At 34.1% G+C, this 72,089-nt stretch overlaps 5 protein-coding genes across 11 annotated transcripts in view; 3 read left to right on the top strand and 2 right to left on the bottom strand.

Moving 5' to 3' along the window:
• LOC101897859 (macoilin) overlaps nt 1–9,237 on the bottom strand; it is a 9,727-nt gene extending 490 nt beyond the window's left edge. The window contains exons 1-12 of one of the 6 annotated variants that reach the window (XM_020037357.2): nt 8,989–9,237; nt 3,796–4,748; nt 3,584–3,728; nt 3,398–3,524; nt 3,210–3,336; nt 2,714–3,144; nt 2,477–2,569; nt 1,824–2,135; nt 1,616–1,759; nt 790–1,553; nt 520–712; nt 1–456 (exon numbers count right to left, since the gene is read on the bottom strand). The exon at nt 1–456 is cut by the window's left edge and continues 490 nt beyond it. In XM_020037357.2, the coding sequence (XP_019892916.2) occupies nt 1–456; nt 520–712; nt 790–1,553; nt 1,616–1,759; nt 1,824–2,135; nt 2,477–2,569; nt 2,714–3,144; nt 3,210–3,336; nt 3,398–3,524; nt 3,584–3,728; nt 3,796–3,875 (2,872 nt within the window). In that variant the 5' untranslated portion in view covers nt 3,876–4,748; nt 8,989–9,237. Of the gene's footprint in view, nt 457–519; nt 713–789; nt 1,554–1,615; nt 1,760–1,823; nt 2,136–2,476; nt 3,145–3,209; nt 3,337–3,397; nt 3,525–3,583; nt 3,729–3,795; nt 4,749–8,930 lie in introns of all 6 variants that reach the window. The other 5 variants (XM_020037356.2, XM_011294930.3, XM_020037358.2 and 2 more) reach the window with 5 other exon arrangements.
• Nucleotides 9,238–12,287: 3,050 nt separating this feature from the next.
• LOC101897687 (probable elongation factor 1-beta) lies at nt 12,288–13,204 on the top strand. Its single transcript, XM_005185202.4, has 2 exons — nt 12,288–12,474; nt 12,569–13,204. Exons 1-2 carry the CDS (start codon nt 12,395–12,397, stop codon nt 13,137–13,139), a joined length of 651 nt encoding a protein of 216 aa, XP_005185259.1. The 5' UTR covers nt 12,288–12,394; the 3' UTR covers nt 13,140–13,204.
• An 894-nt stretch (nt 13,205–14,098) lies between these two features.
• On the top strand, nt 14,099–18,915 carry LOC101897516 (lysozyme). Its single transcript, XM_020037373.2, has 3 exons — nt 14,099–14,316; nt 18,104–18,274; nt 18,575–18,915. Exons 1-3 carry the CDS (start codon nt 14,238–14,240, stop codon nt 18,787–18,789), a joined length of 465 nt encoding a protein of 154 aa, XP_019892932.2. The 5' UTR covers nt 14,099–14,237; the 3' UTR covers nt 18,790–18,915.
• Nucleotides 18,916–23,710: 4,795 nt separating this feature from the next.
• On the bottom strand, nt 23,711–71,083 carry LOC101887746 (uncharacterized). The gene is made up of 6 exons (XM_020037370.2): nt 69,831–71,083; nt 26,412–26,663; nt 25,632–26,350; nt 25,100–25,569; nt 24,287–24,375; nt 23,711–24,206 (listed from the first exon to the last, which is right to left on the bottom strand). The coding sequence occupies exons 1-6, from the start codon at nt 69,978–69,980 to the stop codon at nt 24,081–24,083; spliced, it is 1,806 nt and encodes a 601-aa protein (XP_019892929.1). The 5' UTR covers nt 69,981–71,083; the 3' UTR covers nt 23,711–24,080.
• LOC101897234 (inactive pancreatic lipase-related protein 1) lies at nt 32,329–43,829 on the top strand. Of its 2 annotated transcripts, none has more exons than XM_005185200.4 (7): nt 32,329–32,482; nt 37,996–38,095; nt 39,608–39,762; nt 39,859–40,113; nt 40,201–40,419; nt 40,588–40,741; nt 43,196–43,829. In XM_005185200.4, exons 1-7 carry the CDS (start codon nt 32,431–32,433, stop codon nt 43,275–43,277), a joined length of 1,017 nt encoding a protein of 338 aa, XP_005185257.1. In that variant the 5' UTR covers nt 32,329–32,430; the 3' UTR covers nt 43,278–43,829. The 2 variants fall into 2 exon arrangements, with proteins under 2 accessions (XP_005185257.1, XP_005185256.1); XM_005185199.4 differs by having other exon boundaries at nt 32,330–32,482; nt 40,585–40,741.
• Nucleotides 71,084–72,089: the final 1,006 nt, after the last annotated feature.

Here is a 72,089-nt window from a genome sequence, read left to right as displayed (position 1 = left end):
TAGCATTGGGGTCCAGGTTGGAGCCATTGGTATTTGTAACGCCATTAGAAACTTGAGAAACTAACACCGAAGTGGCCACGGACACGGGCACAACACAGGGACACTGATTTTGTTGCTGTTGCTGCTGCTGTTGTTGTTGCTGTTGTTGATGCTGTTGCTGACTTGTAACCCCATAGTCTGAATTCAGAGATTGTTGTACATAATCAGATGCTGATGTGGGTACAACACGGCCTGCTAGTTGTTGCTGGGCTTGGGCGGCACTTAGACTGGTTAACATGGGAGACGCTGGGCCAGGGCCAGTTTGTAGAGGAGGTGTATCGTTCATACGCAACATGGAACTAGCCCCAGTTGAACTGCAGGATGGCAAGCATAGCGAATCCGTGGGCATTACTGCCAAAAGCTGTGCGATTTTTGCATTGAGGTCATGTACTTCCTTCTCTTTAGAGCGTCTCAAGCCTACAAATATATAATTTCAGATATTTTAGTTACGTTTCGTTAAGTTTAACAAAGACAGCGTACCTTCGGAAATCTCCAGCTGTCGCTTGGCATCTCCCAGAGCTGAGAATAAGTCCAGCTTAACCCTCGTCTCTGCGGATAGATTTTTCTCCAATGTGCAATTTTTGTCCTGCATTGCGGCCAATACATTCATTAGAACATCTGCACCGGGCTGCAGGGAATCACGATTGCGAATCTCAGCTTCGAATCTGCGTAACTGCGGATAAGGTAGGAACAAACAAATAGGGTCATGGTTGCCATTTTAAGAAAGTATAACTGAATGGCACTACTTACTTCTTGCTCCCATTTACGTCCGTGCTGTTCGGCCAGTTGTTTTCCTTCTTCGGCCAACTTAAGCTCTCGTCTAAGTTGCTTTATTTCTTCGTCCATTTGCTGCTTTCTCTGTTTACATTGAGCACTGCATTCCGGACGAGCCGCCTTTTCTTCAGCTTGTTTGCGTGCCTTCTTCTCGTTATTCAGTTGTGCTTCCAATGACTGCTTCTGTCTCCTCTCCTCGTTGAGACGACGTTCGAGTGATTGCAACTGCAGCATGTCACTGTGCCGGCCATTGGTCAAATCGTGCAGACGTTTCTCCAGCTCGTCACATTCCTTCTGTTTGGCCTGCAAACAGGATTTGGTTGTCATGTTTGTTTCCAGTTTTTGCCGCAGCTCGTTTTCGATCTGTTTCATGTGGCTTATCTCGGAACGATACTTTTTAACGTCGGCCTCGAGTTTCAAACACGACTCACAGATTTTGGAAACAACTTTAGAAGCTAGATGAGATATGGTCGAAGTGGCGGAATTGCCGCCACTTGATTTCGCCGAAGACGACGAAGATGATGTGGATGATGATGACGATGAAACAGAGGAGGCGTCCGAATTGTGATGATGGTGGTGATTGTGAGTATCTTTAGAAGCTGACGATGAGTTCTGATGTAGTTGTTGCTGCTGATTCTCCTTGCTGGAATCTTTTGTGTTGTGAATATGATGGTTGTTGTTATTGTTATGGTAGTGATTGTCCTTGGAAGTGTTTTCCTTTTTGGAGCGGTTTCGCCGACCTGTAACATAAATAACTAATTAACGAGTGCTTCGACGTGAAATCAATGATTACCAGTTATACCTTTTGTTTTCTCCACAGCCTCGACTGTGACTACCTCTTCATTATCGGCATGTGTTGTGACATTACCATTTACATTCAATACTGATGGTTGTTGCTGTGACGAGGCATTCGCCGACTTCTTGTTCGATTTTCCTGATGGCAATTCTAAAGAAACGCCAATATATAAATTCCTTTCTCGCTGTTTCGAAATTTAATTCAGAGGTCTTACCATGTTTATCCTTCTCCTTGACTGTTGTTGTTGTCGTCTGTTGTTGCTGCTGTTGATGGTAATTGTTGTTGTCCCAATCGGCTTTTTCTTTGACATTGTTATTGTTGTGATGATGATTATTGCTTTCATTATTCTGATTCAGCTGGTGATAATTGTTGTTTTTATTGTGCTTACTACTTGTTGTTGTGTATGCTTCATTATTATCGCCACCTGAATTCGTTTGATTACTCGCTGAATTATTTTTGTGTCGGTTTTCCTTGTCCATACTACGTCGGTTATTTTTGCCACCGCCTATATGACCATTGGAAGTTGCTGAAAGATTGAATTTGTTTAAATGCATTATTTTGTAGAAGAACTAAAAAAGCCATGCATACACACTAAAGACTTGATTTTTTAAGCCAAGAACATGGGTAAAATTTTTAATTTTAGAAGTAAACTATTTACAAACACTTAATTTTCAATTTGCCAACATAAAGCCCAATTTGAAAATAAATACAAAACTGAATATGGCCGATAAACTGATATCAATATGTATTGATATGTTTCTATATCGGTCCACAGACAGTGTTATATAATATTAAGGTGTCTACTGCCTAGGTAAGATCCGAAAAATACCCAAGTTTTTAATAAAAGCATATATAGATTAAATTTACCACCACTACCGCCACCAATTTGTACATAGCTTTTATCATCATTAGACGTTGATGATGATGAGGCCGTTGTTAGCATAGTAGATAAATATGAGGCTGAAGACGTAGATGTAGAAGATGTTGTATTATTAGAAGAGGAAGAATTTGAGGATGAGGAGAAATTGGAGCTGGCTACACCCGTTACTTGACAAGCAGCAGATGAAGCCATTGAAGCGGAACCATTTGCTGTTAAACAGTTACCATTGTGATTGTTATGATGCGACAGTTGTTGCTGCTGCTGCTCGTGGTGGTGGTGGTGAGTTTGTGCTAACGATGCCACAGATCCATTCGCTGTAGCTATTGAATTGGAAATTTGAGTATGTGCAGCAGAAAGTGATGCTCCCGTTGCTGACGCATTGCTCTGATGATGATGATGATGACTGCTATTTTGTGCACCATGACTCGCCGAGGAGATGGCAGCAACAGCACTTGTAGAACTGTTTGAGTTGGCGGCTACCACAGTTTGTGATTCATCTGCCGGTTGTGTGGACTCCTCCTGGGGCAGTGCTTGTTGCAATAATTGCATATAGAACTCGTTTTCCTTAGCTACCTCACGCTGTTTCCGCTGCCGCATGCGATAGCCAACATAGCTTTTAAAGCCAAAGCCTAAAGTAACCACAGGATAACCAATGCTGTAATGAAACAAATCGAAGTTTAGTTTATTCTCTAAATACTTATCGCTAACACGCTAACTTACCAGTGAGCTGCAAATGGTCTACATAAATCTAAGTGAGGCATATGTCTGCTGTCTTTCCATCGTATGCCAGCCTCTAAATATACGAATAACATCCACAATATTATGGTTGGCAAACAAATGCCTTTATCTAGATGAAAATCGGAAGCAGAATTATATGTTTCACTTCAAATTGTAATTTCCATTCTCACCTGTATGCCACACATATTGCACCCATACATATGTACTGGCTGCAAATAATAACCAATTAACTGGTATAAAGAATAAACATACCAAATCGGATGTTATTGCTATGCATACAAATAAAACCGAAAATGCCTAAAAGTAGACAATGAGAAATTGAATTACATATTTTCGCAAGGGTTAAAACAACTCACCAGTCCCTTATATTTAAAAGAGTCGTGTACTGAACGCAGCAGTAACCAAAATGGCCATAGAAATTCAAAGCGGAACATAAACATAAAATCTGCTGTTATCACAATTGCCCATAGTACCAAAAATTTCATGTACAGAACAGTGGTGCTGCCGAGAAAAAAGTAAAAACGAAATTAATTGAAAGTTTTATGCAACTTTGTACTTTAACACCTACCTGCCGTACATGCTTTCCGTAATTTTGTTACGTTTTATAGGTCTTCGTAGTTTGCCGCAATCGGCATTACGGCGCTTCATTTTGAAATTTGTAATTTTTCCAATTTAAAAAATAACAGTTTTGAAAAAATATTTGCTCGCCGTGGTGCTGCTTTCTGTTAGCAACCACGATTGATTCTCCGTTTGTTTTTGGCTTTCGAACTGCTGCAGACGTCGCTGATATATGTCGCAGCAGCCAGTGAGGGGAGTATGTGTGTGTGTTTGGGTCGGCAATTATTTAACAATTAAACAGATGATGCACTACTGGGGAGAGAGCTCGCAAAATTTGTAAATATCTTAAAACACCAACACGTTTTTTAAATTGCGGCTTTTCTTGTTTTTTCTCCCTGGGTTGACTGGGTTATTTTTAAAAACAATTGTTACTCCGTGCTTGTACGGGTTGCTCTCAGCGTCTACCAATAAAAGTTGCAATTGTCGTTATTGCTATTATTATATTAGCCGTATTAATGTTGTATTTATTGTTGTTGGTGGTGCTGACAATTGGATTCCTTAAATGCACCATACTATCGAAATTTGATTGATTCCATCAATTCATCATGCTTGTTATGAAAGACGAAATGTTATTCTCCTTGTTTTCACTCTTCTGATGATGCCTCCTGCAACGTCTGTATGTATCTGTGCATCGGTAAGTGTTTGCGTGCGGCTCGGCTATATTTGCTTATTTTGATTTTCAGTTTATCCCCAAAAAATATTTAACTTTTATACTCGGTGTGTTTACACAGTAAATCGTGCTTGTTGGCTCTTGCCCTCTTTGTCCAACAGAATGGTGGTGGTATGTATTGCGTTGCGTATGGCTGGCTTGTTTATGTTTGCATCTATTTAGATTTAGATTGTGTTTGCTATTCCTTTGCTTTTTTGCAAACTGAGAAAAAATGTTTGCTGTTTTCTTCGTATCTGTAAATAGATTAACAATAAAAATAATGGAAGAAAACAACAAGAAAATCAAAAAAATGAAAACGAAGAACAAGACAATCGAAAACACATTTGAATACAGGGTGGGTTGGTATGTTTTGTGTGCTACTCGAAATAACGCTTTGTATACAAGCTAGGACCACATTTGAAAAACACAACTCGGAATGAGTCTGTTTACATCAAAATTGCTGGTAATAAATGCAACAAGTTTGGAATATTGGGTACACCTCCAAAGCTTTATACCTCTAATATAAAGTCGGAAGTTCCATTAGATGGCTTTTCTGAGACAATACAATAATACCTTAACAATTCTCTTTCACAGTGTACTATTCCCATCGATTGGACAAATCTTGCCAGTTGACACATCCACTTTGCAGCACCCTGTTGGCATTACATAAATTTTACTTTCAAATGTCAATGTATTCATTTCCATTATTTTGTTGTTTTTCGATGTTTTTATTGCATTTTTTGGTCTATTTATAAAACGACTGCTTACAAAGGCAAGAAAATTCTCACTTTGGCGGCATTTTAATGCATTAAGGAGGCGTGCAAAAAGTTATGCTAAGAGACAAAGGTATTTTTCGCTGCAGCTTTTTGTGAAAATTGAAAAAATGAGTAAAACGTAAGACAACTGTTACAAATAAGTGAAAATATTTTCCTTTTTCTCTTGACGTCATATACTTAGACAATACGTTCGGTTTCAACTTTGTTGTGTCTTCTATTTTCTTGGGCTACAGCAACAGATGTACGTTTTTCACATATTTTCGATGGTTCAGTATGACAGCCAACTGTCAGAAAAAATACACAACAAATAAATAAAATAAAAACAATTCAAGTAAAATAAAAAAAAAAACAAGAAAAGTCACAAAACACTAACCGAATATGGCTAATTTTAGTTAAAGCTGCCAAACAAAATCTTAGAAGCGGTTTTACATTGAACCACAACAACAAACAACTAAATATCACGCAAAAATAAAATAAATACACATCCACACAGGTTGACATTGGAAAATAAACAAAAACATAAACCTGAGTAGTGAGGCTTTTTTAGTTTTTTTTTTATTCAAATACCCAATGTCGGACATTGCGCTTACATAGCAGATGGTGCTGAAATAACCAAGAAGTATCCGAAAGATTTCTTAATATTTGATAGGTGGTTATAGCAAGCAAATGGACTTCATTTCAATTTACATACCAACTACCTACATACGAATGCCTTTATACTGCAGTTCAAACAACATCTGACGTTCTATCAAAGCATTATGTTCTATGAAACTGGCATGATATATAAAGGGAAATAAAGGACTATGTCCATGTACAAGCAATATGTACTAGTGTTTAATTATGTGGTTAGTTAGATTTTCACCTTTCAATATGAGACCCAGCCAGCCAGTCAGCCAGACACAGTGCCATGAATATTGTTATACACATGTTGGGTTATTAATAACCAATAATAGTGACTGGTGCACCTTTCGATTATGAATTGACGGCAGCCGATAGATAGATAGATACCATAAGAGTGGATGGCAACACAGACTAGCCTTCAGGAAACGGAACACAAGAGTATATTGACATTATTGCTTACTGTGCATTAATTATAATTATACACAACAAAACTAATTAAAAATCGAATCGAGATGATGGAGCAAGAAAGGCCAGTGAAGCTTGTTAATCGATATCTATTCTTAGCAAAAAGGAAACACGAAGGAAACAAACATGCAGTGAAATTCGTTAATAGGTATTAACACAATTGTCTCCAACAAAAAATACCAGGAATTAAGTACCTAGGTCAGGGATGGAAAATTCAGTACAATGGTACTTTTTTCAGTACCATTTCACTACAAAAAGTACCTAAGTACTACCGCGGGATATTCAGTACCATTTCACTTAAGTTGTCTCCATTATAATGCAATTAGTGTAAATCGACGATTACTAATTTTCAATATTTCATACACATTCTTACGACACCATTGGCACTAACTTCGGTTATCATTGCAAATGTATGGATATCAGTGACCAGAAAATACTAAAGCTATAAGCAAATTTTGCAATGCAAATTATTACTCAATTGTTATCAACGACAGCACTGACTGTACTGTGTCCAAGCATTTGGCGATTATTGTAAGAACTTTTGATGGAAAGTGTCAAGATAGATTCCTATCACTAGAACATATTGTGGAGGCAACCGGCAAAGGCATTACTGACAAAATAATTGAAGTTTTAAACGGATGCAACATACCACTGGAGAAAATGATCGGGTTTACGGCTGATAATTGCTCAGTGATGATGTTGAAATACAAAGGTGTGCAAGCAATATTAAAATTGTCAGTTCCATATCTTTTTGTAACTGGATGCGTTTGTCATAGAGTTGGAATTCATTAGCGATGAACTAACTAGTCCCATAATGAAAATGTTCTACTTATTTTTGTCTTATGTTTTAAAATTAATTAATAATACTAAACTTGAAATGCAAATTTTAATGAAATTCTTTCCCAAGGAAGAACAAAATTTTGAAAACATTAACTCCCAATTTAGAGCTTTATCTGATTAAACTGAACTTAAAAAATGTAAAGATGGTAATATTAGTGATTTTTGGCTTAATGTTAGTGTTATTAAAAACGAATTGGGGGAATTAATGTGCCCAAATATATCAAGAATTGCCTTTGGTATATTATCAATTCTCCATTCTTCAGCGAATTTTGAACGAATATTTTCAATTCAAAATGCCACTAAGACTAAAGAAAGAAATCGTCTACAGCTAGAAAGACTTTCTAATCTCATAAGGTCGAAAGATCTTCTTAAATCGAATAAGTCTTGCTGTTTTGATTACAAAATTCCTGACAATTTCCTTAAGAAATTAATCATAAAAATAACTTTACAAACTTCAGAATGTTATATAAGAAAAAATGATCTCACATTTTATGTTCCTGGAAGCTATATACATATGTACCTAAATACATAGGTGAATGAATTTGTTATGTTTAATGAATAAAAAGTTTTTTTGTAACTCTAAAAAAAAAAATTATAAAAAAGTACAATTTTATTTAAAAAAGTACCATTTTAGTACCTTTTGGAATTTTTGATTTTCCATCCCTGACCTAGGTAGATATCGTTTTTAAGTAACTTTGAATCATGCAGCCTCAAGGGAAATATTTTTAGACAAATTAGATACTTGAAACACCGTGGACAACGAAGGGAGGCGAAGACAAAGAGGAATGTGTTACAGTAATACGTCACATTGTTGTGAAAATGAAGTGGAAAATAAAAAGGAAAAAACAGTATTAGGACAGTAACATAGGGCAAAGGAAGGACATATTGCAAGACGAGAATATAAAGCCAAAGATAAAATCAAACCCAACCACTCCGATTTCAACAGAACCTAAGAAAATTGCCTGTTTATTACCTACTCTTAATCTATGTTTTAATTCAATGCATTGAAATGCCAAAATTGTCAACAGGATATACGAATTCACATACATTTGTTTCCATGACAAACCTCCCCCTTCACCACTGTCCTCAAACTTAACTTGATTTGTACACACTTTTACACAAACTTCTGGATCTCAAGCATTTCCTTTTCCTCTCTGTGTTCCGTGTAACATCTCACCCGTATCAGCATCATTATCGTCGTACATCTTTTTAACTTCCCGAAATTCTTTCGAACCAAAAATAGATGTACGAAACGAACAAAAATAATAGATGAACGGTGACGGTGTGTTGCTAGCAGCGGCGGTGGTGGTTGAGAACTATGGAATCTCTGCTCCGACAAACAGCATCCACACAGTCATCAAGAGCGAAAGTTCACGCAGGAGTAAGCTAAAGCGAGAGAGAGCGCGCAAGAAGGAAATACGCCAAATACGCCATTATGATGAATTCACAAAGTAATAAACACGAAAAAGAGGTACTAGCAGCCAGCCAGCCAGCCACCTTCTTCCTTGCCCACCACAACAGCAGGCAACGAAATTCAGCAAACAGAAAAAGGAAGAAAACAATCGCGCACCAAAACTCACGTCCAGCCACAGCCAGAGACACCACCAGCAACAATCCAGGAACAATATCAAAATATTTCACAAACTTACGACACTTGAAACACTACTTTTCCGTATCCTTATAAACATTTGCACAATTTTTCAACATTCTGTTGTCGTCCACGATTCGACTTACACACTTACAGCTGTATAACATACATACATTTTTCTTCTTTTCGGAAATATATACGTACAAGAAAAGAAAATTAAGCCTTCCTCTGCGTTTTTGCAACTTTTTTCATCCGCGGCCACGAAAACAATTTCCCGATAAATATTTGCCTTTATTCGCTCTTTCAATTTGTTGCTTTATTAGTTTGTGCTTCAATTAACACTTCTCTTCTATTGTTAGTACATTTATTTTTTATATATAACTTTTTATTTTTGCAAGCAAAATTTCCTTTCTCCGTATATACACGGAGGGTCTCCTAACATCGCTCGTTACCGTGATACTGGTAGCATTATTGTGATTGAATTAAAAATGTTCTCCGATATCATTCATAAAGGGAAAATCGGTTATCGTAGTTTGACAGACATGAGTTGTGTTCCAGTACTTTTTAAGTAGTAAAACTAAAACAAAAAAATAAAATCCGTTAAAAATTCTGTTAAAATCTTAAAAATACCGAATGTAGTCGTATTATAGGGTCTATAAGACGACATGAACCTGCATAGGCAACTTTTGTCACAAGCTATTACAATATTCAAATGCGAAACTTAAAAATAAAAACTGTTTATAATGTAGCTAAAATCATTAAAATACCGAATATAGGGAAGTGCCATGGGGGTTATAAAACGTGGACCTGCACAGACAATTTTCTGTCATAGGATGTAGTATCCACTACGAACTTCAAATGCGAAATTTGAAACAATTTCGGTGAATAATCTCGCTAAAATCAACAAAGTACCGAATATCGGCATGTACCGTTATATGGGGGCTATTGCCAAAATACACATAGTATGGTGGAGGGCATGGTAGAAAAATACAGGTAGATGCATCATGCTTGGGAACATTGATATGTCAAAAATTTTTAAATGTTTATTCAAATATAAGTAGATTTTTATATGTTTTCTTATACGACGTCGTTCGGAGGTTATTATAATTAGGAATTTCAACATTTTTTACAAGTGTAAATAAATTTTCATTCAACATTTTCAATTGCAAAATTGTTTTGACAGTTCATTGTCCCAGCAGCTGTGTCGATTCGTCTACCTATATTCTTCTACCATGGGTGGAGGGTATAAAAACTGCAACCAACTTCAGACTGCTGTCATTGCTGCCACTAGTCCGACAGCTGTTAAAATTATTCCAGTGACAGCTTATCATATTGTTTACAAGCGTACAAAAGCATATTGGTGATTCGTGTTGGAATTCAAGCGTTGGAGCACTCCGGCATTTAAATGTGAATAAATTACTTTAGGGTCTCCTACCATCGCTCGTTGTAAAATAGAAAAACTTAAATCCCCCATGAATTGTTTGTTTTAGTTCCTATATAAACAGGGTTATAATTTCCGTTTGGCCATGAGAAATGTGGCGTTTCCACTGCACTTGATTCGCTCTCTGTTCGTTGTTTGAACCTTAACTATGAAAAAACTAAGGCTGGAAATACATAAAACGCATATTTGGCTGGCTTAAGTCATCGGCTGGCTTCTTCGTAAATGAACAAAGGAGTTTTAGGTTGACCCATGGTACAATGAAGAGAAGGTAGGCCAACTTTGAAAAAATGGCAAGTATAGATGTCTATCTGTTTGGCTTTTAATGTCAGAATTAGTACCAAAACAATAAAAAATCAAACAACTTGTTGCATTTATTTTGAATAAATAATTGAAAACCTCGATAACTGAATGAAAGGTCAACACTTCTTTTCAAAATCATGTACTATATATTTCTAAAGGATTATTTCGCTACCAAAACTCTAGCTTTTGTTGATGCATACGTTGAAATAAACATTTTGAAAACACCCGAATTTGAATGTTTTCTGAACAATTTTTTTGTTATTGAAAAGAAAACAATTACACAAAACAAATAAAGATGACATATTAAGCCAAGAAAATAAAAAAATTAAAATCATATGGTATCATAGCCCTACCTTGATATCATTGTACCATGGGTTGACCTAGGCTCCTTTGTTCATTTCCGAAGAAGCCAGCCGATGACTTAAGACAGCCAAATAAGCGCTTTATGTATTCCCTGCTAATTCTTCACACAAAATTTCCTGGGCGAACACTCATATTTGTACATTGTTCAAATCATGGTACAATGAATACAAGGTAGGCTAACTTTGAAAAAATTGCAAGTATAGAGGTCTACCTGTTTGGCTTGTAATTTCAGAATCATTATCGAAACAATAAAAAAGCAAAGAACTTGTTGCATTGATTTTGAATAAATAATTTAAAACCGCGAAAACTGAATGAAAGATCAAAATTTATTTTCAAAATCATGTTCTATATATATCTTATGGTTTATTTCGCGACAAAAACTGTTGACTTTGTCGATGCATGTGTTGCAATAAGCATTTTGAAAACACCCGAATTTGAATATTTTCTGAACAATTTTTTTATTATTGAAAAGAATACGCACACACAAACAAATGAAGTTGACATATTAAGCCAGAAAAATAAAAAAAAATTGAAATCATATGGTATTCTGTCCTACCTTGAATTCATTGTACCATGGTTCAAATCAAATAATATTCAAAACAACGAAAAAATATGTACCATCCCTAACAAATGAGAGCATTTATCGAAAAAATAAATTATGACATTTAAAAATTGAAAATAGAAAAATTTAATGAAATTTTGGGAAGACTGAAAATTATGAATGAAAACTACAAATTATGAATTACGAATCGTGCCGTATATTGTGTACCTAATTCTGAGAGCGAACAACGTTGTTCGGTTTCCAATGGAAACATGCTAAATATGGTAAATACTTTCATAAATACTTGCTCTGTTCCAAAACCTAGGATAATCTACTATTTTTGCAATTTTTTCGATATCAAAAAGAAAAAAACGGTTATCGTGGTAAAATGTTCACATTTACATTGCAAGTGTTTCTCTTTTATTTCTTATTTTTCTCCATTTTTAAAGTAACATTATAAATGTTTCTGATAACAAGACAACATCGGGGTAAAACATTCGGGCATACTCACAAAAAACTGTAATCATCTGGTAGTTCTGCAATACCGTTTTATTGTTTAATGTTGAAAACTACAACGAATACAAACAAATGAATCTAAAAATAGACTCGAAAAGTTTATGGGAAAAAGAAGTAGTTTTATGGAAAAGAATGGAGGTGAATGCCACTTCTTTTTTGAACCTCTATCTTAAAAACTCAATTTTGGACCTACGCTACTTTGTTCTTTTCCGAAGAAAATGACACTTTTCTCAACCAAATGCTAATGAGAACATGGCATATTTCTGATGAGCGATAATCGATACATAAATGCAATCGATTGACCGACTGTGCCATCGATTGTTTGCCAGCTCTACTATTTCGTACCCACGTTCTTTCCGGTTGTGGATTTTGGCGAGCAGAAGACTTTGGCCTACGAACCAGATAATTTTAAGTTTTTAATTTATATTTTTAAAAATAAATAAACAGAGATGGCTTTCGGTGATGTTAAAACCCCACAAGGTCTTAAGGAATTGAACAATTTCTTGGCCGATAACAGCTACATCAGCGGGTAAGTAGTTTGGCTGGCATCTCCTATTTGAGGTTATGTTTGAAAAGAAACGTCGGCATTTTTGATGACGTTATTCAATTTTTTTGCATTGCAGTTATGAACCAAGCAAAGCTGATCTTTCTGTGTTCGAAGCCTTGGGCAAGGCTCCTTCTGGTGACTTCCCACACGTTCTCCGTTGGTACAAACACATTGCATCCTTCGATGCCACCGAAAAAGCTGCTTGGGGTGGTTCTCCTTTGCCACAAGCTGCTGGTGCCAAACCCACAGTAGCCGATGACGATGATGATGTCGATCTATTCGGTTCCGACGATGAAGAAGAAGATGCTGAAGCCGCCAGAATCCGTGAAGAACGTGTTGCTGCCTATGCCGCCAAGAAATCAAAGAAACCCGCCTTAATTGCCAAGTCTTCCGTGTTGTTGGATGTCAAGCCATGGGATGACGAAACCGACATGAAAGAAATGGAAAAGAATGTGCGTACCATTGAAATGGACGGTCTGTTGTGGGGTGCCTCCAAGTTGGTTCCAGTCGGTTACGGTATCAACAAGTTGCAAATTATGTGCGTCATTGAAGACGACAAGGTCTCCATTGATTTGTTGACTGAAAAGATTCAAGAATTCGAAGATTTCGTTCAATCTGTTGACATTGCTGCCTTCAACAAGATCTAAGGTGTAACACTAACTGTGGTTTCAAATAAAACAATGAGATTTCTTTTATAATTTGAGCAAGAAAATGCTTATTTGTGTTATTAATTCGGGTGTTGTTGGTGACGCAGGGTTTTATGGATAGGTTTTGGAATTAATTCTCATTTATACATCAATTGGTGCAATTCCATGAGTTTAACGCTGATTGGGTTTTGGATTTGATTCTTATTTAGAAATCAACTGGTGGAATTACATGAGCTTAACGTTGGGTGCGGTACCATCTCTACGTGTTTTATATATCTATAGTAAAAATTGTTTTCTATTTGACAAACTTTCTGTAAGGAGATTAATTTTTCTAGTTTCAAGAGTTCGTAATTATTACGTACTATTTCACTAATCCTTTCTGAAAATTCTCATTGAATTGTATAAATGTTATATAAGATAAGATTATATTTGTTTATTATTAAGTACCACTAAGTAAAGTACCAAAAACGTACCGATAAATTTATCTTCTAGTTCAAATTCATTCATGTTAAATTCATTTTGTTCAGCAAAATCACGATGTTTTGTATCGCTTTTGTAGGCATTGTTTGTAGATGGTACTCCGAAAGAATGAACGGCTATAATATTTGTTGAAAGGTGCTCCGTTCCAGTACCTGCAAGAATCTACTAGCTTTGCAATTTTTTCGATATCATAAAGGGAAAATCGGTTATCGTAGGAAAAACTTTTACATTCTTGGAGTTCTGGAACAGGCCAAGGATAAAAATTACATATTTTAATGTCCTTAGTGAACACTTTTCATGAGTTTGGTCGTTTTGTATAATTTCTGTTAGTCATAAGCTTTTGAATGTTGTTTGAATCAACGCTTGCTTCTTAAGTCTTTTGTGCTAAAGCGTTCCAAACAAAACTTTGAGAAAGCTCATATCAAAAGCTTTTAAACCAAATATTGAAGCGATTTAAAAATCTAGGAAAGCGAAAAATTATTTTAGTTTAAAAACGTTTATCAAGAGCTGAGGTTCATTGATTGCAAATCCCAAAACGCGGTTGTTAGAAATTGGTCGAAACAAAAAGTGTTTAATAAATAAAAGAAATAACTGTTAAATAAACAATAAACCAACAAAATGTCCAATAAAAGTTTCTATGCCTTCACCGTGGCCAGTGTTGTGTGTCTGGCGTTGTTTGCAATAACTCTTGCCCAAGGTATGTAAATTAGAACAATAGGATGAGTAATTTTCATTGAAAATATGAATCTAAATCGATTTATAATACATCTTTGATAAGCGACGAAAAATCCAGTTTTTTTGTATGAAAGTTCTTAGAATCTTTTAAATTTTAATCTTTTTTATGATCCAATCGGTTTATTTTTATATTGACAAATCAGTTTGATATCTTGTGGGTTTTTTGTTTTGTCTATCAAAGACGAATAAACAAATTCCGTTTGGGAGTAACAATGAAAACTAAACCCGTTTCTTTTCTTATTCAAAATAATTTCTTTAGACGATTAGCACCATTGGTTTATTAACAATTCAGTGCGAATTAACCGGTGTTCTTAACGGATGTACATATAAACAATACAATGGCAGTTGTGTGTGTGTGTTTATTTACGATAAAATTGTAAATTCCACGCGTTTAGGTGGATAGTGAATGAAATTAAATGGATGACATAGACAATGTACAATTTTATTGTTTATGAATTATGAATTGTTGCTGGTGGGAAAATAAATGTATTCGGTACTTTACGACGAGGGAAAAAACACAATCTTTGGTTATAAGCATATGCTTTATGTTTAAATATAAAGCATTTTTATTAAATATTTTTTAAGTTCTCAATTTTGTATACAAATATTATTAGCTTTGTATTATAAAACCAGTTTTTTAAATATTGTTTCGTTGGAAATTAACTCTTAATGAATTAAATTGGCTTCGAGACTAATATATGAAAGATAATTATCTAACAACAATTTAAGTTTGAACAAACGTCATGCAACATGAAATAACAACTACAATGGGATATGGTGTTATAAAAAAATTCCCAAACTCACGTTGATACTATCAGTCGCCAAGCTTATGTTTCATTGCCGTATAGAAGGGATTTCCCAAAAACCTAAAAATACTTAGACGAAATTCTAAAAAGATCTTGGCTTTTCTGTTGAAACATTTATTTACCAGAAATATGATAATTAGTAATTCATAACATGATAGTAGGAAAATAACAAAGGTTAAAGAACTCCAACAAAAACATGACCGACCTAGAAATCACTTATATGTTTTTTTTTTTTGAACATGAGTGTTGCCTGGGGTTTTAGCTCACGTATAAAAAATAAATTATTGTGTTTTTTCAAGAAATAGGTCATTAAAACAATAATTGAATAATTGTTAAGCTGATTATTTTCTCATGTAGAGACAAAAAACAAATGTACAATATTATTGTCCACCCACACCTTTGTCTGTCATCATAAGCCTTATTAGCCTCTTTCAATTGAAAAGTAATTTGTATGAAAACAATTTTTGTTTGTTGCCTGTATGAAGTGAACAAAAATGACTAAGATTTTGTTTATAATTTTGTTGTTGTTTTTGTCAAAAAATCCATTTTGCATTCATATCTTGTTGCTGTGGTATTCCAAAAAAGAGAAACCAGATCATTATTTATTTGCTTGAAATTCCGATAACAAATTTTCCCGTAAATAATTCGAAACAAAAAAGAAATTTATCATTCAATGATTTAAATTGCCGCCAGCATTTGTCACTCCCCTTTCACTCCAGTTGCAAATAATTTATTACATTAGTTTGAAAGAAATATTACCGTTCCAATGGGGAGGGAGTAATAATTCATGTCATTTGGGGGTCATTTAACTTCATCCGTGTAAATGATTCTTAATACAGTTTATTTCCGTTCCAGAATCCGCAACTTAGTTCTAATTTATTATTTTTTTGATATTATCAAGGTAGAATGTGTTATTGTAGTAAAAATGTGTGGTTATTTTTAGTTTTGGAACAAGACCTACATAAGGTCAGTCAAGAAGACAAAAGTTTGACAATAAATTTGGTTGTTTGATTTGACTCCCTTTGAATTTCAGATCGCAATTATGTCTTTTGACTGGAAAATTAAGGTGCAAGTACATAAACAGCTTGGCATCATGACTATGCATATTAATGTCAAATTATAAAGGGAAACGATGGCAAAATTCGAATCCGACTATGGCTTCCCTTTATGATATGTCACAAAATATGTTAAGCGAAGAGTTGTCAGATGGGCTTTTCGACCTACCTTATATAGGCCATATTCTGGAATATAGCATTTTTGATTTTTAGCCAGCAATTTCTGATAGCTTAAAGTATTTTAACCCAGCCCATGGTTATTCAGAGATATTAGGCAAATGCAATTAAGTCCAGGCAAATGCAATTAAGACTGAGTCTGATTTTTATTGGTATATCAGCCATGTCTAGTAAGATTATTTTTATAAAATTTTGAATTACTTTTTGCTAATCTGTGTCGTTATTGTTCGACTAAATTATGGTAATGGTCTTTCCCAAGAAGAATAGCGTTTTGAATAAACATAAGATATTAAAATCAATTGCCTGGTAAGCCTTCCTCCATACTTAAAAACGCAAATTACATTGAACTTCTTTGAAGGTCGTCGTAAAAACGATCTCAATTCACTGGAAATGCAGTTCCACCACTTGGCATGCCTCTTGAAAAAAGGTGCTTACCGCTTTATGCACCCTGCCATTGTCTAAAGTGTTTTAGTTATTCCTCCAAGCCAGAATACAGTTAAATGACTGTGGATGTTGGTTGTCAGGTTTTGGAAAAGTTGCAAAACTTGTTGCTGTTGTCATTCAAATTGAAGATAGCAACATATCTGCTGTACATTGAAACTTCTTACCTCAGGCATATCATCGCAAGCAACGGCCAGCCGGCAGACGAGAGTTAAGATCATTTTTCTTCCACTTCAAGGTTCAGGGGCGTTCATTATCAACTAAGTAGAGTTTAGTATAGCAAAAAAAAAGGCTAAATAACATAAGAGAATGGGGGAAAATATAATCTTGTAAAAACGAGTATCTTTCCTATTTTTATTTTTTGTTTAATCTGACAGGAAGTTGTAGTAATTGTCAATTCAAATTAATTTTATTCAAATTGATGTGTGTCCTCTCTAACCTGATGAGGCCAATAGTGAGGAAATGTTAGCATATAGCATCGATAAGTCATGAATATTGGCAATTGATTAATTGTAAGTGTCAAAATAATAAAAAAATGTGGTCTTCATTAGATTGACACCAACAATTAAATTCTGAGTTGAATGTTAATCTAATCCGGTAATGAATGTTTACATGTTGCACAGTGTTTGGCCACAATAAAAAAATGCATTAATTATGAATTGTGAATGTAAGCCTCTAGGATTACATTTAAATAGAATTCACAACAAATTCGAGTGACAACAAAATTACAAATGTTAATGGTCCCATGCGAAATTACGTTTTACAATTTAATTTCAATTATTTAGTAATCAAAATCATCAGTGATGTGTAATGAAATATCAAATTTTATGGATTTTAGGTGTTGTATTTGATTTGAGAAATTTATTTTGGAATTTATTGATGATGATGCGATACTAAACTCATTCACTGTCCCAGACTTTGTTTTTATAAACAACAATAACAACAAAGAACCTGAAATTCACATTCTCGGAATATATTCAAATCAAATCAAAAACTGACGACAAATGGGAAGATTAAAAAAACGAACGCAAATAAAATTTAGGTCACCAAAGTGCTGATAACATTTTAACAAGGTGAAATTGGATGAGATTTTTTTTTTTTCGTAGATTATAGGTCAGCCAGCCAAACAGAAATTCTCAGAAATGGAATGCATGTAATTGCATAATTGTTTTATTAGCTAATAAATACAATAATTTTATTATCTATCAGCAATCTTGATTATTGACATTGAAATGTTTTGTTTATTTGTTTGTTTTTTTTTCACTTCTAGAAAAACCAGTGACAGATATTTGTTTGGGCTGCATCTGTGAGGCCTCATCTGGTTGTAATCAAACGAACTATTGTGCCGGCGGTGTTTGTGGTTTGTTCCGCATTACATGGGCCTATTGGGCTGATGGCGGCAAACTTACAATTAATGGCGAACCTGCTGAATCGGAAACTGGTAAGTTGAGTAGATAATAGAACCTGCAAGGATGTAAAGTGTCTATTCCGAAAATCGATTTTGCTTTTATGATAGCAAAAATAAATTACAAATTTGTAGATTTTTGCAGGTTCTGAAACAGTGCAGATATTTGGTCTGTTCCAGAACTGCAAGAATGTAAGAGATTTTGTTACGATAACTTATTTTCCCTTTACGATATCGATAAAATCGCACCATTGACGATTTTTGCAGGTTCTGCAACAGTGCAAATATTTTTTTTAATGTTTAACGTCATTTTTTCTTGGTTTTTTTTTGTTTCAGCTTATGCCAACTGTGTAAATGATCCCTACTGTGCCGCCAATACCATCCAAAACTATATGCTCAAATACGGCCAGGATTGCAACAAGGACGGTGCTGTCAACTGTTTCGATTATGCTGCCATCCATAAGCTGGGCGGTTATGGCTGCGGTGGTGATTTACCCCACAAATACGCCACTGATTTGGAACTTTGTTTGAAGTCTTATGGTGCCAACTGAAAGTGATATTTAGAGTTTAATGAGCAAACTTCGCCATTCATTTTTTATTAATATATATTTTAAGTTTTATTTTTTATATCGAACATAATTTAATAAATCAGTAAACTTATGCCTAAAACATCGGAATGAAGGTGGAGTATTAAGGGTAGTAATGGAGCATTAAATTGTGAAAAGTGAACATTTGAGGAAGATTTTTTCAAGTGAATGGAGAAAGTAGATGGAGATAATATTCTAAAATGGCTCCCTAATAGCTATGTTTTTAAAAACAATTCAGTTTCATTTAGTTTTTAAGGTGTTCACAAGATTTCCCCAATGGAGTTGGATGCTATTTCGTATTACCATTTCTCAAGGCAGAAAGTCTTCCAAATTTACCTATATAAAAGATTTTGAAAATTTAAATTCAAAATCTTGGTTTGTGTAGTGATAATGAATAAAAGATTTTGAAAGTATAATAAGGAGAATAATATGAATTTATTAATGATGTAGAACTCAGAGATTGCTCTAAAATGGCCAATGACCACGTACAATAGTTAGAATCTATTGATAATTTTGTAATTCTCACCCTACTTGTCTGGAAATTTTTGAGGTTTTTGCGAAGCACTTTTAAATTTGACTAACTGGAATCTATAATTTCAGCTTTTAATAGGTTTTACTTTTCATTCTCGCATGTGTAAAGTTTGTTGTTGTAGCAGTAGTACATGTAGATGTTTGTATTCTACTTATCTGGTTCGAGCTCTAGTTTGAAAAACTCGGCTACCTTTAGTGGGTGTAACCAGAGATCGTCTGGAGTGAGTTAGGTAGGTTTGGCGGTGCAATTAAAGAAGTACAGCGTATTGTGTGGGCCTGTATCACACGTCTTCGTCAATTCGTGCCCGATACGAATTGAGACGACTGCACCATCCTGAACATAATTGCGCCAAATTTACCCTGGTTTGTCTAGGCAGCTGATGTTCTTCAGCTGCAATAGATGGGAATGGCCTCCGAGGACGGCATTCATCCTGTAATTGCTGATGTCATCTGCGACTGCATCGGTGTGAATACCACTCAGATCTGCCTGATAGGCTTCTTGATCTAAAGGTTTTCTCTTATAGCATTGGACCTCCCTCTATAGTACATGGTCTATATGGTCGTTCCTGACACGCCGGTGTGGAGGAGTTGTATGCACCATATAATGGTTGGGATGACTCCCATATAAAGTTTGTTGCAAATTGTCACTGGAAGTCGTCTGTTAACACAATTTGAGAGAGACATTTTAACAGTTCCATTGAGGTTTTGTAAATTTTTGCTTTTCTTCCTTCCAGAGATTTATATTTGGGCAAGCAATTTAAAAACACCTTTATTTTGGGAATCGTAAGGCTGGTTGCTTTATTTTTTCGGTTCATTTTTAATTTAATTTCGGTTCATTTTTAATTTCATTCTGCTTCATTACTGTTTATTGCGCACAAATTACTTCGTTCTGACAAATCAGCTGATTGCTTGATACTTTCTGCAGGGATTCCGTCTATTTTACTGTTGATAGTTTTTTGTCAAAAGAGAATAAAACCTACCTTACTCTCTCAGAAAGGAGTAGTTGGAAAAGTAACCAGACACACCTAATAATTCAAGAGAGAACTGTCAACATATTTCTGTAATTTCTTATTTCAATCACTTGCAACTCTTTTTTTTTTGCCTGTATCCGGTAGTTTTTATTTTGAAATTCTATTCCTAATTCCTAATTGTTATGTTTTTTTAAGAACAAAGTTCATTTTCTTTTTTGTGTTCATTTAATGTCAGTCAAATTGTTTTGTATTGACAAATCAGCAACAAGGATTCAAACTGTTTACTTTTCATAGTTTTCTGACAAAGGAGAATAAACCCACATGACTCTCTCAGAAAGTAGTTGCTAGAAAATTCTTGCAGGAAAAGTAGCCAGACAGACCTATACTTACTTGCTTCTCAAAATTAATAAAATTAACATTAAAATTGACAATATTTTGTAACTAAATAACATGGCTGTTTTTCTTTATTTTCTCTTTTATCATATTACCTTTTTATACATGTTTTTATGTATAACATTTGTTGCTCTTGTTTTCTTGTAAGTATTTTGCATATTTCCCATAATTGTGTCTCTTTTCTTGTTATTTTTTTTAGAAAAAACATTGCTTTTCATTTCTGGTTATAACGTAATTTGAGAAATGTTTTACGAACTTGATGAACGTTTTGGTTTTTTTTTTTCATAATTATGGGTAAATGTTTCTCATTTTGGAGTTACTAAATATATGTTGTTTTCTATAATTTAATTTGTTGTTGTTTTTCAAACCCGATTAAATATGAAATCTACTTTAGAATATCATTTATTTAATAAATAATTTGTTAGTTTGTTTTTTTTAATTCTAAATAAAAAATATATTTTTGCCAATAACAACACAATTGAAACATGTTTTGTTTTGTTTTGCTTGGTTAAAAAACGATTTTAGGGACATTTCTTTTTTGGTTTGTTTAAAAACGTCTTTTGTATTCTATAATAATTATATATGTGATTTGTTTTATTATATAAATAATTAACATTATTCAAATTCTAAAAGTTCTCTAAACTTCAGTTTTTCTGTTTTAGCAAATTTTTTTTAACTGGGTTAATTTTTTGTGATTTTATTTTATTAAAGTAGTATTAATTTTTTTAATATTAAACAACCTTTTCTTAATGGAACATTATTACAGAAATCTGAATTGTTTTGTGAACAAAATGAATACAAAATGAAATGACAAGAGGGGGATTTTAATAAAAAAAATAAATAAATAATTGAACATAAGTACTTTTTGTCCTGAACTCTCTTCTACAAGAGTTGTGCAAAAAGTCTTTGTTTCTTTTATTTTTTTCTCAACCTAGGAAAATTAAACCATTTGGCACTCCTTTATGTGTGTGAGTGTGTTTTTGAAAGTGTATGTCTGTGCATATTTGTTGAGTTGATGATGTGTTATTGTGAAAACTTGGCTTTATAACAGTTTTTCTTTTAGAACATTTTTTTATTATGTAAACAAAACTCATGAAATAAAACAAGTTTTTTATTGTTTTTATTTTCCTGTCAATTGCAAAAAAGTGTCAAAACCATTGTTTATTTATAGGAGCCTTAAAATTGGGGCATTTAAGGGAAACAAATATATAACTTAAATCATTATTGGATCCATTGCTGGTTTTGGGTTGGGGTTTTTAGGAGAGATTCATAGTAATTAGCATGGTAGAATTAAGAAGATCAAGACATGCAATCATATCTTTAAAATGTTTACAAAATTATTCATTGGACAATAGTTATGTCTGGTTACCTTAAAATTTGTAACTATTGTCGTCTGTTAAGCCGAAAGTTCTGCAAAAGAGAGCAGTAGGGGAGAGAGATTTTGACAGTTCTTGCAGTGAGAGTTTGCAAATTCTTGCTGGACAAATTTCTTCTTGCAATCGCTTGCAACTCTTCTTCTTCTCATTCATAGACATTTAATCAGATGTTTTCAATTATTTGTTTATTTCTTTTTGTGCTTTCAATTTGGAATTAGCAAGACTAATTGTTTTTGGAGAACAACTTTACAAAATGTGAAAAACGTAAATATTAACCCTTTCAGTGTTTTTGTCAAATATATTTGACATTTAAAAGTACTCTCTTTCTTTGCCATTTTTTGTTTTTCTTACGAACCGTTAGTTTTGATATTTTTTAATAACAGACACGTTCGCTATTTAAAAATATTGCAGTTATATTCTATTAGTTTCGTTTTCGAATTTCTGAGCACATTTTAGTAAATTAGTACGGAATTTCAAATTTTTATCTCGACAAAAATTTTCATTGACACTGAAAGGGTTAATATGTAATAAGAAAATGAATGCATATTTCCAACATTTTTTGACAAATGCCATTCAAAGGATTCCGGGGAACACATCAAATCTATTTTTCTTTTATTGCTCATATTTTTATTTTCGTTCAAATTTAATTTTTATTTATGAAACTTTTAAAATTAGTGGTGCTTCCTTTCTTTTAATTCTTTAAATGTGGGACGAATTGGTTTGTTTTGACAAATCAGCAGAATAGTTGCAAGCTACTGTTTATTTTTCGAATTTTCCTTGGAAAAGAGAATAAAACTACCTTCCTCTCTCAGAAAGATGTTGCTGTAAATTTTCCTGCAGGAAAAGTAACCAGACACACCTATTATATTCATGATAAATTATTTACTTTCAGAAATACCCGTGTATAACGTTTAAATAATTCTTCGGTTTTGACAGCAAGAGAAGACCATAGTCCAAATTCGCCTTCTGGGCGACCCTATAAGTAGGCTTTGGTATTATCAAAAAAATCAATACAATACTGAATTAAAAATTCTTAAGCTAAAGTAAGCTAGGGATCTTTCCTAAAAATCCTTAACCAAAAACAAATTGTAAGGTGTAATAACGGTCTAAAATAAATACTTGGATAAACAGGGTGCTTCATCTATTATAAAAAACACTGTGACAAAAGTGCTGCCAAAAGAAAAAGCGTTCCTCCGGTGAATTATTTAAATGATAACTGATAAAGAACACTAGAATAGATAAATAGAAACAAATCTATTGGCTAAAGCTTATAAAATGTGTAAGGAAGAGAAACGGAAACGGAATTAACATAAAAATAGCATGATTAAATTCAAATTCATTAAAACTAAATTTGAAAAATGTTTAGTGAATTTTGGCATTAAGAGAAATTTCTAAATGGAGAATAATGATATTGTTGTTAAGAAAATGGTTGTATTTCATGAAACAGAAAAAAAAATGAAAATTGATTCATTTAAAATATTACTGAATAAAAGTCGTTGTTATCAATAGCTTATATAATAATATGACATAGGTTAGTATTTTTTTTTTATAAAATTTTTTGAGAAATAAATGGGGATTTTGGTTAAAACATATTTCTAGTTAATGATAAAATACGTCTTTCTCATATTACTTTCAAGTTATGGGGATTTTTCAGGATGTTTGATTTTGTGTTGGTATTTCCTTCATATTTCCATTTTTAATACCATATTTTGTATTAAAACTGGAGATAAAATGAATTACTCTTTAACATGCCAGATTTTTTCTTTCAAAATCATTTTTTTTTTAAATAATCCCACATGTTGAACATAAAACCCCATCATATATGCTTGTTTGTTAGTTCTCCTGTATTTACACACCATATTCCCTTTTAATATCACGTATAAGGTTTCCTCTTTTTTCTTTGCAAAGCATATTCATTACTACATTTATCTTTGTCGTGTTTTTCTTTTTGGTTTTTCTCTAATTGCTTTACTTAATCTTAGCTCTATTTTTTGCAATTGCCATCGTGTGCTAACAGCAGTTCCTTGGCTTCTTTTTTACTTTTCTTCTTCTCCTCTTTGGCCATAAGTTTTGCCAAGCGTTCTTCCTCCTTGGCCAGGCGTTTTTCTTCCTGCAATTGAAACGAAAAATCAAGCGATTATCCAAAGACATTTTAAGCGCTTTGAGAACAAGAAAAGAAAAAATAATTACCTTTCTTGCTTCTTTGTCTGCTTTCAATTTAAGTTTTTCCTCCTTTCTACGTTCGACCGATTCATTTTTCTTATTGTCTGACTTTTCTTCTGCAATGGAGATTTAAGAGATAAAATGTGCAGTTAATCCGTAATCCGATTAGAAAAGGTTATTTTGAAACTATAAAGTAATGAAGAGAGGGGAAGCAAAAAATGAGGGTGGCAAACTTTTGAGTGCCTCTCGAAATGTAGATAACGAGATGATTGTAGAAAATTAATACCAAATGGCCAAAATATGGGCCATGTTAAACACTTTGAGGATAAAATCCTTTTAATAGACTCAAGAATGGGAAATAGTTCAAAGAAACATACCTTCAAAAATCGAGCATGAAATTCTTCTTATAAATATGATCTGAATTTGGACTACAGGCAAGTTATTCGTCAATAACGTAAAATCCAATAATAAAGAAAATTATATTAAAACAAAACAGATCTTCAGATTTAATTTGTTGTGCAATGTTTACACAGATTGTCATTACAAAATCAAATCCGACAATCAATTTGAATATTCCACCATATATCTTAAGTATAATTTTCATATACTACCTAAATATTGTCCTCTAAAAGAATTTTATTCCAAAACTCCATAGTTTCCCCGTTTCTCCATTCACTGTTATTTATTGTGGATAATTTTTTCCCTTTTCGAATAAAATAAAAATAAAACCCGGCTACTCTTTTGCGTTTTGTTTTGGATAAAAATCTACAAACGAACAAAAATTAAAACACGAACACACACACCAAACCGAATAAACACGAAAACAAAAATTCCACTTACTGTGATTATTGTTGTTGTTGCTGCAGAACAATGGAAAACTTTTACTCGTGGAAAATCCAGATGTTGTCGTGGCCGTCGTTGTCGCCGCCCCTGTCGTTGAATTTGATGACTGGCTATGACGACCGGATGTAGAAGCGGAGGAAGATTTCGTTAGCGAAATATTATTTGTGGAGGCAGCCGTTTTGTTGTTGTGGCTAATTTTAGCCGAATTATTGTTCTTTGTGCTATCCAAGCTCGAGTAGGCGGAGGAAGTTTTCTTGTCTTTGCCAGCTGAAACGCTGTGAGCTGACTTCGATAGCTGATGTTTGCTTGCCAAAGGGCTAATTTTGCCATTAGCACCGGCTTTCAAGGGTGGTGGAGCCAAAGTATTGTGGGAAGCACTAATGTGAATGTTCATGGGTCTTTTGGGTGGCGATGGAGGTTCCTTGCTGCTGGCATTGTCGTGCGTGGTTTTTGTGTAGGAAGCATAACTGGAATTTGGAAAACAAACATGAAGGAATACAACTTGGAATTATCGGGACCATAAACCTACCGAAATCTTGGATTACTTATGTGGACCGGTGATGGATGTGGCACCTTGGCTGGACTGCGGAATTCCTTGATGGGCGGTAGGCGATTTTGCAGTTCCACCAATTTTCCCTTGGTGTGTCTCCTCCCCGGATAGGTGTGTGTCGAGGGTGCCACATATTGATTGCAGGAAGTGCTGCCGCTACTGCTGCTACACGAACCACTGGAAGATGAATTGCTTAACGATTTTAGAGGTTTCCTAGGTATGGCTCCAGAGCAACCACTAGGACAGCCGCTGTGATGCGAGTGCACATGCAAATCCTTGGGTGACAGTGAACCTCCGGATGTACCCGAACCCGATGTGGAAGTTGGCGAGTGGGGTGATATGATTGGTGTGGGCGGTGCCAAATGGTTGTTCAACACCATCGATGTTTGATTATACGAGCAAGTTGTCGGCGATATAGGCGAGGCTGGTGAACACAAATCACTTGAAATGGAAGACGTTTTCGAGAATACAGAAGCTGCCGACGACGAACCGGTCGAACTCATCGAATACAGGCTATCCGATTGGGAGACACGACCATTTGGGCTACGGGGAAAGCGTGAGGGATGCAAATGGAAACTGTGATGACCGCTGTGGGCATCATTCATGGAATACGAACTGGCCGAGGGGGCTACACCGTCGGCGGACACACCGACGGAAGCCCAGCTTTTGCCACCCATGGAATAGCTGCTGGCTGATTCCTAAACAAAAAACCATTTTTCCATTATAAACTGTTATTTATTGAATGTAGTCTAATACTACCTGAATACGCCATGTTCCACTGGATGATGTCAGCCGATTGACACGGGCCCGACAAATAACACAGCGCAGCGGCAACAAACGTTGTGCCACCGCACTCTGAATGGTCTTGACGAAACATCGCCGACATACGACACGATGACCACAAGGTGATGTCTGCATGGTCGCCCGGGCATTGATGCAAATAACACATTCATCTTCCTGGGATGTAGGTGGATCTGGTTCGCTTTCCTCTAGTTTGCTAAGTAGTTTATCCTGAAAAGAGTAACGAAATAATTTTTTTAATTTATTTTATACAATGTTTATAACAGAGATGTTAAGATTAACAGTAAATGCTACATTTATTACATTTAAGCCATTAACATTGCTGCATCCCTAAAAGTATGCTTTGGATTAAGATGTTTTCTCTAGTGTGTCGATATGAAGATGAGATAACTTGATATTCTTCGTTTTTGCAAAGGCGACAGGTTTAATTTATATAAATAACAATTTATATAAAAACAAAGTTTATATAATAATAATAATAATAATAATAATAATAATAATAATAATAATAATAATAATAATAATAATAATAATAATAATAATAATAATAATAATAATAATAATAATAATAATAATAATAATAATAATAATAATAATAATAATAATAATAATAATAATAATAATAATAAACTTCCATATTGGAATGAATTGATTGAAACTTTTTGGATAAAAAATCAAAACAAATTAAATGTCTCTTCATCCGAAACTACCATTAATTTACAGTCATTTTTTAATCAACTCGGCATTGTCAGAATTATCTTTGCTGATTCTTTTGTTTGCTGTTTCGACTTATATTTACTTATTTTCGAAGTTTAAATCAATTTTAACCCAATAGTCTTTTGATCACGTATTTCAAATTTCATTACTTTTACTCCTTCGGACATTCTGGTCAAGGTCATTTAAATGCACACCCCCTTCTATTTTAATTTCAATGCTCAAAATATTTGATCTCTGCTTCAAAGTCCAAAGAAGATAAGCAACGGCGATAAACAAAAGAGATTTTGTAAAAAAAAAAACAACATAGCGGTTTTATGCTATAACTTCGTCGTTCAATGCGATTTGTTTTTAGTTTTATGCTCTGTGTTGTCGTTGTTGTTGTTATTTGAGGCTTAACGAATTGTTTTAATTCCATCAAAGCCGGTTGATTCAATTCAATGTCAAGGTATTATTACCGTTGTGTTTCTTTTGTTGTTTTTGTTCGATTTCAAAGTGGTTTGCAACCGATGATTAGTGGTTAGGCTGAATGTGATTGGCAGGTTGGCGCCCAACAGCTTACTTTGATTAATTATTACGAGACAGATAATTTGTTTTAATTTTAGTGGCATTTCTCTATTGGAAAACAACAACAACAATGGGTTACAGTGGGAGCTTAATTAGGGAATCTTGGGGCCACCGCCTCTTAAGAAATTTATTCGACACTGTGGAACTGCGAAGAGAGAGAGAGAGAGAGAGGCAGAATTTGAAAGTAAGACATTTATGGTAAAATAAATATGTTTTCAATACTAAATGGGTTCCACTGTATTGCGCACCGCCGTGCGTAGCATAGTAGTAACATAATATTATTAATTAATTTTAATCCATTATTCAATTTTCGCATTGAAAGTGAAAAATGATATAGGATATTGGTTGGTCGTTGAAAACCATTGTTCACCGGTCTTGAGTTAAAAATGTATTGGACAACTCAACCTTGGAGAACTTCTCAGTAAAAAGACAATTCCAGATGACTTCATCTACGATTTCCCATTAATTTCGGGTCATTGGCAGTGGAAACAATGTCTGTGCATTATGTTCCTCATAAAAAGCTAACCGGACACTGGAAGTTTCGTTGTTTTTGTTTTTTTTTTTTTTTGCTTCTCCACTTAGGGTAACAACCTTTTGGCTCACACTTGAACTTACTTCATTGTCTGAACCGCACCGAGTGTTTTGTGTGTGCGAAAAATAAAATTCTTAAACAAGTTTTGCCATTTAACACTTTTTATTGCATTTGAGGGGATTTGCTTCGTTAAAATAGTTTTATTGAACTATTTTCTATTTGGAGCTCATTAATCATATTAAATTGTGATTTTGAAATATGTTATTAAAATTGAAATTTTATTTTGTTTTCAATTGCGTTGCCGCCATCGACTCTATTGATGTGCTAACAGCAAAGACCTTAGTCTGAAGTGTGTGGTTACATTGGAATGACCTTTGTCTCATCAAACCGCCACAATAAATATTTATTTGCGGCTTGAAGTTGGTGCGAATATCTTGGGTAAACATGACTAGACAATAGTTGTGGCACTTTTCAAATTGAGGTGGAGCTACAACTGTCAGTTTTTTATTCTCATCTAGACAACAAAGGTTTAGGCAATAAAATTTGACTTAGAAAATTTTGGAATTTGGTATTGTAATATTTTCATAATTTCAAATTCGTTATATTTTTGTGCTAAAATTAGAAATATATAAAATCTGATTTTGAAATCACAGCAGTCGCAAATAATAATTATAATTGATATTTAACAAAACAAGTAAAATAGTATCAGACGGTAGTAAAAATATTTGGATGGGCGCTTTCTTTGAGCGTTTTGTTTTTCAAAATTGTGAACCCTATGTGGGGGAGGTAGCAGAAGAAATGGTCCGATCTCTACAATATTTATAACAAATATTGTGTTGATGAAAATATTGAGATGTGCCGAATCTGAATGGAATCGGAGGTTAATTCCCTATTCTAAAAGCTCCATAGATATTCAAAATTTTGAGCCTTTGTGGGAGAGGTACCAGAAGGAGTGGACCGATATATTCCATCTTCCCACCAGACCTTGGGTTAATAAAAATATTGGGATGTGTGAAATTTGAAGACAATCGGACACTTACATTACATTTTATAAGAGTTGTAATTTTTGAAAATTTTGACCTTTTGTGGGGAGGTACTTGATGGACCTAGCACTGACGGAAATATTAAGATCTGCAAAGTTGGAGCAAAAAGGGGATTATCGTTTCTCTTTCTGTGCAGTAAATTATTTTCTTTGAAAATGTGGACAATTTCTGGGGGAGGTACCAGAAGGAGTGGACTGATATTGCCCATCTCTGAACTCGATCTAAGTTTGATAATAATGTTACAATGTACCAAGTTTGGACCAAATCGGATACTCCCTGTAAGAGTTATCGTGCGCACCATGGATTAGGTCCAAAGAGACCTAGGGTCTAAAACCGTTATTTCGACTAGGCTCGTTTTGACCGTATCAAATGATACATACCCTTCTCTAGCCATATGGCTGAGGGTATAAAAATAAGTTAGGTTCCATTGGGAAGTAAAAGTTTAATTTTTGAAACTCAAAAAAGCATGGGGAGATACCAAAAGGTAGAGGGATGTTTTACTGCTTCAGAACATAAAATAGTATTCCTATAGAGAATTGAACTGAATTTTCAATGTCATAAATTGGAAAGTATAAGTGAAATCGATACAAAATAAATTTAAATGCTAGGTTTCCTCACATGCTTCATAAGGACGTTTGAGGTTTTTTGCGGTCTCAAAATGCATATTTTTTATTTAAAACGTTTGCAATCATTTGTTCATGGATTTTTCAAAAATTCGAACATAGTTGGAAAAGTATAGACCAAACTTAGAAAAATGCAAAATTAACCAGTCCAATAATATCGGGATATGCAAAAAACGTGGACTTCTGACTGATTTAATGGAAATATCCAATAAATTTTAGAAAGAAAAAGCCCCTATTAACATCTTAATATTTAAAATTCCCTCTAGCACAATACCTCCAAATTTAAACATTTAAGAAGTGTTATCCTCCTTTCCAGCTAAATACAATAATGCTTCAAAGTTCGCCCCTTTTTTCGGAGAAGTCAAATTTTGGATAAATTGAGAGCTAAACCGTGATAATTAATTTCCAATTTCCTTTAAAAATGTCTATCAAATCTCTAAATCAAGACTACTGTCATATACGAGCCATTCAGAAAAACGGCCAAGACAGGTCACCATTGAACTTTGCTCTCTAGTTTTGTTTTTTCGAAGTTATTTTTTTAAACAGGTTTTTTCTTTAACTCTTCCATGGGGGTTTCTCTCAGTCAGAATATCGAAAAGCTTCTAAAAAATTCCCACAATTTGAATTAGTCATCTTTGAATTCTTAGATTTGTTCTTAAGATTTTGTTTTAGAGAACTAATCGATTTTCATTCAATTGTTTCACAAATCATTGTGACTAGGAAATAACGGCCAGATTCTTATCTTAATTTAAAGTAAATTTCCTAACTATGTTTCCAAAAATGTTCTAGATTAAAACTAGAACAAAAACAAAAAAAACCGATACGGAAATATTCGCTGGCAAAAAACAATGCTATGCCAAGTTTTCGAAAGAAAAAAAAATCCTAATTAAAAAAAAAATATGTAGTTAGTATAGCTGACAATTTTCTAAGGAGAGCAATAAAATTTACACATCCATTTAACTATGACAAACACGTATAAATTCGTTGTTGTTGTTGTTGTTCTTGTTGTACGCTGCGAACCGATACGGAACTACGTGAGCTTAATAAAAGAAAATATCATAGTATTTGTTAATTTTATTCCCCACTTGTCTGATGGACGACAGGCTAAATGGTTTATGGTTTAACATTTTTTTTTGTTTCAAAATATTTTCAAAAGCGACAGAAGCACGCGACACCCGGATTGTAGGAAATTTTGCCATGTATGTAGGAAATTTACATATTGACTAGCAATTATTGTTGACAGCAACAATGGTGAATACGAAATAGCAATGCGAAGATAAAGAATTTAATAAATATGAGGGAAGGCTCTTTAACGGCTGATGGGTGGGAGTTCTGTTTTTTTGTGGTCTTCAATAATTAAAAAATAACAGCTATTGATTTACAATGTTGTGCTAATTTTTTTCCAGAGGAGTGTTGGTGCCCGCTTCTTTACAAATAGCTCTTCTTGTATATTTTATTTTATCTCCCGCTTGATTGAGCAGAACAATTTGGTAAACACCCTCTTATTGTTGGTAATTAAACAATTAACATTTTTGTTCTTGCTGCAAGAAGTGTATGTGTGTGTGTGTGTTATTGGCCACCATCTATTTACCATCGACCGATCCATCTAATGGACTTTGTCCGTCCATTCATGTATGTTTTGTCCGTTACGCATAATTTGCTATTGCCTGAGAATTGATGTTCGTGTCTTAAGTCTTTTGTTTTCTGTTTGTTCGACATCACCATTTAGCGGGCCCAAGTTAACAGAGTTAGTAGCGTTCACTTTTTTCCACCATCTAAATGAATTCTTTGAACTAGCTTTTCCTTACAACCAAAAACACACAAAAAAATCTTCTGTTATTCTCCAAATTATTCTCCTCTTCCTATGTTAATATTCTATATTTTGTTAAGAAGACACATGTCTTCTATGTTGTTTTCTTTGTTGCACACCAGCAACAATTTTTTTTTGTTTTTGTATTGTGGTTGTTTATTTTATAGTATTATTTATTGTTGTTGTTGCTGTATTGTTAAGTCAACAACGTGGTGCTGGCATGTTTGCTGGGGTTGGCGCTCTTGGCTCGCTGGCTGACTGGCTGACTGTCTGGTTGTCTAGCTTGGCTCTGCTATATTTTGATTATTTGTTTTGTTTTGTCATTTCGCAAGTTTTTATAGCAATCAGTTTGATTTGAAACGCGTATTGAATTGGTTGTTGAGAATTTTTGTTATTCTTTTGAGTTCGGACAAGAATTTATGTGTATTTTTTGAAAAAAATTTACGAAAATATTTTGCTAACAAATAAGTTACAATTTTAATAAGTGGTTAAATAAAACATTCCCAAAAAAGATAACAATTTGTTAAGAAAATAAAATAAATCAATAAGTGTATAAACAAATATAATAGCTTATATATAAAATAAAAATTGTGAAATATGAAAAGTCAGTGATACAATTATTTGAAAATATTGAAAAGTAGTTTGGTTTCTTAAGTAGAATAAAACTTAAAAATAAAATTAAGCAACAATGCCTATACCCGCCACATCAGCTTTGTGCAGCATCTTCACGTTACTAATTGGTAAATAAAAGGATTTATCTCATATTTTGACATATGGCTAAGGGGCGTAATATTGTGAAAAACAGGGCATGACACAAGTGAAATCTATCTTTAATAAAGTATGATTTTCGTCCTTCTTGAAGTATAAACGTATTCAAAATTAAATCAGCCAGTGATTAAAATGTAACCTCATTTTGGGAGACTTCCATGATATCTGTGGTATTTCTGCGAAAAATATTTCTTTAACACAAATTAAATTGGAAATTAAAAAACAATATATAAAAGTCGATTTTCGTAACCTTATCTGTTATGGGACAAATAGAATTGGCGCCAATCACACAATAATGAAAGAAAAAGGATTAATCCCCTAACTTCAATTTCCATGAGCGGTACATGAAAAATGTTTTTTTTTTATAAATCTACATTTAACCCGTAAGGAAAAGTCCAAAGTCGGTCGGAGCCGACTATATGATACCCTACACCACTATGTATATTAAGTAGAGCTTCCGTAACAAAAGAATTTATTTGAAGTAAATCATACCACCTACCAACATTTGCCTTAAGAGGAGTTATAATTTGGTTTCAGAGGGAACTAAATTTGACGGAGATATTTTTATCTTTTTTACCAAATAACATTGCTATATTAAAAAATATATCGGAGCCATATCCCACCAAATGGAAATGTACGTCCCGAAATTCACTCCATTTGGGCTGATATTAGGCATTATTTGCACAATTAACCTGAAATCGGATTAGGGATATATATGGGAGCTACAACCAAATCTGAGCCGACTTCGATAAAATTAGGGAAAGGTATTTCCGAGCTCTATAAGATATCTGGTATCAAAATCATTCTTGTCGAATGCATATTACGAATGTGAGGGATTTAAAACCCAAAATCGGATGAAACATATATATGGAAGCTAAAGCTATATCTGAACCGACTTTCAATAAATTTGATGTAATTGCTTCTAGACTGAATTCGGTCTGATGCGCCAAAATTCAGGTCCTTTTCACTGTTATTGGCCATTTGGTCCACAATTAACTCCAAACCGGTGGAATATATTAATGGGAGCGATATCTAAATTTGAACTGATTCTCACCAATTTCAGTAGGGTTCGTCGTTGGGCCAAACAAATATTATTTGGAAAATTTCATCTCAATCGATCTCTTCTTCCAGGAGAGGTGAAGGTCTTCTTCCAGAAGAGCAGTAGCCCTTCTCCCAGAAAAGCAGTAGCTCTTCTTTCGGAGAGCAGTAGCTCTTCTCCCAAGAGAGCAGTTGACAGTTGTTCGGAGGGCGGTGAGGGGATTTGAGTCACCTTGTTGACTTTCTTCTCACAGCGAAGCTGAAGGTCATTTCCCAAAAGAGAAGAAGGTCTTCTCCCAGCAGAGCTGAAGGTTTTCTCCCAATAGAGTAGTACCTATTCTCCCAGAAAAGCAGAAGCTCTTCTTCCAAAAGAGCAGTAGCTCTTTTCCCAGAAGAGCAGTTGGCCTCTGTTTGGAGGGCTCAATACCAATTGCTGTGTGTATATTTTACACAATAAGATCCAACTACAGACTTGCATTTTTCTTATTTTCATCGAATATCAAATAACAGCAACCAATGACTTATTTTTAAAAAGTTTTGTTTGCTTAATTAAGTTTAGGTTTGTTGTCATGTCTGCAAACCGGTTTTCAATCCTATTCAAGTTAAATTTTAAATTTTGGTATCACCCTATCTGGTCTACTCATAGTTGACAGTCCCACAACAAGGGTTTTTTTTTTAATTTTCGCCAAATACATATAATACTTAAACTCGGAATTCTAACCGTTCAACATTCGTAATAAAACGTCTAAAGACCCTAAATCCCATATAACACACTAAGTACTTATAAGGGTCATATAATGCGAAAACTCCCCTTTCCTCTGCACAAAGATAGTAACCATCAAGCCAAATTTCAAAATCGCAAACATTAAAATAATAATTTTCATATATCTATTCTATATGATTTCTTAATTTTATCTATTGTAGAGTGTAAATAAGTATTTAAAAATTGGCATAAAATAATCTTGGTTGGCGCCCAATAAGCATTAAATTATATGTGACAACCAAAATTTCTCTTTTGTAGTGTCTTATTCCATTAGTTATTTCAACGTGAATCTAGATCGCTTTTCTCTCATGACACTATTTATTCTATAAATTCCATACCTTACCTCGTTACCTTTGCATTGACAAAAGAAATTCAAAACATTGACATTCTTAACCTGATAAAAAGTCTGATCTCTGTAGATCAGTGACACAATGCCATTCTCTCTGTATTGAACTCTAAAGTTTTAGGCCTTGCTATTCGAAATGTATTGTATTTTCAATTCAAATCAACATTTTTTTTGCCATGAACTTCTAAATGTTGTTGATATCACAACATTGATCTTCTTTTGATTGTAGAACTAATAAATTAGTAATCAAATAAACGATCATCTGATCCGATACTCTCACATTCATATTGAAATTCGCCACTGGCATTTATGACGTTGCGATGTCATGCAAATCAGTAGCCGGGCCAATAGTTTTCATATTTTGCCCGGCTATTATGGCATTTTTTTGCGCCATTCTGATTATGGCCAGTCATGACCATAAAAGTGTTAATTTAATACACATTAACCGGCAAATGAATAAATACAACATTAAAAAAATATATTTCCGCATTTTTAGTCCATTATTTAGTAGTGTGAACGAAGTGAGCGATGGATGGACGGACGGACGGACAGAAGGCGAAGGCGCAAAAGAAAAAAAAACACACACAAAACTCCATGAGACATATTAAAAATGTTTCCTTTTTTTACAAAAAATAAAGATGATTTTTTTCTTCTCAGCGTGGTGTCTTAACAAGCCCATTAACAATGAATGTGAGAAAAAAAGCAGATACACAGACAGACATAAAATATATTTGAAATGACAAAAAAAACTGCTTAAATTTGCCATGGATTATGGTAATGGTCAAAGTGTGACGTAGTTATTATTACACGGTGCTACAAATGTGAACGATTTTAGCGAACCATGAGATACGGTTGTATTTTATTATAGCACCTAAACATAAAATAGGGACAAGTGCTAAACATATTTTTAAGTGTCTGAGTTGGAAGTTTTATTTTTTAAGCGGCAGTTGAAAATAAGGAGATAATGTGTGTGGGTTTTCTTTAGTTTAAGGCTGTGTATAACTGTTACAGCAATTTTAACAGATGACAATCGAAGGTCTTAAGAAGACACATATATAAGGTGTTACAATACATTTTTATAATCAGACGAAATGTCAAAATGTGTTTATGTTATATTTACCGTTTGTTTCTCAGTCGGTTCGCCGACAGAATTATACCCCCAGCCTTAAGTTATGATTATTCACACTGTTGACCCTTTTTTTTTTGGGGGGGGGGGGGTGTTTTCGAAGCAGTTGGTCAATATTGTCCAATTCATATGAGACCTTAGTCTGAAATAAATATTACAACGTGCCATATTTGAACTATATCGTCTACTTCCTATACTTTATATGGTATATGTGCAAATTTTTGGAAAATGTGGAAATATGCGTGAGGTACCAGATATAGTGGACCGAAATATTCCACTTCATCTAATACAGACAACATTTAAAAGAAATCCAACATTTATGTCCAATTTTATACGAGATCATAAATTCCGTCAAATTACATATTCATATCAGATTTCTGGTTAAGAGAAATATTTAGATATAGCAAGTTGTATAGAATCGCCGACTTGTTCTGGAAGTTATGACAGATATAAGTATTGGAAATTTTGACCCTTTGTGGGTGAGGTACCAGAAGGTGTTGGCAGATATCTATCATCTTCACAACAGATTTTGCGTAAGCTTAAATGTTTGGATGTGTGAAATTTGAAGAGAGTTGGATGCTTATTTCGCTTTCTTTGTGCTTTTTAAAATTTTAAACCCTATGTAAGGGAGGTAGCAAAAGAAATGGTCCGATCCCTCCCATGCCAAGTCTAAATGGAATCGAATGTTAATTTCATGTTTTATGAGCTTCATGGATATTCAAAATGTTGACTCTTTGTGGTGGACATACCAGGAAGAGTGGACCGATATATCCCATCTTCACCGCAGATCTTGTGTTAAGAGAAATAATGGTATGTGTGAAATATGAAGAGAACCGTATGTTTATTTCGGATTTTATAATCGTTTTGGTTATTCAAAACTTTAGCCCTTTGTGGGGGAGGTATCAGAATAAATGGCTCGATCTCTACTATCTTTATAATAGATCGTGTGTATATGGAAATATTGAGATTTGCCAAGTCTGAATGGAATCGGAAGTTAATTTCGCGTTTTATGAGCTTCATGTATTTTCAAAATTTTGACTCTTTGTGGGGGAGATATCAGAAAGAGTGGACTGTTTTTGCCCATCTCCGAACTCGAATTAAAGTTGACAATGATATTACGATGTAGCAAGTTTGGACTAAATCGGATAATCCCTTCGAGTGCTATATCGCCTCCAAATGTCCTGAAACGGATTTTGTCCAGAGAGACCTAGGGTATACCACTGTTATTTCGATGAGGCACGTTTTTGCCGTATCAAATGATATATACCCTCTTTAGCCATATTGTTGAGGTTATAATAAATATTTGATGAACTCTCCCAGTTGATGAGCTGAGGTTAATGACGTACTTATTGGCTGCATGTTCTATTGGTTTGAAAAATCGTGCAAAAACATTTGGATCAGTGAAAATTCAAAACTTTTTTGATTGTAGACAAACAATCACAAACTGGAATCTCCTCTTCATTACCGACTCCTTTTATCCCAAAGATTTCCAAAAGCCTAGATCTTGAAAAATTATATCTTTTTCATTCACATAATTTAACAATAGGTAAAATATCTATTAGCTGTAGCCCAGTGTCATTGTCAAGGTCAGTTATTTTCACAAAAGATTTTCAAGACAAAACAAATCACTCGAAAATATGAATGAATGAATGAATCGTGTGGCACATCGACAGCAAATTTGCATGAATTTGACATTTGAATAAATGCAGCCACCCAACCTTAGGGTTTAACATTGACTATTGCAACGAATTTGGCGATAAAAACAAAACAGATAATTACCCCCATTGGGCAAAGCCTTTATTTCTGTGTGGTAATCGATTAACTTAACAATTTCTAAACAAACAAAAAAAAAAAAAAAAAAAAAATAAAAAAAAACAAGAAAAAATACTCAACAAAAGAAATATGAAAATCACGTTTTTACAATGTGTGAATAAATCTATTATTAATGTTGTTGTTGTTAAAATACCAATGGTTATTGTGTGCTTCCACATCCAACAGCAAAACCTAATGAGTCATTTTTAGAATGTTTTGATAGGTTTTTTTTCTTAAGTTTTAGTTTATTGACCATTTCTGCAAACCGGTTTTGAATTCTTTTCAAGTTCAGGGTGTTTTGAAATCCGAAAGCCACTTATCCCACTCAATTATGCCATTATTTAATTAAGTCTTTAATATTGTGTAAACAATTTTCATGGTTTTTTTGTTGTCATTCCAGCTGGTTCACCAATATTTTATAGTCCCACACCGAGGGGATTTTGTTCGAATTGCTGCCAGATAAAGGAGCGAGATGATGTCAAATTTATGCTGTACACAAGGTAAGAGGAAGTGAGGTAAAATAAAAAATTGTGGAGTAAATAAGATGAGGTAGATAGGGTCGAATATATTCTATATGGAATTATTTTCAATGGCAAATAACGAAGAAGTAGAAAAGAGAGATCTAAAAATTCGTTTTTCTAACTTATATATGGCGAATGGGCTTGGGCGCCACTTTACTTTTATACCCTCCATCATAGTATGGAGGGTATATTTAGTTTGTCATTCCGTTTGTAACAACTCGAAGTTTAAATTTTAGATCTTACAAAGTATATATATTTTTGATCAGAATAAAATTATATGTCAACGTTGTTCCGTCTGACTGCCTGTCCGTCTGTGGAAATCACTCTAGCTTCCGAACGAAATGAAGTAGGTTGATAAAAATTTACTCAAATGTGTATTATGTCTGCAGGACTTTTAGTATTGAAAATGGGCCATTTAGATCCACGTTTTGGTATAGCCCCCATATAACGGTACCTCAAGATATTCGGTATTTTGCTGACTATAGCGACATTATTAACCAGAATTTTTTCATATTTGGCATTTGAAGTTGGTAATGGATACTACAGCCTAAGACAGGAAATTGTATGTGCAGGTCTACGTCTTCGTATAGCACCCATATAACGGTACCTCCCGATATTCGTTATTTTGATGAATTTAGCGACATTATTCTCCGGAATTGCTTCATATTTGGTATTTGAAGTTCGTAATAAATACTACAACCTATGATAGAAACATGTCTGTACAGGTCCACGTCTTCGTATAGCCCCCATATAACCGTACCTCCCGATATTCGGCATTTTGATGATTTTAGAAACATTCTTCACCGGAATTGTTTCAAATTTGGTATTTGAAGTTCATAATGGATAATATAGAAAATGACAGAAAATTATTTGTGCAGGTCCTCGTTTTGGTACAGCTCTCATATAATAGTACCTCCCTTTCCTCACTGGTTTAACTTAAATATAGCGAATGGGATTGGGCGCCACTTTACTTTTGTTTAGCTTAAAAATGTTTGGCCTGGGAATAAATATTAAATTTAAGTTGGTCTCTGATGACTTAGTGGACACACCCTAGCTTACAATTCTCAGAGCCAGTAATCGATAGGAAATTTAGACAGAATCTAGAAAATTGGGAACCTTCTTATGTGGGCGATTTATTAAAAGCCTTGATCAATTTCCTGTAGCTATTATACGTGAGACGCATATTGCCAAAATATCTATATCCTAATGCAGCAAAACCTCAACTCCCTTGTAGGAATCCTATTTAGGACCTAAATACAGAATATATTCTTACATATTTTCCCTTCCAGAAAACAGTTTTTGTCACTTTTTTCATTTTTCTCTGCCACTCTATTCTTTAATTTACTCTGTTTGCAAAAATTCCTCAAGGCATTTGAAACTAAAAAATGAACGCATCAGAACATACAATTTTTCATGAACTCCAATCAGTTATTCATTAATCTTTGTCATTTCCGCTTTCTGTTTTTCTCCTCTTCTTTTTCGTTCGTTAAGGAAAAATCCATTTAAGGCACAAAATCTGTATCTGAGCGATGATAAACGTTTGCGCAAAAGCAATTTTAATTTCAATCATCCTTTGGTCATTTACTTGCATGGCTTCTCCGAGTCGGCCACAAGCGAAAGGCAGAGCAGTCAGGAGATTAAAGATGGTAAGAGACAACACTTTTTCCCTTTGTGGAAAACTAAACAAGTTATGGCAATTTGTTTTTCATTTATTTGGATGTATGTGTATTTTTGGTTAATAGCTTTTCTGAAAAACGGCACATACAATGTCATACTCATCGATTGGAGTCCCTTGACGGCCGTGCCTTGGTACACAAATTCCGTGGACAATTTACCCATTGCCGCCCGCTACATGGCCCGCTTTATAAGGTTTCTGGTGCAAAAAGGTTTCCCCGTAAAGGACATCCATTTGATTGGTTTCAGTTTGGGTGCCGAGGTGGCGGGATTTATTGGCCAACAGCTGCAGGAATGGTCCATATTATTGCCACGCATAACGGGTAAGTGCATCAACGCCTGAATTTAATTAGAAGCCTTTGTAATGAAGTTATCTGTCCACCCCACACCCCACCATCCCATTTAATTAGGTCTTGATCCTGCCCTGCCTTTGTTCGAGGATGGCAGTCCAAATCGTCGTCTGGGACCCAACGATGCCCTATTCGTTGATATCATACACACGGACGGTGGCATTTTAGGCAATCCTGAGGCTATGGGTCATGTTGATTTCTACCCAAATGGTGGCCATGCTCTACAGCCGGGCTGTGCACGCCAGGAAATTGCCAATAATCGCTGGTTGGGCATTTTGAGTGAGTATCTTTCCAGCATGGCGATGTCGTGCATATTTTCCCAAAACAGAGAATAAAAAAATAATATATTTTTGTCGTCTTGTATATGTTTTTGGTTTTGTTTACTGTTTCTTTGCATGTTGTCGTTGTTGTTGTTGTTGTCGCTGGCATTGCTGGTGTTTGCAGTAGGTTGTAGCCATCAACGTGCCTGGGAATATTTTATTGAATCTGTCCATTACCCAATGGCATTTCCAGCCAACAGATGTGAGCCTTCGAAATTGTTTGGCACTTGTCGTGATGGTGGCAACGGCAAGGCGTTTATGGGCATGGGAGCTGATAAGAGGTATGTTTGTTGTTGTTGTGTTTGTATGTTTGTTTGTTGTTATTCTGTGAGAGATGATTATAATAAAGTGGATGGGTAAAAGAAAATATATTGAGTGTGCAGGAATTTGTTTTTTCATATTAAATTTAATTAATTGTAAATGAGTTTCAAATTGTTTACATCAATGGAAAAGGGGTTTTTTAAATTTAATGATAAAATTATTTTGGAAGCGAAAAATAAAAAAAGGATTTTTTAATATTTTTAAGGACTTATTTGAGGGAAAGAGACAAAAGTTTTTTAGCAGATGACAATTGTTATTATTTTAAGATCGGATCCTTTGAAATCATAATTATTTTATAAAACAACTCCTAGTAGTCTTTAAAAAAACATTTTTCTTAAGAAAATTCTACAGAGCTCTTCTATTTAAAGCCGTGAGGTACCTTTTGGCCAAATCATATTCCTATTTTAGAAACATTTTTTTAATTTTATTTTCAGTTTCTGATTCCTACAATTAATTAATATTACCGGAAACACCCTGTAACTGAAAAAAGATATATTTAAAATAAAAAATCTAAATCAAAAAATCGGGCCGAACTTTTAAAACCCTCCACTTTTGGGTAGAGAAACCTTTTTTATTTAAAAATATCTGAATTCAAACATATTTCACATTAAACTATATATACCAGTAAGACCGACGGTATGCATATTGCTGTTAAACTTTTCAAAAAACCATAAAGTGGATGAGGCCGTTGTATGGGGAAGCGGGAACCTCCCTAGGTATTATTATACTTCGAGGATTGCCACCTTCCAAATCTTCTTAGAACAATTTCGTGGGTAAATGTGACTAGGATTATCAAAATACCGAGTATCGGTGGGTATCTTTAAATGTGCGATATAGGAAAACGTGGACCTAAATTTTCAATGTTCTACTGCCGGAGCTAGAACCCATTATGAATCACAAATACCAGTTTTTAGACAAATCCGTGAAAAACTGTGCCAAATATCATCAAAAAACCGAATATCGGGAGGTATTAATATGTGGGGGCTATACGAAAACGTAGACCTACACATACTATGTTCCGTCACCGGAAGCCATTACGAACTACAAATATAAATTTTTAGTCAAATCCGTGGAAAAAATGGGGTAAAAATCATCAAAATTCCGAATATCGGGAGGTACCGTTATATGAGGGCTATATCAAAACGTGGACCTGTATATACTATGTTCCGCCACTGGAGCAAGAACTTCTTACGGAATACAAATATCAATTTTTAGACAAACTGGTGGAAAAATATACTATGTTCCGCCACTGGAACTAGAAGCCATTATGACCTACAAATACCAATTTTTAAACAAGCCCGTAAAACATGTGTTTCGAAAATCATCAAAAAACCGAATATCGGGCGGTACCGTTATGTGGCGGCTATTGCAAAACGTGGGCCGATATATTTCATTTTCAATACCAACTATCGTAGACACAATACAAATTGTTGTGCCAAATTTTAAAGCTCTACGTCAAATAATGTGGGCTGTATCTTGAACAGTCAGGCAGACGGACATCTTTTAATCGACTTAGAATTTTATGCTGATCATGAGTGATGTTACAAACCTTTCAAGGTGGAGGGCAGAAAAAGTACTCAGTATCTTTTTCTGAGAGATTTTTTTATCTCACCTACAAAAATTGCCAAAAGTTATCAAAAAAAAAAAAAATTACAAAATATTTTAAAGAATATTTTATACACTGATGGTCGCTGTAAAAAATATTGTTTAAAAAATTCAAGTTTCTTCAAACAATGGTCGTTAAAAAATTTTTCTTTAAAAAATCCACATTTCTTCAACTGATGGTCCTTGAAAACATATTCTTTAAAAAAATCCACGCTTCTTCAATTGATGGTCCTTGAAAAAATGTATGCGTCACACTTTTAAATTGTTGAGAATATCAAATCAAAACAACAGTTTTTATTGCGAAAAAATAATAAATTGTTGATACAATACTATGCTGAAGGTTCACTATTTGAAAATTAATGAAAGTATTTAAATTATTGTCTGAAAATAGTAAATATCAGATTTTCAGTTCATACTGAGCAAATTCACTGCAATGAGAATTTATAAACTCTCTGTAAGGCAAACATCAAATATGCTCTCTTCTCTCGCTCTCAATTATTGGACTTTTGGGTTAGAGAGCAGCATTTCTTTTATAATTTGTACAAATTTTGTTGTTTCAAAATGGTCAGTTGTACAAATTATTAGATTATCTAACACACTTATACTTCGATTTTTTCAAAATTTTGAGTATCTTTTTTCAAAACTATTCACGTTTTCTATTAATGATATTTTGTACGGGCAATTTACATTCCCATAATAAAGACCAGCACGTCTTTAAAATGAACCGTTATAATCTTTTTTATCCACATTCTTTCTAGCTCATAAACCACGAGTATTCTTTAACCTTTTTCTCTTCTTCCACTCCTCAGATTACGTGGCAAATTTTTCTTGGATACCAAAGGAGAATCGCCCTATGGTCGCAGTAATCCACTGGGCTCCATCGGCCTATAGACGAGCATCAGCTGCATTGACATTGCTGCCATTGCAATGGGAATTACAGCAACAGCAACAACTTCAGCAGCTGCAACAACAACACAATTTGGTAATACAACAAAATGATACATTGTTAGATGTTGTTGCACCTACCAAAACGCCAACATCATCGACGACAACGACGCGAGCACCCCCAACAGCTACAGCGAGGGGCAGAACGAGACGAGCCGCCGCGTTATGGGTTGGAAATAAAGTGCCAAATGTCAGTGGCAGTAAAACTAATCTAGAAACGTGACAACATTTGTGCGAATAATAAAATGGAACAGAAGAAGATGAAGAAGACAAACAAACAAAACAACAAAGCACTGCTGAAGTTAACCTCCATTCAAACACATACACACAACTCTTCACACATATCCCCACTTCACTTTCATTTATGCATTCCTAGTAGTCCTGAATTTTTAAAATTTACATTTTTTATTTTCACATTCAAATCTCAACGAAACCAAAAAAACAACAACCAATGTGAGCTTAAAGTGCTAAAAGGGATAACTTTATTGTATGTTTATTAAAAATGAAGTAATATTTTGTTGTCTTGTTTTCCTCCTTTTTCATTTAAAACATATGAACATAATTCTTTGGAAAAAGTGGACTTATCCCATTTGGTTCTTTAACCGCATTGCATACATTTAAATCTCATTCCTAGAAATGCAAATTTCACATCAACGCTTCAGAGTATTTGTTTAAGTTTGTAGGTTAACAAAAAACACCAAGAAGAAAAAAAATTATTTATTGTATGTATGTTATTAAGTTTTATGTATGTATGTATGTATTTAGTAAGTGTGTATCATCTAGTTATGCATCTGATAGGAATTTCATTTCAAATGCATTTTTCCACTGTCCAATGGTATTTGTAAAATACAAGGACAATTGCAATAGCTTTATGTATCGACGAGTAGAGAAATAAAATTAATTTAAGTAATGAACATAAAAATGATTTGAAGAAGGAAGAAAGTAAAATAAATAAATAAAAAATTGAATTTATGTAAAAAGTATTTGTTTTGTTTACAAATCATTGACAAGAATCCTAATGTTTTTAATAAAAGCCTTTTAATGTGGAGTTGATGTCACTACCCTCTTAATAAAAATAAGTACCGTTATAACATTTATGTGATGTTTACAACCAAATGGTTAATGACTTGAAACGACATCTTTTATGACATAAATACTTAAAAAGGGTCATTTGTTTAATTACAAAAAATATGTTTATTTGCAATTAAGAGTCTTAATGCTTTGGGCAGGTTTGGAGGTAATTTTTTTTATCAATATAAACAAGTTAAATAGTATCAGTTGGTTTTGTCGACATATGGATACCCCCAGCCTTGAGTTATGAATATTCTAACTGTTGACCCTTTATGGGGGAGGTTTCGAAGCAGTTGGCCAATATTGTCTAATTCGTATCTGATCTAAGTCCGATATAAATATTACAATGTGCCATATTAGGATTTCCCCATCCTTTATATGAGATATATGCAAATTTTTCAAAAATGTGGAAATATGCGTGAGGTACCAGATATAGCCGACCGAAATATTCCACTTCTTCAAATAGAAATGTGCATAATTTAAAGGAAATCGAACAGTTATATCCAATTTTATACGAAATCATAAATTCCGATAAATTTCTTATTCATATCAGATTTCTGGCTAAGAGAAATATTTAGATATAGCAAGTCGTAAAGAATCGCCTACTTGTTTCGCAAGTTATTTATTATATAAGTATTGGAAATTGTAACTCTTTGTGTGTGAAGTACCAGAAGGAGTTGGCATATATTTATCATCCTCACAACAGATTTTGCGCTAGAAAAATGTTTGGATGTGTGAAATTTGAAGAGAGTTGGATAATCATTTCAAAAAATTGTTTTTTTTTTTCAAAAATTTTAACCCTTTGTAGGGGAAGTGCCAGAAGGAGTGCGCCGATATATCCCATTTTCACAGCAGACCTTGTGTTAGAAAAAACTATGGCAGAAGTGAAATTTGAAGAGAGTTGGATGCTAATTCCACGTTTTAATCCATTTGGTTATTCAAAATTTTGACTCTTTGTGGGGGAGGTACCAGAAGAAGTGGTCCGGTCTTTTTAGCAGAGCTTGTGTTGATGAAAATATTGAGATGCACCAAATCTGAATGGAATCGGATGTTAATTTCGCGTTTTTATGACCTTAATGGACATTCAGAATTTTGACCCTTTGAGGGTGAGGTACCAGAATGGGGTTCGCAGATATATATCAACTTCACAACAGATCTTGTGTTAGCAAAAATGTTTGTATGTGCGAAATTTGAAGAGACTTGGATGCTTTGTCCGCTTTCTTTGAGCGTTTTGTTTTTTAAAATTATGAACCCTGTGTGTGGAAGGTACCAGAAGAAGTTGTCCGATCTTTACCATCTTTATAACAGACCTTGTGTTGATGGAAATGTTAAGATGCACCAATGTTGAATGGAATCGGATGTTAATTTCGCGTTTTATGATCTTCATGAATATTCAAAATTTGACGCTTTGTGGGGGAGGTACCAGAAGGAGAAGACGGATATATTCCATCTTCACACCAGAGCTTGGGTTAATAAACATATTGTGATGTGTGTAATTTAAGACAATCGGACTCTTACATCACATTTCATAAGAGCTATAATTTTTTTTCAAAATATTGACTTTTTGTGGGGGCGGTACTTGATGGAGTGGACCAATATTGTCCATTTCCTCACCTGATGTAGCACTGATGCAAATATCAGGATTTACAAAGTTGGAACAATCTCGGATTATAATTTTTCTTTCAGTGCAGTAAAGTATTTTTTTTTTTTTTTGAAAATGTCGACCTTTTGTGGGGAGATATCAGAAGGAGGGCACCGATATTGTCCATCCTCGAACTGGATCTAAGTTTGATAATAATATTATGATGTATCAAGTTTGGACAAAATCTCCCTTCGAGAGTTATCGTACCCATCAGCCAGAGAGACAGACAGATGAACAGACATCGCTAGATCGGCTCCAAATGTCCTGAAACGGATTTGGTCCAAAGAGAACTAGGGTCTAAAACCATTATTTCGATGAGGCACGTTTTGACCGTATCAAATGATATACGGCCATAAGGCTAAGGGAATAAAAATTAAATAAATAAATATTTATTATGAAATGACATTATGAAAAAAATCCCTTAAGAAAATTAATTATTAATTACAAATTTGTGGTATGAATAAATTATTTTCTTATTAAGTTTTAATTAAATTAAGTTTTCCATTAAATTTAATCAGCATTAATGGAAAACTCCCTAACATAGGCAATGGTTTTTTATCACACGATTTGCACCTGCAACAAAATATCATGGAATACATTATTTTAATGCATTTACAAAAAAATCATATTTATAATAATTGATTGTTTACTAACCGCTAGCTATAATTAGTAATGAAAGCAAACAACAATAACACTAACAAGTGAATAATACACACATTAACAACACTACTTGCCACGTTACAGTAGTTGTTTTTTTTTTTTTTTTTTCAAAATATTATTCCTTAATTAATTCTGTTGTATTCATACGTGTGTGTGTTAAAAAATATGAAATCTTCCTTTTGACATTTGCCCGAGCATGTGTGTGTGTGTGTGCGAATGAGTGTGCATGCGTGTGTGAAATGTCTATTTAAAAAAGTATATCAATTATAATTTGTCGCATTCATTTATATGTTAATGCATTTATAACCACACATTCATACATATTTTATCCATTTACTCGCCCGGGTTTCGCACTCACACACACACATTCACACTTCTTTGTGTGTTGGGTACACAACACGAGTAAATGGAGAAAACAAAAAAAAAACACGGAATATGATCCGGAATGTTTTGCCTGTCAATACTTGTTAAAAAAAATTAGCAATGCATGTCAAAGGAATATGAGAAGGTAACAGAGACAACAACAACAGCTGGGAATGAGAAAAAGAAAGACCAAAACAGAGTGTGATATTGAGTGTGAGCGAGTGAGTGTGTATGTGTGTGTGGCATCAAGCCATTTAAAATGCCTACGTGTGTGTGTGAGTCTGACATTTGAAAAGTCAGCCATTGTAAATGATATGACACTTAAGTGTGTAAATAGTAGGAACATGTTTCTTATGTGCACGTACATATACGCGTGTTTATGTATTTGTTTGTATGTGTTTGACAAATCGTATAAATATGAATAGAAAACAAGTTTAACTTTCTCTTGTTTGTGAAAACAAAGTAGGGTGTTCATGCCAGTGTCTGTGTGTGTGTGAGTGAGAAGATGTACCATAACTGAGATGGGGTAGTGCATGTGACAGGGGATAAAGTGAAAATGATTGATTGATTTATGTCTTGTATGCATATGAGCGGGGTTTTAAATGTATCCAGTTTTGTTTTTGCCATTTTTATTTTGCTCGCCACGACAACAGATGTGAACCAACACCAGGGTTGAAGGAAAAAACTGGATGGGGGTTTGCTAAATGTATTTATATTAGGTTATCGTTCGGAATTTTTTGCAATGTGATACTAAATACGCTTGCATTATATTTGACATCATCGTCCTCGTTATCAGAAAAAATGCCAAAGTTATTTTTAAAAGCCATTGGTTTTCAAATATTGGTAATTTTATTGGAAAATATTTATTTAATTTTTTAGACAGTATTTTTTTTAAATTATAAAGTGTTTTTAAAAACAATGACTCCAAGGAAAATTTATTACGGTCAATAATTGCAAAAGATGGAAGGTTGCTGATAGTTCTCATGGAGGCTAATGGACTCGGAGTTTAATTTATTTTAGGAAAGCTTTAATAGCTCCTGTAACATTGATTTTTAACATTGATTTTTAAACAAACTAAAGAGGGTCGATGGTGTTTGGGATACGTGGAATTTTCTATTTCATGAGGCTCATAAAGGAGCATCGATGGGTTTTCGAAAAATGTGGGTTTTCACAGACATTAAAAAGATCTGTGAATCGATTAGGGTTAGGACGAGTGGATTGTGAAAGATTCTTAAAGCGCTTTTTTTTATTGATGGAGAAGCGTAGTGTTTCTAAGATTCTAAATAGTATCGGTGGAGTTTGAGAAGCTTGGATTCTAGAGATTTTGAAACAGGATCCTAGGTTTTTGAAAAGTGTGGGTTTTTCACGATTATTAAAAAGGATTGGTAGATTTGAAGGATTTTGAAAAGGATGGATTGAGCTTGATAACGTTAAGAAAGGTGAGTTTAATATTTCCGGAAGGTTTAAAACAAGTTTAAAGCGATCAAATATCTAAATTCCACAAAAAGGATTGATGGGGTGTGATAAGATTTTTAGGGCGGAATGATGGAGCGTGGGTTAAAAAGGTGAAATATTATATAAATTTTTAGAAGACCTTTAGACGGTTTTTTTTTAACACTAAATATAAAACATTTGTAAATTTTGTCTGAGAGAACCTTAAAAAATTTTAAAAGGTATAGAAGAACGCACAAAGAGAACAGTAAACGCGAGAGTATGGGTATGAGTAATAGAGATATAAAAAAATTGTCCTGATTCTCAATAACTTTTAAAGGTTTATAGTAGATCGAGGGAGGCAAATGCAGGCTCCTAGAAAAGGAAGTTCTCTCTCTCACTCTCCACACAATCAACACCATTACAATTTGAGAGTAAAGAAATTGAAAGGATATAAATGTGTGACTCCTCGACAATGTTTATATAGACCGAGGCAGACTCTCTCTCAGCACAATTAACACCATTGAAAAACAATGTAGATAGAGAGTAAATAAACTGAAAGGATATAAATGTGTGACTCCCCGACCAGCCTATAGTATACGTTCGGTAAAATAATTCTTATTATCGGGTAATTTTTTTTTGAAAAAACATTCGTAGGAAATAACCATTCTTTACCACAAAGCTATGCTCTCTGGTCACAACTTGTATGAGTCATAAATAGTATTTTCTCTAAATCCCAGAAACTCTTTAAAATAGCCTCTCGCATTCTCTTGATATCCAAATTGCTGCAAGTTTTGAAAATGTACTATCCTAATGATTGCTTAAACATCCTTTTCCTATACACCATATTTATTTTTAAATGTTTTTAAGTCAATTAAAAAACCTCCTCACAGGACAACTCAAATCAGCCTTTTGAAATGCGTCAACAATTGTCCATTTCTGCATTACTTCAATTGCACTGCAGTTAGTTTGTTATTTTTCAACTGAAAATCCGCATAGTAATTTTTGAATCCAAAATCCGCCTATTATGACAAGTTGTTCTTTCAATTTGCCTTGCTTTACAGTTCGTTAGATTTAATAACCGAAATTTTCTGTAAAAAAACAAACGCCATTGGTGGCTATTAAATGGCGACATGAAGCCTAAACAAGGGTAAACCCATGTTCCTTTATTAACAGCATTTGCACATTCAATAAATGCAAATGATTGCACAAATTTAGAACTAAGCAAAAATGCCAGATGTGACAAAGAACAAAAAGAGAAAAAGGACGAAGGAAAAAAGAGACAAAGGGAGAGAGAGAGAGAGGAGAAAAAAAAACACGATAATATGGCATGGGACAGTGGATGGAAATGGTCAATTGCCCAAATTTCATTCCTTCCATTTTTTTTAATTTTTAAAATTTCCATTCATTTTAATTCTTTGATAAGAGAGAACATATTTTTTCTTTTAGACTTCTCAGTTTGCATTTTTTTTTCATATATTCACCCACTGTGTCTGCCATCTAACCCATCTAACGAACCATCATTGAAATTTCTTATTGCCTCGTTGAGAGCACAGCACATAGAGTTTTTGCCGCATAATTGCAGGAAAAGCTAAAATATGAATAACTAATGAAGCAATTTTTTCAGTTTTTTGCATTCTGCCAACGGCGGTTAAGTAAACACGAGGCCCACGAGGAGAGAGCGCCTATCATTGGCTACACTTGCCTGGGATATTCAATTAGTTCCAACCACCAGAAATAGATATGGAAATGACTGTCATCGCCTGGTGTTGTGAATATTTATCCATCCGTTTATTATTAGAACTACTAGAATGTGGTTGATTAGAATGTGAGTATTCTAAATAGAAGAGATTTTACTCAGTATATTTGAGTATGAAAGATCTAGATGCTATTGCAGTAGCAAATTTGCTTTTATGGCAATACTAGTCAAAAAAAGGTTCAGGGGTCCCGATTAAATCATTGCAAAAATACCATTAAGAAGTTTTCAAAATCAAGACAGCAGTTTTACATCTGGAACCACTTATACTCAATCCACGAATAGATTAAAATTTGGATTTTTAGATATTTTTTTTAGATTTCATTTGATTTAGATTTTTCCAAATTAAAATTTTCATACATTTTCCTTAGATTTCATACAATTTCCAACTGATAATCCTTTATAGTAATCAAAACACATATAAAACAACTCCCCCTTGCCTCCTCTGAACATGGAGCGTATGAGTGTTGCCACCATTCATACGCCCTGGTGTCTTCTGCCACCGCAAGCAAAATTAAGTAGCCACTATGACATTCTAATTGCTCAAACAGTTAAATGTTTTGATGGCATTTTATGAATCCCATTTGGCTCATTACTCTTTTTCGCTTTTATCTTCTGCTCGAAGCACAAAAACAACAACAAATCCTTGCCTTGTTCCATTGATGGGCATCATTTTCATGGCATTTGCAAAAGCAACCACTAAATTAGCCATTTAGTTGGGTTGGAATCTGCAAGGCATTATAAAAATCTGACAGTTTTGTTTGTTTTGAAGGAAATCTATGTGTTTGTGTTCTGTGTGTGTGTGTGTATTTGTGCTTCTGACTAAATGTCCCCCTGTGTGTGTGAGGAGTATTGCATGTTTGTAGTTTAACACGAAATCTGTTTTCAACATGTCTAAATTGTCAAGGCAAAGTCACACAAAGTATTTACTGGCCTTTCGTTCTTTCCTTCTGCCTTTCGTCGTTTTGGGCGTTGAACTGACAAATGTAAGGACTGACTGACCACTCCCTGTAATGTTTACAGTATTTAAAAGCTGATTTGTGTGTGTGCGTCTGTGTGTGTTTAGATTTATATGTTAACCAAGCCTAATATTTCAATGTCCTTAACATTAAATTAAATAGGCTTATTTAAGTGTGTGTGAAACGTGTGCGTGTGTGCGGCATTTTCCTTTTTTTCTGCGTGTGAGATTTTCTGCTGAGCGTTTTTATGGCGTTTTTGCCGTGTCATATTTCACTAATGAACATTTGTAATTACAAGGGATTTTGCCTGACACGTTTGCCAAAGATAATAATATTTTTTATTTTAATCTTTTCTTGTGGGTTGTCAGAAATTATTAATCACAGTCCTGCGAGCTTGTGTAAGTAGCCAGCAACTAATGATGAATTATGACAAAATGAGAACGATATGATTTATGATTAAGCAGGTAAGAAAATCTATTTAAAATTTTAATTATGGATAACTTTTTAAGATTTAGTGGGCAGTAAGGAGAGAAAAGTGTGTACAAAAATCTCTAAAAAATCGTATTTTGATACTTCTGAAAATTTAGAGGAGAGGAAGGGGAGAAAAATGTGTAAAAAAGTCTATATGGACATCATAGCGTTCAGTTGAAATTTTAATAAATAGCTTAAGTTCATAGGGACGTATTAGTGTTGTCATTACTCATACGACCTGATAGACTTTCGTATTTCTTTATTAAGCTAAGCTGAGTTCTGGCCATTGCCATAATATTGGAAACGAATCGACTCATGAATAGCAGATGAATGGCTCAGTGAAGCTCTCTGCAGGAGTTGTTAATCGTAGAAATTAGGGGTTTTTAAAAGTATCCAGAAACTAATGGTGAATTATGGCACACAACGAATGACAAGAATGATTATGAAGCAAAGAACAACATGAACTTTATTTGAGAGTTAGATGGGAAAGAAAGGGAGAGCACCGTTTTTTAAAGTGATATTTTCAGCATAGATATTGCGGTCTAAAGTTAAATTCTATTAAATATTTTAAATTCCCATTGGACGTATGAGTGTTGCCAATATTCATACGACTGGAGGGACATCAAAGTTTTGGCTGAATTTCAATATCTGAAGAATAACATTTTTTATCGAACATAACAGAATTATCAAAGATTACAGAATCCAAGCTTTCATTTCTTTCTCTCTCTTTGAGACCAGGATATATGACAGACTTAAGTTGCATGTGATTGTTGTAAGTTTTATCTGTAAATGTTTTAAACTTGACCTCTGATACAGCATTCAGAGAATGAAATTACAGATTTTTGACGGATTGAATGGTCGGAAGGAGATTATTTATCGTCAGAAGAGCTTAGAAGCAAAGAAGAATTTGTAGACTCTTATACATTTTTCAATAAAAAATAGGGTATATCACGACTCTGTTTTGGTATTATACTTATCATCTCTGTCATTGTGGCTATTGGTTTACATTTTTAGATAAGGAAGGAAAACCATTTTGTCCTTATGAATCAATTTCTACAATGACCTTTTTGTCCTTTTTGAAGTTCTTATTTGCTACAGAATAGAGTTCTGAGCATCCAGAAAGTCACTTTGTAAAATGACTAATATGAATCCACATTTTGGTATTACCTATTGCTTGTGTCCATTAATGAAATTTTGAATGTAATTTTTGTCAGTCTTTTAAAGTAATTTAATTTTTTCCCTTTGTTAAACCATAACTTCATTCTTCACTCCCTTGGCCCAGACCCCAATTCCTAACCAAATCCTTTGTTAATTAACCCATGCCAGAAGACATATATATTCCATACTTGAACCCCCTGCAATCAAATCCTATAAATTTATTACCCAACTTGCCTTCCAGTGTAGAGCTATTCTCTTTCAATTCTATCAATTGTCTCCATTAAATGGTAATTTTGCTAACTGTCATTGTTCGCTCAAAACGATGACAATTCTGACAAATTTTCAATACCCCAGAACAAGCAGATGGGCACTTTCACTCACACACACACACATCTGTCTGACATGGCATACAACACCTATCAACGTGGTTTTGTTCAGGGACGTATGGGTGTAGAGTATAAAACACCAACCAATAATAGAGAGAAGAGTCATTGAAACGGACAGAAAAGGGTGAGAAACTACCCTCAGAGATGAGATAAAACATATTTGCCAACAATACAACGACGACGATGACGACGACGACGACAACTCATTTACACTTAACATGACAAACTGTAATTAGGCTTTCACTCGCACACAAATTCACATTCACACACTAAATAGGAGAGCCAAAGAGTGTGAGAGTATGAGGAGAAAAAATTGCGATGCCGACCAAAGCATTTTGTGAATCACAGCAGTCTGACTGTGTGACAAGGAAATAAAGCAGGGGAGCAATGTGTGCGTGCGTGTGTGTGTGTGCAAATGAGTTGTTTGTTTGATTGTTTTGTTGTTCTTATTGTTGGTTGTCATTACTATTTGTTACTGTGGCTGGGCCTACAGAGAGCTATGTAACAGAGGCTGTTGTTGTTTTTTTGTAATTGCCTTTGTGGACAATGTGATGTGAGTAATGAGTCATTGTTGTAGAGACAATTTTGTGCGTGTATATGTTGTAAATGACACAAAAACGTGCTGAGTGAATGAGTATTGAAGAGAGCAAAAAAAAACATGTTGCCACACAATAGTTAACAATAGTTTATCTCAGCGGAAACGGATGTTTCATAAAACTTCCGCTTGTGAATTGTGAAGCTTGCATAAAATTAGAAAGAAAAACCATGAAAAACCAAAAGAAAATCAATCATTTAGCAAAAAGTAGAAAAAGAAAAACCATACAGAACGTTTAGTTTTGAAGCAAAAGATCTTTAACTGCTGTAGAATTAATAGCTTTCTCCCATTTGACCTACTTAGCAGGGATTTCAAATCATTGTTATCCTTGGTAAGTAACTGGAAACTAAATCCGGAATAATCAGCAGCGTTTTTCTTTCTTCCTCCTTGCTTTCAACAATGGCTGGTGGAGATATTGTGTTGGGAGATAAAAAAAACTATTACACAATGAATGTAAGCCATCAAAGGAAGGAACCCAGTTTAGTGGCTGCTATCATCCTGTGTGTTATCCCTCTGCCTATAAATTCTACACACAGATATGGGGCGGATGTGCGACAACGTTTTATCTACTTTATACAATTCCAAAGCAAAGCATTTTTATGTCACACACTCACACAAAACAGAGACATTAACACACACATACACGTATATATAGAAATGGATACTCCTTGCCACAAAACAATGTCCCAACAATATTCGCATTTACATTACAATAAGACAAAGATTGGCATGATAAGCCCATCATGCATATTAACAAAAGCCAAGCAGAATAATTGAAATTTTATGCAACAAAAATCTGAAACACAATAAATTTTATGGCCACATTTCACAAAAAAAAAGAACACGCGTTTGTGTTCATGCTCCACAAAAGAAAAACTCTGTGTTTAAAGGCAATTATTTTGGACAACACAGCCGTTTCTTTTTGTTTTGTTTTTCTATTTTTTTGAACTGGGCTAATACGCCCTGTAATGTCAGTTGTTGTGGAAAACGCACGTACCAAGATTAGTTGGTGGCACAAATGTCCTTTTGTCACATGTTTGTTTTAGAAAACTGAAAAGAAAACAGAAGCTTGTTCTAGGGGCGTCTCAGCAACTTCATGGTGTAAGTTGTTGTGGTGGGCACGTTCAACCTCCTTTCCAAAACTCACTCAACTAACGCAATAAACCAAACACCCAACCAAGTTCTGTGGTTGCTTAGGCCCTTTAAAAGCACTTCGCAGGAATTCTGTTGGCTGTCTCCTTAGGACTTTTTAAAGTGGGGCCGTTTTTAGTTTTGTTTCTTTTTCTCGTTTTGTTTTTCTTGTTGGTATGCCCAACAAACACGTAAGTTTGTCTCCTCCAGTTGAGAAGGAAACGGAACTCAAGCCATTCGAACTGGGAACTGGGTAAGTGCGTTCATTTTATATTTAAATTGCAACACGTATGGTCAAAGGTGTATTTAATTTTACGATAGTTTTACAAATTGTTGCCATTTCAATTAACTGCCAAATGGCAAATGCGAGTTAGTAAATTTGATTTGAAAAGGCAAAAAAAAAAAAAAAAAGAAAAAAGGATAGGAAAGGCTTTGGGTTGAATACAATTTGCAGTTGATTGTACATTTTACACATAATTTGAGTTTTTTTTTTTGGAAAATACATTGAGGGAGTAATATTCTTTAGAGTGGTATCACGGATGCTGGAAAGGTTTTATGTTTTGAAATTTTGGAGAACGTTTATGGGAAGAAAACTGAATAAGTGCTTGGAAAAAGTTGATTAAATATTAAATCCCGGCGTCAATAAAGCGGACGGAAGACAACAGCAACATCAGCAGAAATGGTTGGAAGAGTAAAGAAGCGACTTGATCGTAACCCGCGTCGCAGTGGCCGAAAAATGGCTCCTGAGCTCAAAATATCGCAATATTCCATTCGGCAAAGGACTTCCACCGCAACAAAACCAGAAAGAAAAATAGACTCAAAAGAGCTAAAGAGTTGCTTCGCTTGGCCGAAAGTGGTAAACTGCCGAATTTGGTTTTCTGCCATGAGAAAACATTCGTTGTCCAGCAGTTTGTAAACAAACAAAATGATCCACTCGTGTTTACTTGCCAAAGAGGTCATCTGAAAATGTGCACCTTCGGTTGGCCAACAAAACTCAAGCGTCGGCCATGGTGATAGTGTGGCCCGCCATAACATATGATGGTCGCTCTCTGTTCGTATTAATCGACAGTGGCATCGGAATAAATGCCGAATATTATCGCGAAAATATTCTGGAGGGTGTATTAAAGCCTTGGGCATGCAAACATTTTGAGCGCAGACCTTAGACATGCCAACAGGACTCAGCACCATCGCACTCAGCACGCGCCACCCAAGAATAGTTACAAAATGAGGTTCCTCGCTTTATTTCCAGCACACAATGGTCACCAAAATCTACGGATACAAATCCGTTGGACTATTGTGTCTGGAGTATTTTGGTAAGCAAGGTTGGCATTAACAAATACCAAATTGTCGATCACCTCAAGCAAGCGCTTCGCCGGGAATGGACTAAAATACCGCAGAGCAACATTCGGGCAGCATGTGACGGTTTCATTGGCCGTTTGAAGGCCATAATTTGTGTCAAAGATGATCAATTCGAACAAATCTAAAGTTGTTCTGAAATTTGATGGTATTTCCGGCATGTTTTGCTTTCATTTAATAAAATTTAAAAGAAAAAAATGTAAAAATTATGGCGTTTGACTTTGTTGTAGTTTTCTATCTCACCCTGTAAGTATCAATTGAAAGCTTCTGAAAATACCTGTCACCTGATCTAGAAGCTCTGTTTTTGTATCTCTTTACCTCTAACTCTAGACCATCAAGGTCTTCCATATGGTGCCTTGTAATAAGGACAATTGTGTCTTTAATATTTCAACAGGTCTTACATCGATAACACGTTCTTAGTAAGCTCTCTACTCTTAGCATTCTTCCAAATACCTGTTCTTAAAAGCTCTTTGCTTTATCATACATCGCGATCTTAGGAAGCTTGCTGCGCTTTACACATTCTAAGCACATAGCTAAGTCTAAGGTTTAAGCAAGCTCTCAGGTAGCTCCATGTGTTTTGCCAGCGTCCACAACTGCGAGCAAACAACCCGTTTTATTACAAAACGATTCTGAGTCAACAGAAATCTACCCAATTGCTTCTGAGCCGATAGTATTACGAACAGGTCTGAGTAGAGAATAGTCAGCTCGATTTTCGGCTCTAGCTCTAGATAAATCCATGGAGAGCGACCAAGATCTTGAATTTTATTTAATCTTACTTCAAATGAAAAGGTGGTCACTTCGGATAATAAATTCTTACTATTCCGGCAATAAATATTGTGTCTGGGTTCGTAGAAGTTTGAATGGTCGGATTGGAGGAGAAAAATATAATTTTTAGAGAATATATTTTAATCTAATTATAAAGATTATGGAAAACGTTCCTTCTCTTTACTTTAAGTATCTGCTATGTTAGGTACTTATGATAAAGAGCGTCAGAAAAAATATTTCTCAACTACATTTTCTATGAGAGGTGTACTTACTTACTCTTTTTATTTGGTCCTTCTCGTTGGAAATCGTATCGAACATATTACTTTTAAATTTGAGGCCTTCAATCCGTAACTTGTCTTGATATTTATTCAAAATAAATATGGACATCGACGGATGGCAAATTGGTAATATGACATTCAATTGAAACTTCTCTGAGAAAAGAATTTAATATTATACGATTAATACGTCCAGCATAGTAAGGGTCTTTATTTTACGAGAATCTAAAATTTTGTGAGTCCTATGGCATTTGTTGTAGATAATTGACATGTGACATAATTTGTTATAGATTTCTTCTAAAATATTATTTCATAAAATATTAAATACGAGTCTCCATATGTACAATCATGATTATCCTATATTTATGTGATAACTTTAAAATAATAAAATTTTTGTCTTCCACAAAAATTTATATAACTAAATCCTAGCGTAAGCTGTCTCTGGACAACTAAACCTCCAAGATATCCATCTTGATGTGGCATTTACAACTGACATAACATTTTATTCTTCTATCTTATTTCAAAATAATAATTTACAAAAACTGTCATTTTCATAACGAAGTGTCGTAAATCGGAAAGTTATACTTCAAAACAAATGAAACACACGAGCTAATTAAGGCCACTACCACAAAATGTACACACGTACATATACCTTTAAAAATAATACACACACACACACAACGTTTAAAATCCATATTTTTAAATGTCTCTAGCAAAACCAAAAACTTTACACAACAAAGGCAACAATAAAAACGAAAAAAAAAAAATAAAAGCTAATACCCAAAATACGGCCACAACGTAAATTATAAAAAAACTATCAAGAACTGAAATTTATGGCTTGGAAACGGCTAAATAGGGTTTAGGTACCAGTGTGGTTGGCGGGTAATGTAATGGCACATGTGACTGTGTGTGTTTGTTTGTGTGTTGGTGTATGGTCATCTAATCTATAATCGAAAATATTTTTTTTATTCTAGTTTGTGGCTGGAAAACCTCATGTATTTTAGAAAACATTTGAAATTTTTATAAGAAACTGCAAAAGCAACAACAAGAGGTACGTATTACACAAAAACTTTTGGTAAATGTTTTCCCGCAAAATGAATGCCATAAACAAACAGTGGGGTGTGTTTTTAATATTATTATTATTGTGGTTGTTGTTGTTGGTGTATTTTTTTCCAACTTGACATCAGAAGCCAAATGGCAAGCGTCCACTTTTTCCATGGAGGGGCTACAAAAAGTCTACTTTTTTGTGTGAGAGCGTACAAATATTTATATCAGAACCTGCTGTCTGTGAACAACTCCATGGCAGCAACGATGTGTGTAGGCATAGGTCTCAGAAACGGTTGTCGGCGGAGAGCAGTTGGGCCATTTTTATTTCGTTCTTTGGTTGTTGGTGTTTTTCTTTTCCGTTTTCTTCGTGTTCAACAAAAAAAGGAAGTCTTATTTAAGTCGACTATCAAAAGAAACGAAGCATGACCATACATTTGGTCGTCGGCATGATGGGGGCTACTTTGTTGTTGCTGTTGTTGCCTTTGTATTGGCCACCACTGATGTCAAGGTTACTGCTCGTTCCGTTACAACAATATTTATGGCTCCAAGATACATTTCAATTACTGAAATATGAAGTAAAATTTCTCTCTCATGGGAGGAAAGTACACAACGGCAGCAACAACAAACGACGACGACGACGACGACGACGACGACGACGACACCAACAACAATAACAATGAACTGAGTAAGCAAAGAAACTGTGACTTTATAAATCATAAAGTTGTATTGAGTAGGGAAAGAGAGAGAGAGAGAAGGAGAGGTAGGAAGGAAAAAAGAGATATAATGTGAGGGAGATGTGTGTAAAGTCAAGAGGAAAAGTGGAGTAAATATTTGAACTCTTAAAGCTTTAATAAAGCGGCTGAAGAGAAATCCATAAAATAAATTAAAATTAATAAAATTAGAAAAAGGAAACACACGCATTAGATAATCTATCTGCCATTTTGGCAGAGAGTTTTAATTTTGAAAAAAATCATGGGGTATAGTTGCTGTCGTTATGTGTATTTAGCCATCATAACATACGAACGATACATGAGTAGGAGTTTAATTGAGGAAAAAATAACTATTGAAGGTAGGATGGTGTGATTTTGAATTTCTTCCCTCTCCCCCTCTCTCTCTCTCTCTCTGAAAAAATAGACTCATAATAAATGATGAAATAATTTAATAATAGGATAAGTTTGGTACAAGGGCTTGCACGGAGTTAAAGGGATTAGTCAACTCCGAATTTTTTGGACTCAAAAGGTTTATTTTTCCAGCGGGTTTCATAGTTTTGCCTATAAAAGATATCGAAACGGAGATATGTTTTTTATAAAATGTGTTGAAAGTCAATGACGAATCTTTAAAATATATTTTTCTATTTCGATCTAAGGCTTGGGTCTTTTATATGATCACCAAGCTATCAAATGATCGCCATCTATTGAGCGATCCATATGAGTTCTATGCCAATCAGAGGTTCTTATGATATCCACTTTTTAACAATTTTCACAAATTTGGATAATTTTTCATTTAAAAATTTCAATACTAAAATTGGTTTGACAGTTCATTGTCCCAGCAGCTGTGTCGACGCGACTGCCTGTAATCTTCTACCATGGGGGCGTATACATGTTGTCATCACTTATACGATATTTCTAGATGTTTTGTTCCTAAGGGCTAGTTTACACGCCATGCTAGAGTCATATGTAAAGAGGCATAATCTCTTTTATATTTATTTTTTTAGAGCATACTTTTATGCGCTCTCCACAAAGTACATTTATTCGTGATCAGCACAAAATTCTAAGTCTACTTAACCGTGTCCATTGATCAGTACATCCTGTTTATGAAAAAGGTGTGTATATTAACTTTGTCATTCCGATTGTAACATCCCTAAATATTCATCGTAGGCCCCATAAATTGACACAACAATTTTGATTGGGTCTAGGCTTGTTGGTATTGAAAATGAGATATATCAGTAAACGTTTGGATATAGTCCCCATATAAGTGTACCTCCAGATGTTCGGTATTTTGATAATTTTTGCAGCATTTTTTCACGTATTTGTGTAAAGTTTGGTATTTTTCGGTGATAATGGGTTCTAGTTTCGGTGGCAGAACATTATATGTATAGGTCTACGTTTTCGTATAGCCCCCATAAACGGTACCTTCCGATACTCGGTATTTTTATGATTTTTGCCACATTTTTTACGGATTTGTCTAAAAATTAGTATTTGTAGGTCATAATGGGTTCAAGCTCTGCTATAGCGCATGTATAACTGTACCTCCCTAGATACTGTATTTTGATGATTTTTGTCACATTTTTCCACGAGTTTGTCTAAAAATATCGGTTTGATATATCCCACATATGTCCCTTACATGAATTCCTTATTTTTGGTATTTTTTGAGTTTCGAACGGAATTTTTAACCAAGATAGCTATTATTGGAAATTTTTGGATCTTAAGGATAATATAAGTCCTCGCACTAAATATTCAATATCGGTCCCCTTTTAAGTGTACTCCACATACAAAGGTACATCTTTTAGAGTTTTTAAGGTTTTCCAAATTCCAACTAAGACAGCTGTAATTTTGAAATGTGGGTAGATTAACCTGTCTCAAAAAAAAAAAAACCAATATTGATACAGCCTTCATATAAACAGACCTCCAAATGGTAGGGATATCAGATTTGACCTGGTCGATTTTTATTTCACTTTTATTTATTATTTGTTGGAAACGCATTGTTCTATAGCCTAGTTTACACATCGTGATGGAGCCATATATAAATTGACCTTTTAACATATAAATTTAGCTTTTTATAGCATCCTTTTAAGAGCTTCCTAATATCTGCGTATTTAAAAGGAACGTTTAACAACATAGAATATAAAAAATAATATATATTTATTATATATATATAGTAAAATGTGGAGAGTGCCTAAAAATATGCATTAGAATTTTAATTTTATATGTTTTTTTTATACATGAGTCCACCTGTAAGAAATTCAATACAGTTTTCAATTTTTTTGGACCTTTTATAGAATTTAAGAATAGTTAAAGAATTCGACAATTAAGAATATAGTCTTCAGTTCATATTCCTTCTCTATAGACAAAAGGAAACTTACAAATACATACTCTAATAAGAAAAAAAAAAAAAAAACAAAAACAGACATGCCTCCCATTAACATGACTAGTATCCTCACATTCGATGTGTAAATCTCAACATATTTCGTTGCTACAACAGATAAAGAACAAACGAACAACAAAAGCGAAAAGTGAAAGCAACATCATTTATGCTGGCTAAAACACGTTCACATCAAGACTAACAAAACACCAACAATTCGTTGTTAAGGCCTTCGTGCAGCTTTGTAATCCCCATGTCCCATGGATGGGAACTAAATGGCAACGAGATTATTCAGGGCTATCATCGTATGTTATCATTAAATAGAAAGCGGATGGAGAGGAGGGTTTGGGAGGGGTTGGAGGAAGAAATAAAAATCCCACCTTAACAATGGCGGGGCCTATGGTGCGAAACAAGGTACACATAGAAAGGGGTAATGGTGTTAGCAGACATAGAATTCACGAAGCAACGAACAAATAAATGACTACAACATGCCTAAAATCCCCAAAAGACCAACAGTAACAACAAGTTAACTGTGAACCGACCCAGAAGGCGAGGAAAGCGAAAGGGGGGAAGGAGGACGGGGCTAGATGTGTTTTCCTTTATCCGCCAAACAAGCAACAGCCATCAAACAGCATATTATTAGGAATTGCTTGAAGGTATAAATATTCAGCAAAAATCAACAGGGATTTTTGTTGTTGCCTGCTTTATTTGGATGCGTTTAGCTTAACATTTTTATGGCACACATCTGATTTTCCTTCTTTGGGAGTGGTGGAAGTGAGATGTGGGAAATACCAAAACAGAAATTGCAATAAAGGCAAACATTAAAACGCTGTCAGTACAATAAATAAGAATATTTAGGGGAACTCATAAATTTGATAAAGAAAATAATCCATTGATGGGAGAAGAGTACTTCTATATGTTGGTATGGGTATGTTGGTAGAGGTGCTCTTTTTTCTGGGTGAAATGTGGCGATTACGAGTATTACTTTTCTTTACCAATGTTTATGTGTTTTCTTTGTTTGGAAATAAAAAATAATTGGTTTGAAAAATCAGTATAACCGTAGTGGAATTCTTTCCCATGATAAAAGTAAAAAAAAAAATATAGGGACCACAAATTTCATGGGTGAGGAGTTACGACTGATATATATCTGATTACTGGAGCGAAATTTTACTATAGTATTGTTAAACATACAACTCATTTTTATGTTTATAATTGAAAAAAAAAAAAATATGTATTGATGTGATAAGTAGTGTATACTTATTCTCCATATGTACACTCTAAAAGGTATTTTTCGAAGCTAATTCAACATCTTACTTTGTTGATTTGGAAAGACAGTTTTCTAATCGATGCGAAGCCCTCAAATAACCCGTTGCCGTAGGATCTTTAAAATACCTATAGCTGGTACCCATCATCGAATATCTTTTTTGTGAAGAGTTTCTACGTAGTAAAGACCAGAATACACATTATGCTAAAGTTATATGTAAAGTGACCGTTTCAATGCTTATCTTTGGCGTTTTAGGGCATACTTTTAGGCACCCACACAATATTTAAACAACGAAACAAATGTTTGTACTAGAGTTGTGACAATCTAGTTCAGGGCCAGCCAACCATTATCTACACAAAAGCTTTGATTGTGTATGTTTCACAGACGTGGACATCGAGACAGTAACTCTCCCTCTCTCGGTAAACATTGTGTGTTAATTCTATGCAAAATTGAAAATAATAAAATCAAACGCCCGTATTTCCCACTTCATTGATAGCTGAAAAGCTACTGACTGTTTACAAAACAAATTTGTTGTTGGTAAACAAATGAACAGTCCTGGTGGCGAGTTCACTGATCGATGGTGAGTTTTATGCACAATACTAAAATTGTATGCGAGGTGTGTTGAATTTCACATGGGTTGTGTTTTGGCTAGCCCTGATCTTGTTCATAGTTCAGTACACTAGTTCCTGATCGTATGAGTGATTTCATAAACTTCTTATATTTCATATCACTCATACGCAAAGTTTTCATACAAACGACCGGAATCCATGAAACTAGTTGAGGAACTGGTCCGTTCGATTGAACTCAATTGGCTCAACTCTAGTTTTAATTATACCATCATATAGTATATTTATAGTATATATAGTATTGTTAAATATATAGCTAATGCTGTGAGCGTAAAAGTGCTGGGATTGAAAAATGAGCAAAAAAAACTGGACCCACTATAAAGGACTAATATATAAAGCTAGGACGAAATTGAATATTTTGCAAGGCGATTGGCAAATTACAATCAAGTCGTTGTGAAAATGTACCTGAAAAATACTGCAGGCACCAAATAGTTTAGCTATACTAGAAAGATTTTGCAAAGATGGTTAAAGGCTCCAAAAATCGTAAGGAAACATTTGTTGATATCCAATATTGGAAATGTCGTGATCAGAAGAAACTGTAATCGTTTGGTATTTAAATGTACAAAAATGGGAACTCTACTTTCTATCGGAGGTTATTTTTGCAATGGAATGAAGTTAATGTGGTTTTACCTGGGCCGTAAAATACAATGACAATACTTACTTATACCAAGGATTTCCAAAAATAAAAATCGGTTAAATTAAATACAATTTAGAGAGCGCCTATAAGTATGCTCTTAAATCCAATATTTTAATGTGATAAATAATGTAGCTAAAATTATCAAAATGTGGTATAAAGAGGTTCCGTTATATCGGAGCTATACAAACACGTAGACCTGCATACACAATTTTTGGTCATAGGCGGTAGAAGAACTTCTAATATGGATTTTTGGACAATTCCATTGAATAATGTAGCTAAAATCTTCAAAATACCGAATATATATGGGGGATATACGATATCGTGGAACTATACAGACAATACTCTTCCAAGGGATAAATCACTCAGAAGTAACTCCTTTTGGGGATTTTCAGACAATTTTATTGAAAAGTTTGGCTACAATCATCAAAATCGTGGGTACCGTTATTTGGGGGTTATACGATATTGAGGACCAATATAGCCCAACATCGAACTTGACTTGCCTGCAGACAAAAGACAGATCTGTGCAAAATTTTAGCTTCATATCTTTATTTGCTTTGACTGTAGCGTGATTAAAACAGACGGACAGACGGACGGATGGGCAGGGCTAAATCGTCTTAGAATTTTACACTGATCAAGAATATATATACTTTGTTATTGTTTCGATGAGTTACAAATAGAATGACGAACCATGCTATGCAACATTTATGGAACGCCTATAAGTATGCTCTGAAATTCAATATTTTAAAGGGAAACAGTCACCTTACACTGCTTTTACCTTTACTTTTTACTGCTTTTACTTTTGAAACATAAATGTTATATTTTCAGTGTTAGGTAGCACTTTGACGCCTAAAAGTATGCACTATTGGTCACATTTTGTAGTATTTTTTAATATTTTTCATTTCAGCACAAATTTACATTTTCAGACCAAAATGTCATTAACTTTGCTCCAGCCATTGATAATAAAAAGGGACTATGTATCTTAGAACCTATCCAACGCCTTTTTAAAATGCTCGGTGATGGCAGAAACTTTTGTGCCCTCATTGTCCCTTGTATCTACACTGAACTGAAATTTCATAATTCCATTGAAAATATATTAATCAATTTACATCAATTTATTTTTCTAATGCTTAATTTATTACTTTATAAGCCGGGGGAAAATATTCACACATCCATTTATTCCCATTCGAATATCCTCTTCTTCTTTAAGATATTTTTAATGCAAATATTTGTATATTCTAAATGAATATTTCTTCTTAGAAATACAAATTTCTTGGACAGCTTCCAAATAGTAGCACACACAATTGTGGTCAGGGTATAAATGTTTGCTTTCCTTTCTTCCCTACTTAAGGATATTTTCGAATTATGTCGACTTAGCAAAATATGAATTTATGTTTACATCAATTTTTGCCAAAAGTATTTTCAAATATCATAATTTTTGGAATGGATACATTTGTCTTTCAATAACTTTATAATATAATCAACTAGGCATCATTGTCTTTTTTTCTTTTTTGCTAATGTAAAAATGATTTCCTCCCCATTCCGCTTAATTTCATTTCCTTTTCGCACCACTGATTTCGTTTCGAAAGAAGGAAAAAATGGAAACTAAACTTAAAAGGCAATGCTAAACAATTCAATTTAAAACTGTCGACATACAGATAAATTGAATTTTATTTCTCTTAGCCGGGTACCTTGGTCGCCAAAAGGTTATAACCCCCCCAACCCTCGCAGCCCCTTCAACATCGACACTGACTGACATCCTGTTCGTCTAGCATGGCATGACCATACCATTCATACCCGGCTATCATCATTACCACCTACAAGCAACGATAAAACCATAAATAAAACAGATAAGCATCATTTAATCTACAAAACGGCAAGAACAAAAACATCCTCTAAAACAAAAGCATTGAACATGCACAACAACACCAGCAACAACTATGACAACAACAACAACAGCAAAATATTTACTATCATCTGGATGAAAAGTGACAAAGGCGGGCATAGTCACCAAGATGTCCTTTTTTCTGTTTGGATTCTCGGTTCACACATAAAAAGGCCACCCAAAGAGCCGACAATAAAGCCAAAGAACAAACGCCCTACACGGACTTGTATGGCTGAAGATGACGTTGATGGTGATGCTGTTGGATGGCACACTAGCTAGCTGGCTGGCTGGTTGGTTGGGTATGATAACAACAAGAGGACCAGTATAAGTGAGAAGGCTTGTTTACAGGTAACATAATTGTTAGTTGGCCAACCTCACACATCTACACACATACATACATATATATGATAGGTTCTAGTGTTTTTGAAGTGGTTAAGATGTTCCAGTGCTTGGTTGGTTACCGACTGTCGTCAGTGTAACTGTTGTAAGACAAAGGTCAATAAATGTCTAAGTTCCTGGCAAAGAGAGAAAGATGTGTGTGCACGTTTTTTGTGTCGATTTGTATGAACATGTGTATGTTTGTCTGTATGTGTGTGGTTTCAGTGAAAGTGTTTGGATAATCGCAAAAGGAAATTTAATTTTTAAGAGGTTCAAACCACAACAGCCCAATGACAACAACAATTACAGGAAACAAGTGGGAACAGTGGGTACAAAATGCATTAGTTTGGCTATAAATTGGGAATCTGTGGTGTGATATACATTGCATATAAAATATTAAAAGAAAAACATATGAAAGCATTTAAAAAATAAATAAATGAATAATAATAATAATAATAATAATATTAATAATAATAATAATAATAATAATAATAATAATAATAATAATAATAATAATAATAATAATAATAATAATAATAATAATAATAATAATAATAATAATAATAATAATATAATAATAATAATAATAATAATAATAATAATAATAATAATAATAATAATAATAATAATAATAATAATAATAATAATAAAAATAATAATAATAATAATAATAATAATAATAATAATAATAATAATAATAATAATAATAATAATAATAATAATAATAATAATAATAATAATAATAATAATAATAATAATAATAATAATAATAATAATAATAATAATAATAATAGTTTTACAGACCCTGATATAACTTTTAAAATCTTAGGTTCCAATATCAAAAAATTACTCAATTTTTCAGAAGTAATGGCTTTGAAAAGATTTTCAATTTATATTTTATATTTTTAGAGCCTAGTGTCTATTCTAAAAATTTTAAAATTTCCAATATCTTACATTAAAAAGAAACCTTTTTTTCCTTAAGCATTAAAAATTGAGTAATTTTTAGGCCAATTTTTAACTTGTATGGGCATACTTGATTTATGGATTAGTTTTTTTGCACTTTTTTTTTATTAATTTAAAACACTGTGCTGCCTGGTGGGTCCGTGAAAGTGGCAGTGAATCAAAGCATGAACTAATGGCGAAACGGCTCACGCTTGAATATTCGTTCTTTGTCATGCCTGGAACATTAATGAAATTTAAATATTTAACAAAATTGCCAACAAAGAGCTAAATTGATAATAACATTTGATTCAATTAAAAGAAGGTTTCTTACGAGTAGCTGAGGCTACTTTTGCTTGTAAAAGACAAGCGAAAATACAGATTTATGGGGAATGACATGTACAAAAGAATATCTGATACAACATTCAGGGAAGATTGGGAACTTTGGATTTTTTGAAAAAAAAAAAAAAATTTCGAAAAAAGATAGTGATATCGAAAGAAAATGTGGCGTATACTTGTTGGCATTACTGATACGCCTTTGGATTTCCACGAGAAAACATCTAACCAATTATTGCATAATATTAAACAAAATAGCACCATAGACAACACCTACGTTCAGCAAGAGTAGGCTTCCGAATTCCTTACGTTCTTTACATTTCAGTTGTATGGGGTTTTCATCAATGTTATAGATAACAATACGAGATTTATTTTGATCAAGAATTTCAATCCCCTAGAGAGTCATCAAATGGGTATTTTTGGCTCTTTTTCCAGAAAATGGCAGAAACTACCTTTAAGAGCTCTCGTAGCAGGTCAAAATATTATACGAAGTTGTTGGTCATAAAATACTACCATAGGTCTCAGAAGACACCGAAAGCCTACATCTTACCTAAATGTCAGGAATTAATAAATATTAAAGCAGTACTTTATTATATGTAAATTTCGCCGACAAGGCATCATTTTAGAAGGATGACGTCAGAGACAATGATGTTCCTCTAGTTCCATTATATATCAAGGAAATTTTTGTTCGAAAACGCGAAAGAATTTCCTGATATTTTTTAATAAATTTTTCCTCAATATTTTCGAGTTGGTGTATGAAAATAATGTAAAATTTCGTTTCATCCAAAAAGTGTCAAAAGATGATATATTCAACACCATATTTTATTATAAATCTCAAAATAAACCATATATGTAGGCTTTATAATTTTTAAGAAAATTGTATTCGAAACTTATGTATTCCTATTGAAAATAATGTGTTTATGTTTTTTTGCTATTTCAACACTTTTTCATTCCAAGTCAAAATCTCCCTTAATTTTCGATATTTAGGGAAGGTGTCAAGGAAAGAAATATTCTACATCCAATTTCAATATGAGTCTCTGAACAAAAGAAATTTGAATACATAACATGTATCATAGAAAAATATCATCAACTTTGTTTAATTAAAAAAATCTTTTTTTTTTTGACAAATTGAGCCCTTTTTTCAATTTTGCTTGAAAATTTCTTACACTATGTATAATAGCCAGACTGGGAATTTTAAGAACACTGAGTTTGCAGATCAGTATCCCATGGGAGTTTAAAGCTTTTAGGCAAAAATAAATACCTTATGACCGTATATGCATAAGGACAATATTTTGAGGTATATCTCACAATATAATGTAGAAACTTGAATATTTATAGAGAGAGGTTTGGATTATTTGAAGAGTATTTGAGAAAAATGGGTCATATCGGTCACTTTTTGGTATAGTCCCTGTTAGCCGATATTAATTTTTATTTTTGTTTTTGAAAAATTTCCTTTTTAGGTTAATTTGAGCCCACTGATGTTAAAAATTTACTCAAAAGAATTTTTCGATTTTTCGTTTTTCCACAAACTAGTGTTCGAAATTTCGAACAGTCAAGTTTACACAAATGGAAAGTCACGCTTGTGCATGCAAATCATGTTTTTTATATTTAGTATAACGGTTACATATATTGGCAATAATTCCTCATCCTTACTTGTTTCATTTATTATTTGTTGTTATATGGGTTTCAAAAATGTACCGCTATTATCGAGGGGGGAGGGTGATATTTTTAGGGGAGTATTTTTTTAATTACTAATAGATGACTTTTACAACCTACATAGAAATTTGTTTAAAAATGTACCCTTTTCATAAATATACTTTTTTGAAAAATGGTGTTTTTACTGTTCGAACAGAGGAGCGTAATGGATTACAAGAGTAAAACCAGGTGTTTTCAAATTTTAGGTCGGATTTCGATTTAATTTCGTTAAATGTTGGTATTTTAATTTCGTCTCTTGTGGACCTAATACCAAATCGAATTTTAGAGAGATATTGTCAAGATAAAAATAGTCGCAGAAAGTAATCCTTCTCAGATTTTAGATACTTTGACAGCGTATAAACGAAATTGATACAGTGCCCCCTAGGATCTATAAATCAGAAGACACCGAAACGTAGGGAAAATATCCAGTGTAGACCTTTGAAACATTTTTGCAATGTTAGATCGTTTCCTTTGTGGTACAACCATGCGTATACGTATTGGCTACAAACAAACAAAATAATCATACGCCACCATGTCCCCTCAAGTATTTTCAATATATTTGCTTATAATTAAAAATTTATAAACTTGTACTCACGATTTTATGATGCAATGCTGACAGCTCTCGCTCCGTAACCCTTCGGCTGGCAGCTTCTCGACGTCTCTGACGAAATTGACTATATTTATAGGCTAAAATGACGCCTGGCAGGGCCAGGGCCTCGAATGGTGATTTACGGCCGAAAGGCATTTTTGATATTAATTATTTGTTTGTTTTGGTTTTTTTTTTTGTTACGTTTTTTTCTTTTCAGTTGTTGTTATAATTATTTTGTGTTTTTCTTGTAATTATTAGTATTCGTATTAAAATTGGTAATTGGGTCATAAAATATTGCTTTTTGTGTGTTTCTACATTGAGCTTTAGGTGTCATCAAAGAATTTTTCTTCTTCGTCGTATTGTTATTCTTATTCTTATTTGTGTGAGTTGGTGTGGGCGGTGGTGGGGTTATTGTGGCTATAACCCCTTAAGCTGGGGGGCTTATTTCCGTCAACATTGCCTGGCTTAGACCTTTTGGTGACAAATAAATTCCGCACACCGCTTTCAGTTGATTTCCCCTTTCTTCTCCGGCTTGCAGTATTTCGCTATTAGTTATCTGCTCTCGTTCGTTCTTCTTGTTTCTTTTTTTTTAGGATGCTATTGCTATCTCTTGATGATTCGCTTGAAGAGAAATGGCGGAGATTCAAGTGGGGCACATAGTTTTGTTGTGTTTTGTTTGCGTTATACGACGTTGCGTATTCATTGCGTCTTCGGAGAGTATCATCCATTAATGTGCTTTCACATTACAATCACAAGCACACGTACACGTACACATTACACATTGCACACATACATACACATATAGATTTTGCCAATATGGCTTTTTGTGTTTCTTTTTCATTTCCTTTAAGTAGAAGATATATTTCACCTTGAGTCGGTTTCTACTGGGCCCTAATGTGCCGGGCGAGCAGCATAAGTCTTTTGAGTCGGTGAATAACGAGCGAAACTAGGCTGGAAATTGTACATTTTTCGCTTTTTGCAAAAATACAGAAATAAAAGCAAATAAATGTCAGTGAAAGATGGAATATGTTTTCCTTTCTTTATTTCAGTATTTCAAGGTGGTGAATATTCGCTGTTGTTGTTTTTTTAACACCGCCAGAATAATGTTCTTTTAATTTACTCAGAAATCATTTGTTTGCGTGAGCATTTGAGTATCAGAGAGAGGGCGTGTGTGTGTGTGAGTTCCAGCTAATGGTTGCAAATTTTCGTTGGTGACACATTTGATGTGTCGGAGGCGAGGGAGTGAGGCCCCCCTTTCTGTGTCATTAATTAATTGAGTAATATTTTTAGCAAGCGTAGTTGTGTACATAAATTCCCACCTCCCTTCCCCTTCCCACCCCCACCCATCCTTTTCTTGTTTCTTTTTTTTATTTATGACTACTGCTGCTGCACAAGACAAATGGAATCTGTAGCCTTGACCCAACTCATCCGGATGCAATGCATGGAGATGGGGGATTAATCATAGTTACGAGTTATGTGCAAAGATTGTTTTACATTCTACACATTTCTGCGCCTAAGAATATAACAAAGGAAACAAGAAAAACAACAACAGCAGCAACAGCAACGACAACCTCCTCCAGTTCTTGCAATCAGCTTGTATTTCGAAATGTAGAGATTTATGATGATAAGGAAACTTTTGCAAAAATTGAAAGACAAGAATTGTTAATGAACTTTTTTTATTTTCGATAGTTGTCATGACTGAAGGAGAAACTTGAACCGCTAAAGTTTACAGATCGTTTCGGAGAAGCATAAAATTGGTGGGAAAACTATTTACGATGTCTATTGTTGGCTCAAGGATAATGGAGGGTGCATATGATTGTTTTAGTTTGTTTTTTAATTACTTAATTAGGCAAAGGGGAAAACTTTAGGATTGTGAAAAAATAATTAAACAATTTAAGAAATATCAGTTGGTTTTGCCGATAGATGCATACCCTCAGTCAATGTTCGATTATTTAAATGAATTTTGATTTCTGTTACGATTATTGAAATGTTTGACCCTCTATAGAGAAGGTTCCGAAGTGATGGGCCAATATTGTCCATTTTGTATCGGACCTAAATAAATATGATATTGATATTGCGACGTACAAAGTTTCTATCGTCCACTTCCTTCATATTACATGACATATGTGACAATTTTTTTGAAAATGTTAAAATTCACGTGAGGTACCAGATATGGTCACCGAAGTATTCGATTTTCATACTTCATCTAATACGGATAAAAATATTGGTATGGGCAAAATTAGAAGAAAATCCAACAGTTATGTC

Source organism: Musca domestica, unplaced genomic scaffold, assembly GCF_030504385.1.
Source record: "Musca domestica strain aabys unplaced genomic scaffold, Musca_domestica.polishedcontigs.V.1.1 25, whole genome shotgun sequence".
NCBI lineage: Eukaryota > Metazoa > Arthropoda > Insecta > Diptera > Muscidae > Musca > Musca domestica.
The sequence above is the reverse complement of the archived record's forward strand: the minus strand, read 5'-3'. Positions and strand labels throughout refer to the sequence as shown.

What these genes read in the sequence shown, in the direction of transcription:
- LOC101897516 (XM_020037373.2), top strand. Translation starts at nt 14,238, where the DNA reads ATGTCCAATAAAAGTTTCTATGCCTTCACCGTGGCCAGTGTTGTGTGT. An exon ending in TGCAATAACTCTTGCCCAAG is followed by an intron (nt 14,317 to 18,103) that starts GTATGTAAATTA and finishes TTTCACTTCTAG; the next exon opens with AAAAACCAGTGACAGATATT. An exon ending in ACCTGCTGAATCGGAAACTG is followed by an intron (nt 18,275 to 18,574) that starts GTAAGTTGAGTA and finishes TTTTTGTTTCAG; the next exon opens with CTTATGCCAACTGTGTAAAT.
- LOC101897687 (XM_005185202.4), top strand. Translation starts at nt 12,395, where the DNA reads ATGGCTTTCGGTGATGTTAAAACCCCACAAGGTCTTAAGGAATTGAAC. An exon ending in GATAACAGCTACATCAGCGG is followed by an intron (nt 12,475 to 12,568) that starts GTAAGTAGTTTG and finishes TTTGCATTGCAG; the next exon opens with TTATGAACCAAGCAAAGCTG.
- LOC101897234 (XM_005185199.4), top strand. Translation starts at nt 32,431, where the DNA reads ATGCCTATACCCGCCACATCAGCTTTGTGCAGCATCTTCACGTTACTA. An exon ending in CATCTTCACGTTACTAATTG is followed by an intron (nt 32,483 to 37,995) that starts GTAAATAAAAGG and finishes TTGTCATTCCAG; the next exon opens with CTGGTTCACCAATATTTTAT. An exon ending in ATTATTGCCACGCATAACGG is followed by an intron (nt 40,114 to 40,200) that starts GTAAGTGCATCA and finishes CCATTTAATTAG; the next exon opens with GTCTTGATCCTGCCCTGCCT.
- LOC101887746 (XM_020037370.2), bottom strand. Translation starts at nt 69,980, where the DNA reads ATGCCTTTCGGCCGTAAATCACCATTCGAGGCCCTGGCCCTGCCAGGC. An exon ending in CAACAACAACAATAATCACA is followed by an intron (nt 24,376 to 25,099) that starts GTAAGTGGAATT and finishes TCTCCATTGCAG; the next exon opens with AAGAAAAGTCAGACAATAAG. An exon ending in CAGACAAAGAAGCAAGAAAG is followed by an intron (nt 24,207 to 24,286) that starts GTAATTATTTTT and finishes TTTCAATTGCAG; the next exon opens with GAAGAAAAACGCCTGGCCAA.